Genomic DNA, 72,089 nt, shown 5'->3' on the forward strand with positions numbered 1-72,089 from the left:
AACTTGCGAATTGATTGCATTGCTAGTTTGATTTCCTATTTTGAAAATACTTATAAAAAATATTGTTTTGTAAATTTTACTTCTGTTATCTTAGTTATTTTATATTTTGTTTTCTGTTATTTTTTCTATTTTAGTGTTTTATTTTCTGTTAGACAAAAACTATCTAGTGTTTGACGTAGTAGAAGACTCCCTAGTCTTATTTGAAGTTTCTTTCGGATTCTTTTTCGCTCTCTCTTTTGTTTTGATTGCTAGAATGATTGCTAGTATGAGTGCTTATGTGAATGATATGTTTGTTATATAGATTTCATCGGAGAGTGACGAGTAGTCTATCAAGTTATTTCTCGAGAAATTCTTTTCGTCAACATCGCCAGGCAAGTCACTTTGATCATACTATCACCTATGTTTTATGCATCGTAGTTCTACCATCCTATGCCCAATTGCATGCTGAGTAGGTACTTGGAAATTTTAGTATAGATTGTAGTATCATGTGGTGGGCACACAACAACGCCGATACTTGGCCCCGGGATGACAAATTTCATATTGCTATGCTTGAGTAGACGAGATTTCGGTTGAGTGCATAACACGAGTGATGCAAGGTTGATTAAATAATCAAGACCGGTTAAGACAAGATTTTCAAGACCTTGGACGCAATGCAACTCTGGGTGAAGGACGGTTGATCGGCTCCCTGGAGAACCCAGTGGATGACCCGGGATGCTGGAGAGGCCATGACATCCTGCGGAAAGCTTCACCCAGGCTCAAAGAGACGGACGGATATTTTCAGGACCCAAGGCTTACCTGCACAGCCACAAGTCATTATGGGCTCTGGCTTGGTTGGACAACGCGGCGACTCTGGACAGGCGGTGCTAGCAGATGTAGAAGAACGGTAGGAATGGATGGGCACCGACAGGGATTCACAGGGACCCGTTGAAAGACCATGTTTTGATCATCCGGTCTTCAAACACCCTGAAGTGCGAGGACATACTCGGAGGCGATCAAATCTTGTGGGGAACGTGTGCAAAACTCTGCAGAGTACTCAAACCTAATCGATTAGCCGTGTCCACGGTCATGGACAACTTGAGCCAAAGGAACTGAAGTTATCTGGATTTCTCAACACCAATATATATATTTGATGAGGGTAATTATTGACAACCCGGGTACGGGAACTGGTTGGCGGAACCATCTCGTTAACAACCAACTTTTGTAGTAATATTTTGCTTTTAGCCTCTCTTGATGTAGGAGAAAACTTGCTTTTCGCTAAAAACTTATTGCCCCACCTGCCATATATGCATATAGTATTGATGATTACTTTTCACCCTCTCTTATGTGACTTGCCGGCATATTCAATATGCTGACCTACACGGCTGCAACGTCTTATGTTGCAGATATTTTTCTTCGACGAGTAAGAGTACGATTCAGGGTTACGGTCTACACTCAACTTCTTACTGATCCAGGGATGGCACAGATACACAGAGGCTTGACTCGTTTTGAGTCGGGTCGCTACAATATTGCACCTGTATCACCATCTCCATTGTATTGGGTGTGTTGGGGACAGAAGAGACTCTTTGTTATTTGGTTGCAGGGTTGCTTGAGAGAGACCTTGTTCATCCTACGCCTCCTGCGGATTGATAAACCTCAGGTCACCCACTTGAGGGAAAAATGCTACTGTCCTACAAACCTCTGCACTTGGAGGCCCAACAACGTCTACAAGGAGAAGCTTGCGTAGTAGACATCAAGCTCTTTTCTGGCGCCGTTGCCGGGGAGGTTAGCGCTTGAAGGTATATCTTTAGATCTTGCAATCAAATCTTTTAGTTTCTTGTTTTATCACTAGTTTAGTCTATAGAAGAAAACTAAAAAAATGGAATTAAGGTTGCCTCATATGCTACATATTTTTAATGCCTTTTGTGAAAATGATGGAAATGAAAATTATGCTCAAGCGCTAAAAGAAGAATTACATAGAATGCTTGACATAAAATATGTGAATGATGAGCATGATTGCAATGTTGTTAGTATGAATTCTTCTAATACCCATGATGCTAATGATATGCAAAGCCACAAGCTTGGGGATGCTATGTTTAATGAAGATGATCTTTTTAGTTCCCCCACTTTGAATGATCAAATTTATTATGATGAAAGCATGCCCCCTATTTAGAAGAAAGATGATAAAACTTGTCACAATTATGAGTACCCTTTTTCTGAACATTACTCATTTAATGTGGAAACAATTCGTAGTATTCAAGTCTTTTACGATACTCCCACTACTATTGATGAGAATAAATTTCCTTATGTGGAGAGTAGTAAAATTTCTATGCTTGTAGATCATGAAAAGAATGCTTTAGGGGCTGGTTATATTGTTGAATTCATTCATGACTCTACTGAAAATTATTATGAGAGAGGATCATATGCTTCTACATATTGCAATAATATCAAGCTTCCTCTCCATGTGTTGAAACTTTTGAAGTCATGCTTGTTTTATCTTCCTATGCTAGTTGATTCTTGATCCAGTAAATTTTTTGATCAAAAAATCCCTATGCATAGGAAGTGGGTTAGACTTAAATGTGCTAGTCATATGCTCCATGATGCTTCCATTATGTTTCAATCCTTATCTTTTATGTGAGCATCATTGAAATCATCATGCCTAGCTTGAAAGACATTAAAGAAAAGTGCTTGTTGGTAGACAACCCAATATGTATCCTTACTGTTTTTGTGTGTTCACATGATTAAGCTACTCTATTAAAAATGTCTTATAGCTTTTATTTCAATAAAGTGTCAAGTAAAGCCTTTATGATTAGTTTGGGTGATAGTTGTTTGATCATGCTGAAAAGGACAGAAACTTTGCGCTCGCGAAATCATTTCTAATTTCTATCCAGAGAGTGATTTTAGGCTGATCCTTTTTGATGATGATTTATATACAAATTTCCTTAATTTTCATAATTGTTTCAGAATTTTTGGAAGTACAGAAGTATGGTTATTATTCAGATCATTACAGACTGTTCTGTTTTTGACAGATTCTGTTTTCAATGCATAGTTTGCTTGTTTTGGTGTTTCCATAGATTATATTAAGTAATATAAATTGTGGAAATAGTAAGATAGAGTAGTCGTTGTGTTAAAATAATTATGAGTCTTGTTTTGATAGTACCCAAGTGATTGATTTTCTCGTTATCATACTAACCCATCTCACGAAGTTCCGTTAAGTTTTGTGTTGTGAAGTTTTCAAGTTTTAGGTAAAGTTCAGATGGACTAAGGAACAAGGAGTGGAAAGAGCCTAATCTTGGGGATTCCCAAGGCACCCAAAATACATATCAAAGGACACCAAAGATCCTAAGCTTGGGGATGCCCTGGGAAGGCATCCCCTCTTTCGTCTTCAATCCATCGGTAACTTTACTTGGGGCTATATTTTTACTCACCACATGATATGTGTTTTGCTTGGAGCGTCATTTTATTTTATAAGAACTTTCTTGATGTTATTTATATTAATGTTTTGCATCATTTAGTTCAATAAAAATGTCAAGGATAGCCTTTACCATGCTTAATTTGCAAGTTGAGGAGTTGCTGTTCCAAAACAGAAAGTTTGCTTGTAGTGCAACAATTCCCTAGAATTTTCTGTATGCCAGAATAACTTGAAATTTGGACACAGTATGCTCTTATAACTTCTATACATCGTGAAATTTCTTGAGATTTTTTGGAGTTAATTAAGTATGGATCTTGCTGCATTTCTTCACAGACTGTTCTGTTTAGGCAGATTGCTGTTATGTTTGCATTGTTCGCATATGTTTGCTTGTTTAATGATTCCATTTGAGGATGGGAGTTTTAAATATGCAGAGGAATTTAGTATGCAATGTCAAATAATAATTTTAGTGATTTACTACAGTAGAGGATGATAAAGTTTTGCATTGATTTATACTAACCTATCTCACGAGTTCTTGTTGAGTTTTCTGTGGATGAAGTTTTTAAGATTTCGGAAACCATCATATGAGAGGAACTAAGGAGACGCAAAAGATCAAGCTTGGGGATGCCCAAGGCACCCCCAATACATATTTCAAGAAGTATCAAGCACCTAAGCTTGGGGATGCCCCGGATGGCATCCCACCTTTCTTCTTCAAACAATTATCGGTTAGTATCGGTTGAACCTAAGTTTTTGCTTCTTCACATGATTCGTGCTATCCTTGAAGTGTCATTTTATTTTGTTTGAATAAGTTACTTAGGATCTTAAATTCTTAGATGGTATAGTCTTCACATAGCCAAATAATTATTCAACTACTCATTGAGCTTCACTTATATCTTGTGGAGTAGTTTGTCTTTTGCTCTAGTGCTTCACTTATATCTTTGTAGAGCATTGAAATGGTTTTATTTTATAGAAATAGTTGAACTCTCATGCTTCACTTATATTATTTTGAGAGTATTAAACAGCATGGTAATTTACTTAGGTTATGAATCTAGTCCTAATATGATGGGCATCCAAGAGGGATATAATAAAAACTTTCATATAGAGTGCATCGAGTACTATGAGAAGTTTGATTCTTTGCATATAGTTTTGAGACATAAGGATGGTGATATTAGAGTCATGCTAGTTAGTAATTATGGATTGGTAGAAATACTTCTGTTAGAGTTTGTGATTCCCGTAGCATGCACATATGGTGAACCGCTATGTTAGGAAGTCGGAGCATGATGTTTTTATTGAGTGTCATCCATTGTGTGGAGGTCGGGATCACGCGATGGTTAACTCCTACCAACCCTTCCCCTAGGAGCATGTGTCCAATACTTTGTTTTGATTACTAATAAAACTTTTGCAATAATTATGTGAGTTCTTTATGACTAATGTTGAGTCCATGGATTATACTCACTCTCACCCTTCTACCATTGCTAGCCTCTCTAGTACCGCGCAACTTTTGCCGGTGCATTACACCCACCATATATCCTTCCTCAAAACAGCCACCATACCTACCCATCATGGCATTTTTACAACCATTCTGAGATATATTTCCATGCAACTTCCACCGTTCCGTTTATTATGACGTGCACCATCATTGTCATATTGCTTTGCATGATCATGTAGTTAACATCGTATTTGTGGCAAAGCCACGTTCATATCTTTCATACATGTCACACATGAGTCATTGCACATCCCGGTACACTGCCGGAGGCATTCATATAGAGTCATATCTTTTGTTCTAAGAATCGATTTGTAAGTAAATAAAAGTGTGATGATCATCATTATTAGAGCATTGTCACATGTGAGGAAAGGACGAAAGCTATGATTCCCTGACAAGTTGGGATGAGACTCTAGACTTAAAATAAAAAGAAAATAAATAAGGCCAAAGAGCCCACCAAAAAAAATGAATGAAAAAAATGAAAAAAGAGAGGCCAAAGAGCCCAAACAAAAAGAGAGAAAAAGAGAGAAGGGACAATGCTACTATCCTTTACCACACTTGTGCTTCAAATTAGCACCATGATCTTCATGATAGAGAGCCTCATATATTGTCACTTCATATACTAGTGGGAATTTTCGTTATAGAACTTAGCTTGTACATTCCAATGATGGGCATCCTCAATTGCCCTAGGTCTTCATGAGCAAGCGAGTTGGATGCACACCCATTTAGTTTCTTTTTGAGCGTTCATAAACTTATAGCTCTTGTGCATCTCTTGCATGGCAATCCCTACTCACTCACATTCATATCTATTGATGGGCATCTTTATAGCCCGTTGATACGCCTAGTTGATGTGACCATCTCCTCCTTTTTGCCTCAGAACCACCACCATATTCTATTCTACCTATAGTGCTATGTCCATGGCTCACGCTCATGTATTGCGTGAGAGTTGAAAAGGTTTGAGAAAGTAAAAGTGTGAAAACAATTGCTTGACTAATACCGGGGTTGTGCATGAGTTAAATACGTTGTGTGGGGAAGATGGAGCATAGCCAGACTATATGATATTGTAGGGATAACTCTCTTTGGCCATGTTATTTTGAGAAGACATGATTGCTTTGTTAGTATGCTTGAAGTATTATTGTTCTTATGTCAACATTAAACTTTTTGTCTTGAATCATATGGATCTGAATATTCATGCCACAATATATGTTAGGTAGCATTCCACATCAAAAATTCTGTTTTTATCATTTACCTACTCGAGGACGAGCAGGAATTAAGCTTGGGGATGCTTGATACGTCTCCAACGTATCTATAATTTCGATTGTTCCATGCTATTATATTATCAACTTTGGATGTTTTATATGCATGAATATGCTATTTTATAGGAATTAAGCTTGGGGATGCTTGATACGTCTCCGACGTATCTATAATTTTGATTGTTCCATGCTATTATATTATCAACTTTGGATGTTTTATATGCATGAATATGCTATTTTATATTATTTTTCGGACTAACATATTGACCTAGTGCCTAGTGCCAATTCCTGTTTTTTCCTTGTTTTTGACCTTTTTCGGATAGGACTATCAAATGGAGTCCAAATGGAATAAACCTTTCGCGATGATTTTTTTGGACCAAAAGAGACCCCCGAAGCTTTGGAAGAAGGCCAGAAGAGCCAGGAGGGAGTCACGAGACAGGTAGGCGCGCCCTACCCCCCCCCCCCCCCCCCCGAGGAGGGCCTAGCAGGCTCGTGACCTCCTCGTGGGCCCAACTGACGTAATTCCACCACCATAAATTCCTATAAATACAGAAACCCCCCAAAAGAAACCTAGATCAGGAGTTCCACCACCGCAAGCCTCTGTAGCCACCAAAAACCAATCGGCAGCTCGTTCGGGCACCCTCCCGGAGGGGGAATCCATCTCCGGTGGCCATGTTGATCATTGCGGCGATCTCCATGACGAGGAGGGGCTAGTCCACCCTCGGGGATGAGGGTACGTACCAGTAGCTATGTGTTTGATCTCTCTCTCTCTCTCTCTCTCTCTCTCTCTCTCTCGTGTTCTTGAGATGTCATGATCTCGATGTACCGCGGGCTTTGCTACTATAGTTGGATCCTATGATGTTCTTCCCCCTCTCCCTTCTTGTAATGAATTGAGTTTCCCCTTCGAAGTTATCTTATCGGATTGAGTCTTTAAGAACACTTGATGTATGTCTTGCACGTGTCTATCTATGGTGACAATGGGATATTCATGTGAGTACTTGATGTATGTTTTGGTGATCAACTTGCGGGTTTCGTGACATCAGGAACCTATGCATATGGGTTGGCACATGTTTTGACTCTCCGGTAGAAACTTTGGGGCACTCGTTGAAGTTCTATGTGTTGGTTGAATAGATGATTCTGAGATTGTGTGATGCATATCGTATAATCATGCCCACTGATACTTGAGGTGACAATGGAGTATCTAGGTGACATTAGGGTCTTGGTTGATGTGTGTCTTAAGGTGTTATTCTAGTACGAACTCTAGGATAGATTGAACGAAAAGAATAGCTTCGTGTTATTTTACTACAGACTCTTGAATAGATCAATCAGAAAGAATAACTTTGTGGTGGTTTTGTACCCGACAATAATCTCTTCGTTTGTTCTCCGCTATTAGTGACTTTGGAGTGAATATTTGTTGCATGTTGAGGGCTAGTTATATGATCCAATTATGTTATCATTGTTGAGAGAACTTCACTAGTGAAAGTATGAACCCTAGGCCTTGTTTCCATGCATTGCAATACCGTTCGTGCTCACTTTTATTATTAATTACCTTGATGTTTTTTATAATTTAAGATTACAAAAACCTATATCTACTATCCATATTGCACCTATATCACCATCTCTTCGCCGAACTAGTGCACCTATACAACTTACCATTGTATTGGGTGTGTTGGGGACACAAGAGACTCTTTGTTATTTGGTTGCAGGGTTGCTTGAGAGACCATCTTCATCCTACGACTCCCGCGGATTGATAAACCTTAGGTCACCCACTTGAGGGAAAATTGCTACTGTCCTACAAACCTCTGCACTTGGAGGCCCAACAACGTCTACAAGGAGAAGGTTGCGTAGTAGACATCATGACCTTCCTTTGGTTGATATCTTGTTGGACACGGCGGAGACGACGACCCGTGTAGTCTTCCCCGCTTGAGTCGCAAGAAGACATATCGACCAATAGCTTCTTAGCCTGGCGGAAAAAGATAGAAAGAGAAAACGCACGGAATCGCTAGATGCAAAGCCGGGACGATATGGGAAAACATATAGCAAAATTTTCTGCACCAAAAGGAAGGTAACAAGCCAAAGTGGAGTCAGAGACGGACTCCGGGTCGTCTAGGTGGGCTCTTGGCGCAGCCAGGGGCTAGCCCGCGCCACCAGGTCGCCTGGGTGACCTGGAGCTCCTCTCCGGCTCCGCTTCGGCTCAGAATTTTCCTAATTTTGCAAAAACACATAATATGGAACTTTTATTGATGTTCGCGAAGTTTCCTTACCGTATTTCATACCTATTCTTATTCTGCTTCTGCCGATGTGTGATACTTTGTTGCAATATGTTCTTCGTGAGTGGCTACCTGTATCACATCAACCTCTACATTGATGGGGTCTCCAACCATGTACTGCTTGAGTCTTTGCCCATTCACAACATGTGCTTTTGTGACTTCAAAATTATTAAGCTTTATTACACCGGAGCGGTATACTTCTTCGATATGGTACGGTCCTTCCCACTTGGAAAGTAACTTACCTGGAGAAAAACTGAAATGACATCTATATAACAAAACTTTGTCACCAACATTAAATTCATGTTTCAAAATTCTATTGTCATGCCACTTCTTTACCTTTTCTTTGAACATTTTTGCGCTGTCGTAAGCTTCACTTCTCCACTCATCTAGAGTAATTAAGTTCATGAGACGCTTTTCACCAGCAATCTTGGGGTCAACATTAAGCTCTCTAACAGCCCATAAAGCTTTGTGCTCTAACTCTAGAGGTAGATGGCATGCCTTGCCATAGATCATCTTATATGGAGATGTAAGTGTATCTAGTGCCCTTAGTGATTTTGGTGGTTTGAAGACTTATAGATTAAGTGACTAATGTGTTTATAAGTGTACACAAGCTCTATAAGTCGCTGAGGAATTTGAGTTATACGATGAATATCGACCCCTAAAAATGTATGTCTTCGGCTGACGATTTTGGTCTTACCTTGAAGACTTTGATCGCGAAGAAATTGCGATGAAATTGATATTCCTCATGAATATATTGATGATGAGGAATTTGGTGGTTCCTGAAGAAATACTGTCTATAGACTTTGAAGCGTGAAGATTTATTCTTTCTGTTTCATTTTCTTTACTCTTGAGTCATAGGAACACCATACTGTAAAAGGGGGTCGAGGTAATACTATGGAATGAATTTCCTCATGATGCTCAACCCAAGCCTAAACCTACTAAAGCCTTAGAGTGAGGAATATGAGAGACATGAGGATTTTCACAGTTGAAAGTTCCGACCGTTGCCGCGACACGCGCCACCTCACTAATCTTATCCACACCAACGGTCACATTATTTAAGGGCATTTATGTCAAATCATGTTAGGATGCTCCCAGGCTATAAATATCCGCCCCCACAACCACTAGCTGGTTGGCTGCTCCGAGAAAACTGACACTTATCATTTAGAGAAACCCAAAATCCTCAGAGTCTTCGAGAGTAAATCATCAAGTGAGGAAATACCACAAACACCAAACCACAAACCAAAACCAAGTGATTGAGCATCACTGAAGAATTTGTTCCTGTGTGGAACTGAAGCCTTTTACCTTTGAGGACTGTGCATCCTCCAGACGGTTTGGCGTCATGGTCTAGAGCATCCAGCAGTCAATTGTGGATCGCCGGGAGACCGTGTTTGTGAGGGTTTGGAAGTCTTCCTTGAAGACTTACCATGAGTGTTGGGTGAGGACTGTGTGTCCTTAGCTCAAGGAGAATACGGTAGGGATTGTGTGTCCCGGAATTGTGTGTATTTTGGTTTCAATACCAAGCCGCTCCAAACTAGACGTACGACTGTCACAACAGTTGGATCTGGGTAATCAACAATTGTCTTCATCGTGACACATGTTCTATTTCCTCAATATTTTATGTTGAAGACTTTCATTGTCACTGTTTGAAGATTTTGCTGAAGACTTTCACTGAATTTCCTCAACCTCAAATTCTTCACACGAGTTAATCTTCACCTGCTTATTCTGTACATGCGTACTGTGCAAACCGATTCTCATAATCTTCACCAAGCAATCTGTTGTAGTAGTCTTTGCACTTATGATCATGTGTTATTTCTTCTGCACGTAATTCATCATTGAGGAATTTCCTCACAAGGAATTTCCTCAGCGATGAAATTCTAAAAACCCCCCTCTAGTCGATATAACGCACTTTCAATTGGTATCAGAGCAAGATACTCCCTTGTTCTGTGTCATTTTGGTTTAACCACCTGGAGTTTTAGTTATGTGGACTGTAGGTATGATCAAGGTTACTGCAGGATGTCCTAACTTCGAAGGAAAAGACTTTCCCTACTGGAAGACCAAGATGCAGATGCATCTTCAGGCTATTGACAATCATCTCTGGTACATTGTGGAACATGGCATTCCGTCCATCACTGCTACTATCTTTGTCGCTGATGTGAAGAAATTCAAGCAACTTGATTCTCAAGCGAAGAACATCATCCATGGCCATCTGAGCAAAGGTCGGTATGGCAGAGTGAGTGCTTTGGGCATCATAGCTAAGCTTATTTGGGATAGGTTGTCCAAATTCAATGAAGGAATTTCAACTCAGCGTGACTCTCGTGTTGATGTTCTTCGCAATCTCTTCAATCGCTTCAAGAGGCTTGACAATGAAAGCTGCCAAGATACCTTTGATCGCCTCACTGACATCTCAAATGAACTGCAAGCACTAGGAGCTCGAGACATCACTGTACATGAAGTTGTGAAGAAAATGCTAAGATCTCTGGATCCATCATTTGATACACTGGTTCTAATGATTCAAGAAATAGGAGACTATAAAATGCGTGATCCTGCTGATATAGTCGAAAGACTCAATACTCATGAATTCCAATGGGAAGAAAAGAGAGATATGTATGTACCAAGCTACTCAAGACCTCGTGCGCTGAAGGCCAAAGCAATTTCCTCATGTGAATAAGAAGACTCAGATTGCAGCATTGGTGATCCTGAAGAACTTGGACAGGAGCTTGCAATGCTTGTGAGGAAATTTCAGAAGTTTACAAGGCGTGGCCAGTTTGGTAAATCTTCAAGAAGAGATATGAGGAAATCAGAATCTTCATCTACGGACTACAAGAAAAGAACTTGCCACAAATGCAAGAAATCTGGTCACTATATTGTTGATTGCCCTCGCTGGGTGAAGGAATCAAAGAATAAGAAATACAAGGATGAAAGTTCTGATGAGTCGAAGAAAAAGAAGAAATCTTCAAAATCCTCATCTTCAAAGTCCTCATCGCACAAGAAGACTAGTTTCAGAAAGGCTCGGACACTCACTGGAAAGTAAATGGATTTTGAGGAAGAATCTGAGGAAGGTGATGAAGATGAAGGTTCTGAAAAATATTCAGTGTATGGTGTGGCAAGTCTTGCACTGGCCACCACATTCGTCAACAAGTCAATCTTCAACCTTGAAGAAAATGACAACGCTATCTACACTGATGAATATTCTGATGACTTCGCTCCAACCTATTGGTTCATGGCAAAAGGTTCAAAGGTACCGAATGATACTTCCTCCTCTGACTCAAGTGACTGTGAACCTGATTATAAAAACCCAGTTACAGTAAACTTGCCAACATTGCAACTAAACAACAAAGTGCCATTGAAAATCTTCAAAAACTACTAGACAGATGCGATGATCTGTTGAATGATGAAATGAATCGCACACTAGTCCTCACTGAAGATGTGAAAAGTCTTTAGTCTAGATTTGATAGTCTTCAAGATCATTATGTCACGCTCTTGGCTGATCATGAGAAACTTTCTTATGAATTTCTTCAAAGGAAACTTGATCTTGAGAAGTTGAAGATATCTCATGACGATCTTCGACTAGAAAATGATTCATTGCTTGCTCAACAGATCAGTGCCGCTCAAGTTGATTTCATTCCACCATGTCTCAAATGCATCGAGCGTGAAACTGCCAATTCTTCACCTGAATCATCAAATGCTTCTATCGCTATAAAAATTCTTCAACTGTTCCTGTGGTAACAAATTCTTCACTTGAAGAAACCACAAATGCTAGTGACGAAAATGCAGGGCTGAAGGAATTGTATGTGAAAGGCATATACAAAAGTCTCAATGGTCATCAAACCCTTTGCGATGTGCTCAAAAAGCAGATTTTGAACAGGAACCCGAGGAAAGAAGGAATTGCCTTCGAGAGGAAATTGAATGTTGATGGATCATACTGGAAACCTGAGCAGTATCCCAAAACCTCATGGGTTGCTGCTAAAGGACCTCCTATTGATCCATCTACTCTAACAGACTTTGCATGTGAATTGTGCTATTCCTTAGATGAGTCATTTGACTCCAACTATAAACTATTCAAAAATCATTCTCGTGAAGTATTTGCTTGATATGTTGGAACTAACTGCAGGAATGGACCACCCCCGAGGAAAATCTGGGTCCTCAAAAGTTGCTTGGAAAATCTTGAGGTGAATTTCCCCATGACACCACCAGTGAAGAATCTGAACCCCAGATCAAATTCCTCGGGTGGACCAAAGTCTTCAAGAGGATCAAAATCCTCAAATGGTCAATACTATGCTCGTATTCGTGGTAATGCTTCTGATATGCAGGGAAATTACAAGGGATATGAATATGAACATTATTCCTCAAATCATTATGTTCATAAATCCTCAAAGAACTTCTCTGCTTATTCATTTGAATACTCTAATCCCCCTACTGTGAAAAGAAGTGCATTAGCTTCAATGCCTCCTTTTTCATATGGTGCTCGCAGAATGATGAACTCTTTGCCACCCCTTTAGATGTGGGTGGTGAAGAAATTGAACTAATCTCTTCTGCAGGTCAGGTCTCCAGATGAAAATCATCATATGAAGAATTTGCTGGAGACCTGAGGAAATTGCTTGATTGGATGCAAGCTAAAATTGATGAAATGATAATATTTCACACGTCGTGAAATTACTGTTTTATGATGAAATACTTAACTGATGAAATTGATATCATATTCTCCAAGTCTGAAGCATATGAGACGGTAAGTTGTACTAATTCATCTGCAGGATGACAAACCCAAGAGTACAAAGTGGGTTCTTGACAGTGGTTGGGCAAATCACATGACTGGTGATAGAAGCTTGTTGATGAATATGCCACTGACTCCATCACCACTGAAGCAAATCACTTATGCTGATAAAGGTAAAAGCAAAGTATTGGGACTTTGCAAAGTGGCTATCTCCAAGGACAGGTACATGGACAAAGTCATACTTGTCGAATCCCTTGGGTTTAACCTGATGTCAATCTCAATGCTTTGTGATCTCGATATGGTTGTCATCTTTGGAAAATATAGATGCGTAGTCATCATGGAATATGACAGATCCAAAGTCTTCGAAGGCTTTAGGAGAGGAGATTTGTACATTGTTGATTTTTCCACAGGACCTCAACCAGCCACTTGCTTACTAGCAAAAACCTCAGAAGGCTGGCTATGGCATCGAATACTTGGTCATGCACGCATGAGGAATTTGCACACGTTGGCGAAGAAGAAGCATGTCATAGGCATCGAAACTGTCAAATTCCTCAAAGACCATCTCTGTGGTGCTTGTGAGTCTAGAAATATTACCAGATCCAAACACCCCTCGAAGACTATCATGACTACTACTCGCCCGTTTGAATTGCTTCACATGGATCTGTTTGGACCTACTAATATATCCCAAACATATCTATAATTTCTGCTTGTTCCATGATCTTTTGGGTGACATTGTTATATGGTTTGCTACACTTTTATATCATTTTACACATATTTGGAGTAACCTACTAACTCAGTGCACCCAGTGTCAGTTTCTGTCTGCTGATGTCTATTTCGCAGGGGCTTTTACCCAATTTTCCAAAGCCCAAAAAATTCCAGAAAAAATATATAAAAAAATCAGCGAAACAGAAGCTTCCGGATCACCGAAGATGGGCCACAGGGGGGCCAGGGGCCTCCCAAGTGACCTGGTGGCACAACAAGGTCCTAGGCCGCGCCAGGAGGCCACCTGGTTGGGCCCCACCTCCTCCGGTGCCCTCCTTTGGCCTATATTTAGAGTCCCGAGAGGAAACCCTTACACAGCTTCTGGAATCACGAATTTCTCCATCGTTCCGCTAGAGCAGCGCTTCCAAGATCGGGAGCATCAAGAGACCTCTTCCCGGCACCCTGCCGGAGGGAGGATTGACCTTCGGTAGCTTCTCCGCCAGCATGAACGCTTCCCGGACGTGCCGTGAGTATTCCTCTTTGGACGATGAGTCCATGACCAGTAGCTATGTGATGTCTTCTCTCCAATCTTGTGCTTCAATGGTTAGTCCTTGTGAGTTGTCGTACATGATCAAGGCATCTATGTAATTCTCTTGCTATTGCTATGCTTGGTTTGTTGGGATCCGATGGATTATGAGATTATGTTCAGATTGTTATGAGTTATATATTTGACTATCCTTTTATATTATGTTCCTTGGTGATTCATGCATGTTCTCCGTTGCTATTTATTGCTTTGGCCGAGTAGTAGGTTGTAACTCCAAGAGGGAGTGTTATGCAGAAACGTGAGACTAGGGGATGTGCTTGTTGCCACCAGGGAGAAAACAACGGTGCTTGTGACCCCGGTTGCAAGGATTGTTTACCTTATGCATAGTTCGTTAATGCACTTGTCCATTGCTTTGAGTTTACACTTTGGGTGGGGCTCGCAACTTAATACCGGAGAGATGTTCTGGATAGATATCTCAAGGTGGATGATTAGTAACTAGATGCTGATGAATAAACGGTCTACTTGTCTTGGCATACTGCCCATTACTATTGAACCTCTAACTATCAAGTAGCATAATTAGCATTGCGGTGCGATCATAATTCTGTCAATTCCCAACTGTGATTTGTTTACCCAAGCATAGTTGTTTATCGTCTTTTGGGAGAGAGAGATCACTAGTGAACATCATGTGACTCTGTTCCATATCACCATCATTTTTTACACCTCCATCATTTACCGCTTTCATTTATTTTTCCGTTGCAATCACCATTACTTTCCCGCTTGTGTTTTTGATCCTTTCCAAACTACAAGGCCGAAGAGATTGACAACCTCTCTGTACTCGTTGGGAGCAAAGTTATTTGTTGTGTGTGCAGGTCCACGTCTTATACTAGCGCCAGGGTGGAAGACACCTACTTGTTGAGCCTAGGATTCCTCCAGGTTTGATAAACCTTAGAGTCTCCGTGTAAGGGAAATCTGTTGTTGACTACATCTCAACCTTCCACCTGGGGTAACCAACGAGGGGCGAGAAGTATATCCATCAGCTCGTTATCAAGAAAATTTCTGGCACCGTTGCCGGGGACTCCAGTCTTCCAGATAGGGGAGTTGCACGCTATCCTTTATCTTTGCTTTTAGTCTTATTAGTTTGCTTTTTAGTTTTTTCTTTAGATTACTATACCAAAACCACCAAAAAATTAGTTACCTCGCTTTTAGTTGTTAAGCATGTTAAGGTTTGATGCTTGGAAGGAATCTGAGGTCCTAGATTTCCATCAAAGGAATGAAGGAAATATGAAGGAAGCATGGGATAGAATTTTTGAAGCACACAAAAGAATTATGCCTTGGATACCTATCAAAATTGTGCTTAGAAATTTTTATCATGGTCTCTTTATATGGTGCAAACACTCTCTTGATATTATAGCTAAAGGAGATTTTTTTAGAGTGTGATGAGGCAAGAGCTCTTGATATTATACATGGTCTATCTAATAATATTGTTTATAATAATGGTTATGACACTGTTATAGATAGACTTGCTACTATTGAAGAGGAAATAGATGCTCTAGACTTAAAAGAAAGAGTGAAACCCATGGTTGATAAGGAACATACTTTGAAAATAGATGATGATCGGGAAGCTTTTGTTAGAATTAGTATCTCTAACCAAGACTTCCTTGCTTATTGTGATATTGGATCCATGGTTTCTACAATGCCAAAAGTTATTTATGATTCTCTCTGGTTAGACTTGGAAAAATTCATCTTATCATGAAGATACTAATGGTGATATTTCTGAAATCCAGGGAAAGGTAAAAGATGTCCATGTTACATTCTCTGAAAGGAATGCAACAATTGATTTCTTCATCATGGAGCCCAACAAAGGGAATATAGTTCTTGGAAGGGACTTCCTCCGAGCCATGAGAGGCTTCATTGATATAGGTAAAGGGCACATAAGCTTACATGGGAAAGCGAAAGGTACGTACCCTTTCCCTAGGAAAAATAAGGATGAACTTGTTGAGGATCCGTTTGAAGGTTTTTATACTTCCGATGACCTCGGAGAATCTTGATCCTCCTTCTTGCATTATGCCTAGCTCAAAGGCATAAAAGAAAGCGCTTGTTGGGAGGAAACACAATTTGTTTTTTACTTTCTGTTTTACTGGTCTTGATGCTTGTTACTACTGTAGCAACATCATTGTATCTTTATTTTTAAGCTTTGTGCCAAGTTATAGCCTCCGATTGCAAGAAAGTTCAAAAATTGTGACATGCTGTCGAGAAACAGATTATGTCTTCTTGACGGAACAATTCTCCAAAAATCACCACATCATCTTTTTGATCTGAATTTCTTATACAGCATTCTCTATATAATTGCCTTTTTTGCATCTGTTCTGAGTTTTTTGATTTTAGTTGCAGAAGTGCCCCGAATAAATTATTTACTACCTGCTCTTTTGTTTTCCACAGATTCTGACATGTTTTTCATTTTCATTGTTTTGCAAATCCTAAGCTTACTTTTTATTTGCAAAAACCTTTTAGCATTCATAAGAAGCAGTAGCTTTTCATGAAAATCTTTATTTCCAACAGGTAATGAATTATTTTATTAAGGGAACTAACCACTCTAATCAGCTTATGATGAGTTTCGTATGAAGGGAGTTTTCAAGTATGCAATGGGAGATGATGAAAGAAGATACATGAGTGTCAAGTGCTCAAGATTGGGGATGCCCCCATGCACCCCAAGAAATATTCAAAGGAGACTTAAGCGTCTAAGCTTGGGGATGCCCCTGTGCATTCCCTTCTCTATCAACATTCATAAGTTCGTCCATCTCCATGTTATATTTGTATCACTTCATATGATATGTGCTATACTTGGAGCGTCTTGTTCTTTACTTTTTAGTTTGTTTTAGTTTTGCTTGCTGTTCATAACAAGTCGGAACCTAGCCTACCTTGTTTGGGAGAGAGACACACTCCATTCCACTCTAGAACACAACATAGGTTTTCACGCTTATCCTTTTTATGTGTTCTTCATCTTTTCGTAGCTACTCTCATGCTTAGCTCTTAGTTTTCATGCTTATATTTTTAAGAGCTATTATTGAAGTTTCTTCTGGAACTCTCTTGAGGTTTCATGCGTATCTTGTTTAGAGAGTTGGCTCGTTGCACTGAGTTGTGTGTCTTGCATGAGTAGGTAATTGAGGTTTCTATTTAAGTATAGTAGTAACTTGCAATAGTTTTGAGGTATTGATTTGAGTAATGTTTGGACTATTGGTGCCAAGAGCTTGAGCCTATTAGTTATAGGTGTCGTAATTTGGGAAATCCGTGTGTTTTCAACAACTAAAAATTAGTTGAGAACTCTAGCTACTAAATTGATTGCTAACCTCTGGAGGGGTTGGAATATATAGAGTACCCTCACGTTACCATGAGTCGTGGATGCGCAAGGATAACCAAACCCCCAAATACTCCTCCTCGGGGTACTTGTCTCTTTGTGAATTTCCTAACTAGATAGAGAGTTATCGATATTAAGTGTATGAGTTCTTCGGACTAATGTGAGTATTCGATGGTTGGCACTTCCACCATCCATATTTTGCTAGCCTCTTCGGTACCGTGCATTACCCTTTCTCACATTGAGAGTTGGTGCAAACTCCGCCAGTGCATCCAAACCCATGACATGATACGCTTTGTCATACATAAGCCTCATTGTATCTTTCCTCAAAACGTCCACCATACCTACCTATTAAGGAATTTCCATAGCCTTTCCGAGATACATTGCCATGCAACATCCACCATCTCATGACTTCATCTTCATGTCATACATGCTTTTTCTTGATCGAGGAGCCGCATGATAATTGGGCCTTGCCCCAATTATTGCTACATGACGCGCTAGTATCATTGCATATCCTACTACACTCGCAGAGGCATACATTTGCATACATCATGATAGTTTTCACTTGTCTTTATGTTGAGTACTTCTTATAAAGTGTGATGATTTTTCTTTTATTCATGTAAAACATAGAGTGTTGCCCTTAAGTGAGGAAAAGATCCCAAAATGGACAAAACAAAAGATCCCAAAGAGGACAAATGAGACATAAAAAGAAAGACCCAAAGAGGCCACAAAAAAAGAAAAAAAAGAGAGAAAAAAAGAGAGAAGAGGGCAACACTACTATTCCTTTTGAAAGATCCACACTCGTAGTCCATTGCTATATTGGTACTACATAGAGATTACCATTCATGCATAACTATGTGGCGACCCCTACACTATAGAACTTGGTTTGCATATTCCAGTGATGAGCCTCCTCAAATGAGCTCTAGGTCTTCATGAGAAAACATGTTGGATGCACCCCCCACTTGTTCCATTGGAGAGCTTACCTTAGCTCATATGTGCATCCGTTACATGGCAATCCCTACTCCTCACATCATATTTATCATTTGGCTTTCTCTCGCCTATGGTTGTCTGCATTGATGTGAGCCTTTCACACCTTTTTGTCTTTCTTCCCCATCATCATTCTATTTTCCATCCTAAGTGCCAACATATCTTGCTTACGCTCATCCATTGCATGAGTGCTCAAAGTCGAAAGGGAGAAGATCATTTTGACTTGTGCCTGACTGGTGGTCTGGGGATGAGTCAAAATAAGATTTCAAAGGAGACTAAGTGTGAAATTTTAGTAGATTGAGTTCTAAATTAAAAAATATTTTATTATCTCGACCCATCTCCCACTTCTTGCACACAAATACCATTTGGAGACATTCGAGTCATGGACAGCGAGAGCTCTTGCACCTTTATGTTCTTACTTTGCTAAATTCAATACTAGATATAGACTCTTTCTTGTTATTGTCTTGACTTGAATTGCATATCTCACTTGCTTTACTTTGAAGTTCTTATATGTCTGTTAGCATGTCACCACAGAAATTGTTGTGTTGTCATTTATCTACTCGAGGACGAGCTGAAATTAAGCTTGGGGATGTTGATACGTCCCAAATGTATCTATAATTTCTGCTTGTTCCATGATCTTTTGGGTGATATTGTTATATGTTTTGCTACACTTTTATATCATTTTACACATATTTGGACTAACCTACTAACTCAGTGCACCTAGTGCCAGTTTCTGTGTGCTGATGTCTATTTTGTAGGGGTTTTACCCAATTTTACGAAGCCCAAAAAATTCCAGAAAAATATATAAAAAATCAGCGAAACAGAAGCTTCTCGATCACCAAAGATGGGCCAGAGGGGGCTAGGGGGCTTCCAGGCGACTTGCTGGTGCGGCCAGGCCCTAGGTCACGCCACGAAGCCGCCTGGTTGGGGCCCACCTCCTCTGGTGCCCTCCTTTGGCCTATATTTAGAGTCCCGAGAGGAAACCCTTACATAACTTCTGGAATCACAAATTTCTCCATCGTTTCGCCGCAGCAGCGCTTCCGAGATCGGGAGCGTGAGGAGACCTCTTCCCGGCACCCTGCCGGAGGGAGGATTGACCTCCGGGAGCTTCTCCACCGCCATGGACGCTTCCCGGACGTGCCGTGAGTAGTCCTCCTTGGACCATGAGTCCATGACCAGTAGCTATGTGATGTCCTCTCTCCAATCTTGTGCTTCAATGGTTAGTCCTTGTGAGCTGCCCTACATGATCAAGGCATCTATGTAATTCTCTTGCTATTGCTATGCTCGGTTTGTTGGGATCCGATGGATTATGAGATTATGTTGACATTGTTATGATATATATATTTGATTATCCTTTTATATTATGTTCCTTAGTGATTCATGCATGTTCTCCGTTGCTATTTATTGCTTTGGCCGAGTAGTAGATTGTAACTCCAAGAGGGAGCGTTATGCATGATTGTGGGTTCATGCCCCTGGATGTCTAGCTTGAGTGACAGAAACATGAGACTAGGGGATGTGCTTATTGCCACCAGGGAGAAAACAACAGTGCTTGTGACCATGGTTGCAAGGATTGTTGACCTTACGCATAGTTCATTAATGAAGTTGCTGTTGCTTTGAGTTTACACTTTGGGTGGGGCTCACAACTTAATACCGGACATATGTTCTGGATAGATATCTCAAGGTGGATGATTAGTTAGTAGATGCTGATGAATAAATGGTCTACTTGTCTTGGCGTAATGCCCATTACTATTGAACCTCTAACTATCAAGTAGCAAAATTTGCATTGCGGTGCGATCATAATTCTGTCAATTCCCAAATGTGATTTGTTTACCCAAGCATAGTTGTTTATCGTCTTTTGGGAGAGAGACATCACTAGTGAACATCATGTGACTCCGGTCCATATCACCATCATTGTTTACACCTCCATCATTTACCGCTTTCATTTAGTTTTCCGTTGCAATCACCATTACTTTTCCGCTTGTGTTTTGATCCTTTCCAAACTACAAGGCCGAAGAGATTGACAACCTCTCTGTACTCGTTGGGAGCAAAGTTATTTGTTGTGTGTGCAGGTCCACGTCTTATACTAGCGCCAGGGTGGAAGACACCTACTTGTTGAGCCTAATATTCCTCCAGGTTCGATAAACCTTACAGTCTCCGTGTAAGGGAAATCTGTTGTTGACTACATCTCAACCTTCCACCTGGGGTAACCAACGAGGGGCGAGAAGTATATCCATCAACTCGTTATCAAGCAAATTTCTGGCACCGGTGCCGGGGACTGTAGTCTTCAAGATAGGGGAGTTGCACACTATCCTTTATCTTTGCTTTTAGTCTTGCTAGTTTGCTTTTTAGTTTTTGCTTTAGAGTCCTATACCAAAAACCAGAAAAAATAGTTGCTTTGCTTTTAGTTGTCAAGCATGTTAAGGTTTGATGCTTGGAAGGAATCTGAGGTCCTAGATTTCCATCAAAGGAATGGAGAAAAAATGAAGGAAGCATGGGATAGAATTTTTGAAGCACACAAAAGAATTATTCCTTGGATACCTATCAAAATTGTGCTTAGAAATTTTTATCATGGTCTCTTTATATGGTGGAAACACGCTCTTGATATTATAGCTAAAGGAGATTTTTTAGAGTGTGATGAGGCAAGAGCTCTTGATATTATACATGGTCTATCTAATAATCTTGTTTATAATCATGGTTATGACATTATTATAGATAGACTTGCTACTACTGAAGGGAAAATAGATGCTCTAGACTTAAGAGAAAGAGAGAAACCCATAGTTGATAAGGAACATATTTTGAAAATAGATGATGACTGGGAACCTTTTGTCTGTATAAAACTGAAGTACAGGAAGTCTTCAAACGATTTTCCTCAAGGGACTCGACGAACTTCGGCGTCAAGATCAAACACATCAGGAGTGATAATGGGACAAAATTTAAAAATACTGGTCTTGATGATTATCTTGATGAACTCGGTATTACTCACGAATTTGCACCTAAAGCACATGAGGGTTTTATGATTGGTTACAGAAAGGACTCGCACACCTACAGAGTCTTCAACACCTATCACAACAAGGTTGTTGAAACTGTAGATGTGCGGTTCGATGAAACTAATGGCTCGCAAAGAGAGCAATTGCCTCCTGTGCCAGATAAATTATCTCCTGAGGAAGCAATCAAGTTCAAATCTACTAAAGACATTGTTCCTACTGAGTAAATTGTTGAACAAGTCATCCCCAACACTCATGAAATTCAAGAAGGTGCATCTGAGGAAAATGCTCCAGATCAAATTCCTCAGCCCAGACAAAATCCTCAACCAGCTCATCCAAGGATTGCAAATGAAGTAGAACTTGACAAAATCCTTGATGGCATCAATGCGTAAGGTCCTCTCACTCGCTCATAAGCTTCACATTTAGTTAACTTTTGTGCGCATTCCTCTTTTGTGTCTATCACAAAACCCTCAAAAGTTGCTGAAGCTTTCATGGAACCTGATTGGATTCAAGCCATGCAAGATGAACTTCTTCAATTCAAGCTAAATGACGTATGGGAACTCGTCAAACGACCAGATCCTCGCAAGCACAATATCATCGGCACCAAGTGGATTTTCCAAAACAAGCAACATGAGGATGGTCAAGTGGTGAGGAATAAGGCACAGCTAGTAGCCCAAGGCTACACACAGGCTGAAGGAATTGATTTCGATGAAACTTTTGCACCTGTGGCTAGACTTGAAGCTATTCGAATACTACTTGCTTATGCTAATCATCATAACATTACTCTTTATCAAATGGATGTGAAAAGTGCATTCCTCAATGGTAATCTTGGGGAAGAAGTATATGTTGCTCAGCCCCGAGGTTTTGAGGATCTGAAGCATCCAGACAAAATATTCAGACTTAAAAAGGCACTCTATGGGCTCAAGCAAGCCCCTCGAGCGTGGTATGATACTCATGAAGAAAGGCTTCAAACCTGGTTCACTCGATCAACCTCTTTTCACAAAATCTTATGACAATGAACTATTTGTGTGCCAAATATGTGTCGACGACATTATCTTTGGTTGTACTGACAAATGTTACAGTGATGAATTTGCTTCCATGATGAGTGAAGAATATCATATGTCTATGATGGGGGAGCTGAAATTCTTCTTAGGTCTTCAAATTCGTCAATAACACAATGACATCTTCATTTCACAGGAGAAATACCTCAAGGATGTTCTGAGGAAATTCAACATGCATGAATGCAAAGGCGTTGATGTCTATGCATGCTTCTATTCTTGTAGACTATGTTGGGCCTCCAAGCGCAGAGGTTTGTAGGACAGCAGCAATTTCCCTCAAGTGGATGACCTAAGGTTTATCGAACTCAGGGAAGTAGAGGTTGAAGATGGTCTCTCTCAAGCAACCCTGCAATTAAGAAACAAGAAATCTCTTGTGTCCCCAACACGCCTAATACAATGGTAAATTGTATAGGTGCGCTAGTTCGGTGAAGAGATGGTGAAATATGGGTGATAGGTGTGGCAAACCAAGGTAATATAAATCTGTAATAAAAATGGCAGCAAGGTAGCAAGTGACAAAAGTGAGCATAAACAGTGTAACAATGGTGAGAAACAAGGCCGATGCTTCATACTTTCACTAGTGGCAACTCCCAACAACATTAACATAGTCTAATCATATTATATTTCCATTAAACATGCAACGGTGACGTACTCGGAGGTCATTCCTTTGTGATCAAGAGAGGACGAGAATTATGTAGGGCTACAAAAGCACACCTCAGAGTTCGTAGTTCTCTCTATGGATTTCCCAATGTCACCGCGGCCATCCAAAGATAGTACCACAATCAACACAATGTATCTCAAGGATAGTCAAAGACAAGCACCAAGAGACTCTCAACCTTCAATCAATTCACAAAAGAGGAAATCACTCATGAAAATATTCTTCTAATCCATGTCCAATAGACCGATGTCACCATGGTCTCGGGGATTATACTAGATAAGATCAAGTGAGTACATCTATCCAATACATAGAAGAAGGGGAAACATCATGGGATCACCATATATTAACATAGCCCATGATCACAATCAAGATCACATCATGAGAGAGAGAGAATTAACCACATAGCTATTGTAGAAGACCTCGGCCCCAAGGAGGAACTACTCCCACTTCATGGAGGGAGGAAGCAACGTCGATGGAGATGAATCTGGGGGCACTTCCCGTCCCAGCAGGGTGCCGACACAGGAATTCTGGTCCCCCCAACCTTGTTGGCGATGGCAGCGGAGATTGGAATTGCTTCTGGAGAAAAGGGTTCCGAAATCAGGATTTCTCATCCAAGGGGTAAACATAGGCCAAAGGAAGGCACCAGAGGGCGTGGGCCCCACCCAGACGGCTTGTGGGTGCGTCCAGGGGGTAGGCCACGCAAGGAGGTCGCTTGGACGGCCCCTGGACCGCTCTGGCCCATCTTCGGTGATCTGGAAGCTTCCGGTACGCTGTTTTTTATATAGTTTTCTCGGGATTTTTCGGACTTCGGAAAATTGGGTAAAGCCCCTGCAAAATAGACATCGGCAGACAGAAACTGGCACTGGGTGCACTGAGTTGGTAGATTAGTCCAAATACGTGTAAAATGATATAAAAGTGTAGCAAAATATGTAACAATGTCACCCAAAAGATCATGGAACAAGCAGAAATTATAGATACGTTTTGGACGTATCAACAACCCCAAGCTTAACTTCTGCTCGTCCTCGAGTAGATAAATGATAACACAAATAATTTATGTGGTGACATGCTAACACACATGTAAGAACTTCAAAGTAAAGCAAGTAAGATATGCAATTCAAGTCAAGACAATAACAAGCAAGAGTCTATCTAGTATTGAGTTAACAAAGTAAGAACATAATGGTCCAAGAACTCTCGGTGTCCGTGACTCGAATGTCTCCAAATGGTGTTTCCGTGCAAGAAGTGGGAGATGGGTTGAGATCATAAAATATATTTTTTATTGAGAACTCAATCTACTAAAATTTCACACTTGGTCTCCTTCGGATTCTTGTTTTGGCTCATCCCCAGACCACTAGTCAGGCACAAGTCAAAATGATCCTCTCCCTTTCGACTTTGAGCACTCATGCAATGGATGAGCGTAAGCAAGATATGTTGGCACTTAGGATGGCAAATAGAATAATGATGGAGAAGGAAGACAAAAAGGTGTGAAAGGCTCACATCAATGAGGACAACCATAGGCGAGAAAAAGCCAAATGATAGATATGATGTGAGGAGTAGGGATTGCCATGTAACGCATGAACATATGAGCTAAGGTAAGATCTCCAATGGAACTAGTGGGGGTGTATCCAACTTGTTTTCTCATGAAGACCTAGAGCTCATATGAGGAGGCTCATCATTGGAATAGGCAAACCAAGTTCTATACTGTAAGGGTCCCCACATAGTTATGCATGAATGATAATCTCTATGTAGTACAAATATAACAATGGAGTACGAGTGTTGATCTTTCAAAAGGAATAGTAGTGTTGCCCCCTTCTCTCTTTTTTTTATTTTTTTATTTTTTTTCTCTTTTTTTATTTTGTGGCCTCTTTGGCTCTTTTTTATCTCTAAGTTGTCCTCTTTGGCATCTTTTCATTTGTCCACTTTGGGATCTTTTTCCTCACTTAAGGGCAACACTCTATGTTTTACAAGAATAAAAGAAGATCAACACACTTTATAAGAAGTACTCAACATAAAGACAAGTGAAAACTATCATGATGTATGCAAATGTATGCATCTGCCAGTGCAACAGGATATGCAATGATACTAGCGCGTCATGTAGCAATAATTTGGGTAAGGCCCAACTATCATGCGGCTCTACGATCAAACAAAAGCATGTATGACATGAAGATCAAGTCATGAGATGGTGGATGTTGCATGTCAATGTATCTCGGAAAGGCTATGGAAATGCCTTAATAGGTAGGTATGGTGGCTGTTTTGAGGAAAGATATAATGAGGCTTATGTATAACAGAGTGTATCATGTCATGGGTTTGGATGCACCGGCAAAGTTTGCACCAACTCTCAAGGTGAGAAAGGGCAATGCACGGTACCGAAGAGGCTAGCAAAATATGGATGGTGCAACTGCCAACAATCGAATACTCACAATAGTCCGAAGAACTCATACACTTATTATCGAAAACACTCTATCTAGTTAAGAAATTCACAAAGAGAAAAGTACCCTGAGGAGGAGAGTTTGGGAGTTTGGTTATCCTTGCGCATCCTCGACTCATGGTACCGTGAGGGTACTCTATATATTCCAACCCCTCCAGAGGTTAGCGATCAATTTAGTAGCTAAAGTTGTCAACTAATTTTTTGTTTTTGAAAAACACACGGATTTCCCAAAATACGACACCTATCACTAATAGGATCAAGCTCTTGGCACCAATAATCCAAACATTACTCAAATCAATACCTCAAAACTATTCCAAGTTACTACTATATTTAAATAGCAATCTTAATTTCCTACTCATGCAAGACACACAACTCAGTGCAACAAGCCAACTCTCTAAACAAGATAAGCAAGATAACTCAAGAGAGTTTCACAATCAACCTAAGTAAAAGCTCTTTGAAAAGATAAGCATGAAAACTAAGAGCTAAGCATGACAGTAGCTATGGAAAGATAAAGAACACACAAAAAGGATAAGCATGGAAACCTATGCTGTGTTCTAGAGTGGAATGGACCGTGTTTCTCTCCCAAACAAGATAGGCTAGGTTCCGACTTGTTATTAACACCAAGCAAAATTTAAACAAACTAAAAAGTAAAGAGCGGGACGCTCCAAGCATAGCACATAACATATGAAGTGATAAAAATATAGCATGGAGATGGACGAACTGATGGTTGTTTATAGAGAAAGGGATGCACGGGGGCATACCCAAGCTTAGACGCTTGAGTCTCCTTGAATATTTCTTGGGATGCATGGGGCATCCCCAAGCTTGAGCGCCTGACACTCTTGTATCTTCTTTCATCATCTTCCATCGCATACTTGAAAACACCCTTCATACGAAACTCATCATGAGCTGATTAGAGTGGTTAGTACCCATAATAAAACAATTTATTCCCTGCTGGAAATGAAGATTTTCATAAATATATATTGTTTCTCAAGATTTCCAAAAGGTTTTTGCAAAGAAAAAGCAATCTTAATATTTGCAAAATGATGAACACACAAAACAGGGCAGAATCTGTGAAAAAGAGAACATCGGGTAGTAAATAATTTATTCCGGGTGCTTCTGCAACTCAAGTCAGAAAACTCAGAACATATGCCAGAAAGGCAATTACATAGGCCATGTTGTCAAGCAAATTCAGATCAAAAAGATGAACTGGTGATTTTTGGCGTATTTTTCCGTCAAGCAGACATAATCTGTTTGTTGATAGCATGTTTTGAACTTTCTTGCAATCGGAGGCTATAACTTGGCACAAAGCTTAAAAATAAAGATACAATGATGTTGCTACAGTAGTAACAAGCATCAAGACCACTAAAAACTGGAAGTAAAAACTCAAAGAAAAGATAACAAGGGTTGTTTCCCTAGAGCTCTTTCTTTATAGCCGTAAAGATAGGCTTAAGATTTTAATGATGCTCTCGTAGGAATAAGAGTTGTAGAACAAAAGAGAGAATCAAGAAGCAAATTCCGAACACATTTAAGTCTAACATGCTTCCTGTGCATAGGAATATTGCAATAGGATAATTCATTGAGGCTCAAAGCAATAAGCATAGGAAGGCAAAACAAGTGTAGCTTCAAAACCTACAACATAAAGAGAGGGAACTTGATATTATTGAAATATCTATAAGCATATGTTCCCTTCTCATAATAATTTTCAGTGGGATGATGAATAAACTCAACAATATAAGTATCACATAAAGCATTGTTACCATGATCCACATGCAAAAAGGTACTCTTACTCTCCACATAAGCATAATCTTTCTCATTGGTAATACTTTGAGTAGGACTATCATAAACAACCTGAACACTATAGATTAATTGTGTATTGGGGAGATAGTGTTCAGCAAGGGAGTAATTCCCTCCATGATTATGACAAGTTTCATATGGATAATTTATCCTTATGTCATAGGTATCTTTACAATCACTATAGATAGGAGTAATAACATCATCATAGTAGAGAAGAGCATTATTATTGCTAGCAACTGTATTGGTAAACATGTTGTCTTTATTCTTACTAGCAAAAGAATTATCAATTATCACATCACTAATGGGTAAATGACTTGCAATTCTATCATCCCGAAGCTTAGAGCTTTCCATATCATCATTTTCAAAGTTGGTACCAAAAAGATTTTCAAGATCATAAGTAGCATTATCATCATCTTCCCAATCACAATAAGTAACATGAATATCATAATCTAAATCATCTTCAATAGTACCTATGGACTTATCGTCAAGATAATAACAATCAAGCTCACCATCCTCCATAAATTTATGTCTGTTAGGATAAAAATTGATGCGAGGAATATGCTCAGGCCAGGTTGATACCCATTATTCTTCCTTCTTGTTCCTCTTCCTCCTCTCTTTTTTCTTATTATTCACCTTAGGAGGGAGTGGTTGGAGAGGAAGATTCTCCAAATATTCTGATTTATCATTAGAAATAATAGGGGAAACTTGGGAGAAACTCTCCTTTTTATTAGTGGAAACATAAGAGGCATTTTATGCTTTGGTAAAGTTCCCTCCTTTCTAATCTTACTTATGTATTCATTTTCATGGCAATTAACAACACAATAGAGATGGCATTTTTTCAAAGTGTTGTTTATTCCTAAGGCATTATCATCTAGCCAAGAAGTTTTTTCTGATAACTGTTCACACATCAAAAATAACATAAGTTCATCATAAAGATCACAAGTGATCATGTTATCACACAACTGGTTAACAGTTATGTTTTGAAAATTCATGCATTGATAATTAAAGTGACCCTCTATACCAAAAAGTTCACAAGTAAAAGGATAAAGGTCACACAATTCTCTAGCAATTTCATTTAAATCTCTAACGCAAGTGATTGTTCTTTCATGCTTATGTTGCTTACAATACTTCTCTTCTTCAATCATAGGCCTTTCACAAGGTCTATCCACTCCACAAAAATTAACATGCTTATATAAAACTTCATATTCAGGAATTGGTTCATGCATGTTGCAATTATCATTCTGTAACATCCCAAATTTTGGAATATTAATAAAATTATTAGATTGATTGTTTGTTTGTTTGAGTGATTGAAACTTGAGTGAAATTTGAAACTTTTCAAAAACTTTTGAATGAGAGGGAATAAAATGACTTTCCCGTTTCCTGTGAGTTCAAATTCATCTTTTTAAAATCAATGAGAGAAGATGACATGACTTCTTCAACTATAAAGAATTTGAATGAAGGTGGCATTTGAATTTCTTTGGATTTTTGTTTTGCAATTCTATTTTTCTCCACTCAAGAAATGTCGGGAATAAATTCTTGGTAAACAAGAAAGAGAGAAGGAACATGACCCTCCAAAACCAGGGACATTAATTGAAATATTTTTGAGCCAAGAAAACCAAAATTTAATTGAGAAAATATTTGCAAAAAGAAATATAGCATTTTGGGAATTTTCTGAAAATACATTTTTTTAAGTTTTTATTTTGGTCGCGGAAAAATGTCCATCATTTAGATTTTATTTTGCTGATAATTTTAGTATATAGAAACTCTAAATTTCGAATTTATTTGGTTTCCCTTTTATCGTTTACTTTCCGGTTTTTGAAAATAGGGAAAGATATCTCGTTTATTAGGAAACCTTGAGCTGGCCCATTAAGGACTTTCCAACTTGGCCCAACCGGCATCATCTCCTACCTCTCGTCACTTTCCCATGTACACAAGCTTTCCATGGCAATGGAGACAGGAATCTCCACTTGCCCGATCTACCTCTCCTTTCCATCCCGGCGCCTCCCGACCCCCCTATAAGAGAGCCCCAACTCCCCTCGTCTCATTTTCCCCCTCACCACGACCTCTCCCTGCCTTCAGCCACCTCGCCATCACCCTCCACTTCCCTGCCTCACCGAGCTCTACAGGAGTTTCCCCAGCGCCCAGGCTCCCTGCCGAGCCCTCCCCTCGTACTCCACGTCGACCCCTACACCAACCTGCAGCACCCCATCACCCTCCCCCTCGCCGGAGCAGCCCCACCTCGCCGTCCAACCTCCCACCCACGGCCAACCTTCCACCCACGGTGAGCTTCAAAAAAATCCCGTCACAGTTTTTTTTTCAGAGAATGTGCAACCTTAGAAAATTAATATCTATTACTCTATAACTCCGAATTAGGTGATTCTTTTTGCGTTAGATCACAAATTTCTTGTAGTTTCCGAAAATATATAACTTGTCTATGTTTGGATTTATAATATTTGAATTAGATCAGATTTGATTTAAATCTTGTTTTGCTTATACCGGGAGTTTAAAAATAGATTTTAAATTAATTCTTTTTGCTACTGTTTCCTATTGATCATATCTTTCAGTAGTTTAAGTTTCATTTTTTTTAATATTTTTACTTGGGGTTTTTACCAAAACAGATTCTGGTTTAGTTCTTTTAGGATTATGGCTATTTCTTTTTCTATAATTGTTTTTAAATTACTTTTTTTATATTTGAGAAAGTTTATATTTTGTTTTCTGTTAGTTAAGAGTAGGTTTTTTTATATATTTCAAAAAAAACAAAATTTCATTTTATTTGTTATCATGAAATCAATTCTAGTTCTTTAATAACTTGCGATTGATTTCCCTACTAGTTTAACTCCCATTTGAAAATACTTTCAAATAGTTTTATGAAAAATACTTTATTTTATCTTAGTTAATTTTATATATATTTTTTTCTCTGTTATTTTAGTGTTTTATTTTCAGTTAGAACAAAAACTATTTAGTGTTTGATGTAGTAGAAGACTCCCTAGTTTTCTTTGCAATTTCCTTGAATTCTTATTCGCTCTCTCTTTTGTTTTGATTGCTAGAATGATTGCTAGTCTGAGTGCTTACGTGAATGATATGTTTGTTATATAGATTTCATCGGAGAGTGACGAGTAGTCTATCAAGTTATTTCGCGAGAAACGATAATTCTTCCTCGTCAACATCACCAGGCAAGTCATTTGATCATGTATCACCTATGTTTTATTCATCGTAGTTCTACCATCCTATGCCCAATTGCATGCTGAGTAGGTACTTGGAAATTATGGTTACATATTGTAGTATCATCTGGTAGGCACCCAACATAGCCGTTACTTGGCCCAGGACGACAAATTTCATATTGCTATGCTTGAGTAGACGGGATTCTGGTTGAGGGTTTATCACGAGTGATGCGAGAATAATTTCATATTGTCATTTGAAAATAGGGAAAGATATCTCGTTTATTAGGAAACCTTGAGCTGGCCCATTAAGGACTTTCCAACTTGGCCCAACCGGCATCATCTCCTACCTCTCGTCACTTTCCCATGTACAAAAGCTTTCCATGGCAATGGAGACAGGAATCTCCACTTGCCCGATCTACCTCTCCTTTCCATCCCGGCGCCTCCCGACCCCCCTATAAGAGAGCCCCGACTCCCCTCGTCTCATTTTCCCCCTCACCACGACCTCTCCCTGCCTTCAGCCACCTCGCCATCACCCTCCACTTCCCCGCCTCACCGAGCTCTACAGGAGTTTCCCCAGATCCCAGGCTCCCTGCCGAGCCCTCCCCTGGTACTCCACGTTGCCCCTACACCAACCTGCAGCACCCCATCGCCCTCCCCCTCGCCCGCCAACCTTCCACCCACGGTGAGCTTCAAAAAAATCTCGTCACAGTTTTTTTTCCAGAAAAAGTGCAATCTTAGAAAATTCATATCTATTAGTCTATAACACCGAATTAGGTGATTCTTTTTGCGTTAGATCACAAATTTCTTTTAGTTTCCGAAAATATATAATTTGTCTATGTTTGGATTTATAAAATTATAATTAGATCAGATTTGATTTAAATCTTGTTTTGCTTATACCGGGAGTTTAAAAATAGCTTTTAAATTAATTGTTTTTGCTACTGTTTCCTATTGATCATATCTTTCAGTAGTTTAAGATTCATTTTTTTTAAATATTTTTACTTGGGATTTTGACCAAAATAGATTCTGGTTTAGTTCTTTTAGGATTATGGCTATTTGTTTTTCTATAATTGTTTTTAAATTATTTTCTTTTATATTTGAGAAAGTTTATATTTTGTTTTCTGTTAGTTAACAGTAGGTTTTCAAAAAAAACAAAATTTCATTTTATTTGTTATCATGAAATCAATTCTAGTTCTTTAATAACTTGCGATTGATTTCCCTACTAGTTTAACTCCCATTTGAAAATACTTTCAAATAGTTTTATGAAAAATACTTTATTTTATCTTAGTTAATTTTATATATTTTTTTCTTTGTTATTTTAGTGTTTTATTTTCAGTTAGAACAAAAACTATTTAGTGTTTGATGTAGTAGAAGACTCCCTAGTTTTCTTTGAAATTTCCTTGGATTCTTATTCGCTCTCTCTTTTGTTTTGATTGCTAGAATGATTGATAGTATGAGTGCTTACGTGAAATATGTTTGTTATATAGATTTCATCGGAGAGTGACGAGTAGTCTATCAAGTTATTTCTCGAGAAACGATAATTCTTCCTCGTCAACATCACCAGGCAAGTCATTTGATCATGTATCACCTATGTTTTATGCATCGTAGTTCTACCATCCTATGCCCAATTGCATGCTGAGTAGGTACTTGGAAATTATGGTTACATATTGTAGTATCATGTGGTAGGCACCCAACAACCCCGTTACTTGGCCCGGGACGACAAATTTCATATTGCTATGCTTGAGTAGACGGGATTCTGGTTGAGGGTTTATCACGAGTGATGCAAGAATAATTTAATAACCAAGACCGGTTAAGAGTAATATTTTTCTTTTAGCCCCTCTCTTGATGTAGGAGAAAACTTTGCTTTTCGCTAAAAACTTACAGCCCCACCTGCCATATATGCATATAGTATAGATGATATTTTACCCCTCTCTTTTGTGACTTGTCGGCATATTCAATATGCTGACCTACACGGCTGCAACGTCTTATGTTGCAGATATTTTCCTCGACGAGTAAGAGTACGATTCAGGGTTACGGTCCGCACTCAACCTGCCATTGGTGTTATTTGGCACTCCACTCCCTTGACTGTTTCCGCTGAGATATTTAAGGTATATATCAGTTTTACGCTATTTACATGTGATTGCACTTTGATATATACATTGATGTACTGTGTGTGCCAGCATACTGATCCAGGGATGGCACACATACAAGGAGGCTTGACTCGTTTTGAGTCGGGTCGCTACAGATATGGTATCAGAGCACATGTTGGCTGTAGGACGTGACCCTAGAAACTGGAAACTTCTTAGGATAGGAGCTCTCAAAAAAATCTTATTTTCGAGAACACCTTTCACTTCTCATCTCTTCTGATTTCATCAAATGTTCTCTCTCGCCTCAAATAGTTATACAATCCCCTTACCCCTTTGACCTCACGAAGAATTAACGGAGTTCTACTTCAAAGTAAAGAGGATTTCACCATGCATTTGAAGAATTGAAGCTACACCAACAGAAGACTCTCAAGACCCGAAGAACTTGAAGACCCTGAAGTGTTCGAACAATTATATGACCACTAGAAGTCCAAACTCCTTTTATATACCCTCGTTAGATATGATGATTTGTGAGCCGTCATTGGTGTGTGTTTTCCGTCGGCCACAAATAAAACCTATTCTCAAAAATATTGTTTGTATTGTGTGTATCTCCCTCCCTCTCGTACCCGTCTCATCTCCAAAACCTCAACCCTACCATATGGAGTATGAAGCTGGACTTGTAGTCTCTGGACCTATGGCCCAGCTGGAGGCCGAAATATGGATTCAGAACATGGAGAACCACTTCGGGAGCAACTTGATCTCAAGGAAGTATGTAGTGGAACACGCTCTCCAGTACTTTACCCAAAGTGCTGCCATCTGTTGGAAAATGCACCATGCCATACAAGGATTTAGTGGAGCAGAAACTTGGGACGAATTCAAGGACACTCTGTTAAGATCCCGACTTATTCAGAAGAGCTATGATAATCCGAAGGAGAAGACTTGTGCATGCAAGATCTGTGGAGAAATAGGACACACCCAGGAAGAACACAAGGATGGATGCACTCATTGTGAAGAAAATCACCCAGCTGAGGTGTGCCCAAGTAGTCAAGTGACTTGTTTCCTTTGTGAAGGAACCACCCACTACCCAGCTCAGTGTCACATTTACCCCAAGGTGCAACAAGTTGTCAAGCAACAGAAAGATGCAATAAAGGAAACCCTCAAGAAGAAGATTCTAGAAGAACCTATGATGAACGAAAATATAGAAGACCCTGCTGAACAAGGTCTGACCAGATTTTTCTCCAACGCGTGTTACTCATGTGGAGAAGAAGGACATTATTCACAGGATTGCACGAAGGGAAGCCAAGAGTATCTGGGAAACTTCCTGACGGAAAAAGTGGAGTTTGATCCACTTGAAATAGAAGAACTGGCCAAAATAAAGGAGTCCAGAAAGAAGAAAAAGTACCCTCGGAGGAGCCAAATCTATGCAGATAAAGACCTGAGTCATGTCAGATGTTACAAGTGTATGGAATTTGGCCACCACAAATACATGTGTTCAGGAAGGAAGCCGGAAACCCAAGGAGCAAAAGCAAACCCTAAGAAGCCTCGAGACTTGTCAGAACTCATTTGCTTTCGTTGCAAGGAAGCAGGACATTATGCTAATGATTGTCCACATGGGAAGAAAGCTAGAATGGAGTAGTTAAGTTTTGACCATGGCAATAAGTGTAATCTGAAGCACTCTTGTTTTTCATGAGATCATGGAGTTGAAATTTTTGTAACGTAAGTCCCTGAGATTGTAATAACTTCATGAATCAATGGAATTTATTGTCTCATGATTGCCTATGTTGAAACTGTATGCGTTGTTTTCTCTACGAACAAAGATCTCTGAACATTTATGAGGATATGAGAAAATATGGTCTATGCAGGCATGAGTATAATTCATTTTAAGTGTGGTAGTAATCGGTAAACCCACAGGATCCAATGAGTAGGATTATACCATGCTTACCAAGGAGACACAAACATTCCTCTGAGTACCCATTTTTTTCTGACACCTGCAAATGACAACCCTCTACGAGTCATTCCTTAAGGGCCCAGAAACGATCATGACCCTGACTAGTGATCATGATTACCCAAAAATCCTGAAGGACATGATGAAGCACATTCATCTTGAAGGAGATGCAGTCTACAAAGGCTACCCGTTCATGGAAAATGGAGTGGAACTTTGGTATGTGGAAGTACACCTCCACCATGTGAAAGGAGTTTGTCCAAAGACTATGGGGCAATACTTTTTCATTTCACGTGTACCACAAGCAACCTTCTTTGATGCTGTTCGTGAAGTTGTCATGGAAGCCATACGTTAGATTGGAGAAATACTTGAAGCAAGACTCCGTCATACCCAGGAATACCTGAGTGAAGTGCATGCGAAGATGATGGAAATGAAGCTCATGGCCACCATGAGAAAGCAAAAGATGGATGATTTCAAGGAACACATCGGAAAGTTCCAGTGGAACTAAGGTATCTCCAAGGGAGACAAATGAATGAAGTTGGCAGGAATGCTTGACCATACCGAACAATGTGGATGGCAGCATTTGTAATAAAGTTATTTTTGAATTTGGAGTTTTGAGAAGAAATGAAGGATGTAATAAAGGATTGAATATGAAATGAATATGATTTATGGATGAAGCAATACCTTTTATGGTAAACACACCCATGGAAAAAGGGGTATCCCACAGAGTGGCGTGTGAACCAAAAAAAATAAGTCTGAGGATTTTTATTATATGATGGTTACCCCAAGAGTATGATGGAACGAAACACCATAGGATTTAAAGGCAGAGTAATTTTAAGTATTAGTTAAAGTGGTCCTGCAACCCACAGACCCCGGAACTACTAAGGATCAATCACTACCTTTATGAAGAAAGAAACTTGGAAGAAGCTATGATGGATCAGCAAACGTTTTCTTAGGAGCATACGGAAACCTGAGAGTTGTGAACATACGATAGATGTTTTGTTCAGCTTGTAGAACCAATGGATTATTTGAACTTCGTTCGTGGACAAGAGAAATTCTGCAATGCTTGTCAGGATGCCCAAGTGCTAGAATACGAGATTCACTAAGCCTTATACAAGGTAATGATTTTAGTGTGACATGGCTTGGCCACCATGACGACTTACTATTATCATTCTCTTGCTATTCGGAATGGTAAATCTGAGAGACTTACCCATAGTGAGAGACGATGTTCTTTGAAGCTTTTGTTTAAGCCTTAGAATGGTATGACGAAAGCCCCATGTACATGGCATTTTTTGTCACGCGTAGGAAATTTTACGGTGAGGACGAAGCCAAGACCCCTCTCTGTGCAGGATAACCACAAATGGTAGACCACCATGAGAATCATCGATACGTTATTTAGAATCGATCGCGAGACTGTCAGTTAAGGAGACTCAGTGGTGGAAGAAACTTATATCAACAGAAGAACCCTCGATTTTGATGGAAACATTATGAATGTAATGAAAGATGCATCACCAAAGGAGTTAGTATGAAGAATGTGAGGAGTCAGATGCCAAGACCCCAGAGGATTGTTAAATTTTTAAGGGACCAGTAATCTTCATTTTAAGTGTGGTAGCATCCCACTTTGTCGGAGGTTGGATTTGTTAGAAGATCCCCAAACCCTAACCTTTCTTTCTAGCCTCTTCGAATCTCGAGGACGAGATTCATTTTAAGTGTGGTAGGTTTGTAACATCCCAAATTTTGGAATGTTAATAAAATTACTAGATTTATTGTTTGTTTGTTTGAGTGATTGAAACTTGAGTGAAATTTGAAACTTTTCAAAACCTTTTGAATGAGAGGGAATAAAATGACTTTCCCGTTTCCTTTGAGTTCAAATTCATCTTTTTAAAATCAATGAGAGAAGATGACATGACTTCTTCAACTATAAAAAATTTGAATGAAGGTGGCATTTGAATTTCTTTGGATTTTTGTTTTGCAATTCTATTTTTCTCCACTCAAGAAATGTCGGGAATAAATTCTTGGTAAACAAGAAAGAGAGAAGGAACATGACCCTCCAAAACCAGGGACATTAATTGAAATATTTTTGAGCCAAGAAAACCAAAATTTAATTGAGAAAATATTTGCAAAAAGAAATATAGCATTTTGGGAATTTTCTAAAAATACATTTTTTTAAGTTTTTATTTTGGTCGCGGAAAAATGTCCATCATTTAGATTTTATTTTGCTGATAATTTTAGTATATAGAAACTCTAAATTTCGAATTTATTTGGTTTCCCTTTTATCGTTTACTTTCCGGTTTTTGAAAATAGGGAAAGATATCTCGTTTATTAGGAAACCTTGAGCTGGCCCATTAAGGACTTTCCAACTTGGCCCAACCGGCATCATCTCCTACCTCTCGTCACTTTCCCATGTACACAAGCTTTCCATGGCAATGGAGACAGGAATCTCCACTTGCCCGATCTACCTCTCCTTTCCATCCCGGCGCCTCCCGACCCCCCTATAAGAGAGCCCCGACTCCCGTTGTCTCATTTCCCCCTCACCACGACCTCTCCCTGCCTTCAGCCACCTCGCCATCACCCTCCACTTCCCTGCCTCACCGAGCTCTATAGGAGTTTCCCCAGCGCCCAGGCTCCCTGCCGAGCCCTCCCCTCGTACTCCACGTCGACCCCTACACCAACCTGCAGCACCCCATCACCCTCCCCCTCGCCGGAGCAGCCCCACCTCGCCGTCCAACCTCCCACCCACGGCCAACCTTCCACCCACGGTGAGCTTCAAAAAAATCCCGTCACAGTTTTTTTTTCAGAGAATGTGCAACCTTAGAAAATTAATATCTATTACTCTATAACTCCGAATTAGGTGATTCTTTTTGTGTTAGATCACAAATTTCTTGTAGTTTCCGAAAATATATAACTTGTCTATGTTTGGATTTATAATATTTGAATTAGATCAGATTTGATTTAAATCTTGTTTTGCTTATACCGGGAGTTTAATAATAGATTTTAAATTAATTCTTTTTGCTACTGTTTCCTTTTGATCATATCTTTCAGTAGTTTAAGTTTCATTTTTTTTATATATTTTTACTTGGGTTTTTTACCAAAACAGATTCTGGTTTAGTTCTTTTAGGATTATGGCTATTTCTTTTTCTATAATTGTTTTTAAATTATTTTTTTATATTTGAGAAAGTTTATATTTTGTTTTCTGTTAGTTAAGAGTAGGTTTTTTTATATATTTCAAAAAAAACAAAATTTCATTTTATTTGTTATCATGAAATCAATTCTAGTTCTTTAATAACTTGCGATTGATTTCCCTACTAGTTTAACTCCCATTTGAAAATACTTTCAAATAGTTTTATGAAAAATACTTTATTTTATCTTAGTTAATTTTGTATATTTTTTTCTCTGTTATTTTAGTGTTTTATTTTCAGTTAGAACAAAAACTATTTAGTGTTTGATGTAGTAGAAGACTCCCTAGTTTTCTTTGAAATTTCCTTGGATTCTTATTCGCTCTCTCTTTTGTTTTGATTGCTAGAATGATTGCTAGTATGAGTGCTTACATGAATGATATGTTTGTTATATAGATTTCATCAGAGAGTGACGAGTAGTCTATCAAGTTATTTCGCGAGAAACGATAATTCTTCCTCGTCAACATCACCAGGCAAGTCATTTGATCATGTATCACCTATGTTTTATGCATCGTAGTTCTACCATCCTATGCCCAATTGCATGCTGAGTAGGTACTTGGAAATTATGGTTACATATTGTAGTATCATGTGGTAGGCACCCAACATACCCGTTACTTGGCCCAGGACGACAAATTTCATATTGCTATGCTTGAGTAGACGGGATTTTGGTTGAGGGTTTATCACGAGTGATGCGAGAATAATTTAATAACCAAGACCGGTTAAGTCAAGACTTTTCAAGACATCGTGATGCAATGCAACTCTGGGTCAAGGACGGTTGATCGGCTCCCTGGAGAAACCAGTGGATGACCCGGGATGCTGGAGAGGTGCCATGACATCTTGCAGAAAGCTTCACCCAGGCTCAAAGAGACGGACGGATATTTTCAAGACCCAAGGCTTACCTGCACAGCCACAAGTCATTATGGGCTCTGGCTTGGTTGGACAACATGGCGACTCTGGACAGGCGGTGCTAGCAGATGTAGAAGAACGGTAGGATTGGATGGGCACCAACAGGGGAACACAGGGACCCGTTGAAAAACCATGTTTTGATCATCCGGTCTTCAAACACCCTGAAGTGCTAGGACATACACGGAGGCGATCAAATCTTGTGGGGAACGTGTGCAAAACTCTGCAGAGTACTCAAACCTAATCGATTAGCCGTGTCCACGGTCATGGACAACTTGAGCCAAAGGAACTGAAGTTATCTGGAATTCTCAACACCATTATTTATATTTCGATGTGGGTAATATTGATAACTTGGGTACGAGAACTGGTTGGCGGAACCATCTCCTTAACAACCAACTATGTAGTAATATTTTTCTTTTAGCCCCTCTCTTGATGTAGGAGAAAACTTTGCTTTTTGCTAAAAACTTACAGCCCCACCTGCCATATATGCATATAGTATAGATGATATTTTACCCCTCTCTTTTGTGACTTGCCGGCATATTCAATATGCTGACCTACACGGATGCAACGTCTTATGTTGCAGATATTTTCCTCGACGAGTAAGAGTACGATTCAGGGTTACGGTCCGCACTCAACCTGCCGTTGGTGTTATTTGGGACTCCACACCCTTGACTGTTTCCGCTGAGATATTTAAGGTATATATTAGTTTTACGCTATTTACATGTGATTGCACTTTGATATATACATTGATGTATTGTGTGTGCCAGCATACTGATCCAGGGATGGCAGAAATACACGGAGGCTTGACTCGTTTTGAGTAGGGTCGCTACACATTAACAATTTCATTTTCTTTGCAAATCTCTTTAAAAGGTTCATGATGCTTGATCCAATTCTCCTTAGGCATATTAAGATGTGAAGCAAATATTTGAGGAAATCAACAAGGAGTTGAGAATCAAGCCCAAACTTAGCACTAAACTTATTAAAACTTGGAGTTTCAACAAAGGTCTTAATGCAATCATACTCATAATTTATACCTGACTCTTTACCTTTGTCGATCTCCCAATCTTCAGTATTGCGTTGAGTTCTTTCAAGGAGTTCCCATTTAGCATCAATCCTTTTGTTTGTGAAAGAACCCATAGAGGAAGCATCGAGAAAGTCTTTATCCTGTTGAGAGAGCCTAGCATAGAAATTAGTAATAATCATATATTTGGGGAGCCCATGGTTAGGACGTTTTAGCATTAAAGTTTTCAGTCTCCCCCAAGCTTGAGTTATGCTCTCTTTGTCATGAGGATAGAAATTATAAACATAATTCCTATTCTCATGGACTCCATGAAGAGGGTAAAACTTGGAGTAAAATAGAGACTGGATCTCTTCCCAGTCCTGTAGGTGAGAATCATCTAGTAGCCTATACCATTCCAATGATTTTCCTTTCAGTGACAAGGCAAATAATTTCGTCATGACTCAATCTCTTGTCAAACCTGAAATCTTAAACAACTCACAAAGTTCTGTAAGTTTCAACAAATGAATACTAGGATGGATTGTTCCATCTCCTGCATAACAATCCTTCCTAATTATTTCCAATATCCCAAGTGGTATTTTGAATGGGATACATTTAGTAGGTGGAGGAGACTTCTCTAGCACAGGCGTGGTAAAGCGGCCTTCCCCAAGCAGCGAACTAAGAGTGCAGTTTTCCATAAGCATAACTAGTGAAAATAAAAACAAGAAATGAAAAAAATTAATTGCAAGATCTAAAGATATGTCTTCAAGCACTCACCTCCCCGGCAACGGTGCCAGAAATAGCTTGATGTCTATGCATGCTTCTATTCTTGAAGACTATGTTGGGCCTCCAAGCGGAGAGGTTTGTAGGACAACAACAATTTCCCTCCAGTGGATGACCTAAGGTTTATCGAACTCAAGGAAGTAGAGGTTGAAGATGGTCTCTCTCAAGCAACCCTGCAATTAAGAAACGAGAAGTCTCTTGTGTCCCCAACACACCTAATACAATGGTAAATTGTATAGGTGCACTAGTTCGGCGAAGAGATGGTAAAATATGGGTGATAGGTGTGGCAAAGCAAGGTAATATAAATCTGTAATAAAAATGGCAGCAAGGTAGAAAGTGACAAAAGTGAGCATAAACGGTGTAACAATGGTGAGAAACAAGGTCGAGGCTTCATACTTTCACTAGTGGCAATTCCCAACAACATTAACATAGTCTAATCATATGATATTTCCACTAAAACATGCAATGGTGACGTACTCGGAGGTCATTCCTTTGTGATCAAGAGAGGACGAGAATTATGTAGGGCTACAAAAGCACACCTCAGAGTTCGTAGTTCTCTCTATGGATTTCCCAATGTCACCGCGGCCATCCAAAGAGAATACCACAATCACCACAACGTATCTCAAGGATAGTCAAAGACAAGAACCAAGAGACTCTCAATCTTCAATCAATTCACAAAAGAGGAAATCACTCATGAAAATATTCTTCTAATCCATGTCCAATAGACCGCTGTCACCTTGGTCTCGGGGATTATACTAGATAAGATCAAGTGAGTACATCTATCCAATACATAGAAGAAGGGGAGACATCATGGGATCACCCTAGATTAACATAGCCCATGATCACAATCAAGATCACATCATGAGAGAGAGAGAATTAACCACATAGCTAATGTAGAAGACCTCAGCCCCGAGGAGGAACTACTCCCGCTTCATGGAGGGAGGAAACAACGTTAATGGAGATGAATCCGGGGGCACTGCCCCGTCCCATCAAGGTGCCGGCACAGGAATTCTGGTCCCCCGAAACTTGTTGGCGATGGCGGGGGAGATCGGAATTGCTTCTGGAGAAAAGGGTTCCGGAATCAGGATTTCCCGTCCGAGGGGTAAATATAGGCCAAAGGAGGGCACCATAGGGCATGGCTCCCACCCAGGCGGCCTGTGTGCGCGGCCAGGGGGTAGGCCGCACCAGGAGGTCGCTTGGACGGCCCCTGGTCCCCCCTCTAGCACATCTTTAGTGATGTGGAAGCTTCCGGTACGCTGATTTTTATATCTTTTTCTCGGGGTTTTTCGGGCTTCGGAAAATTGGGTAAAAGCCCATGCAAAATAGACATCAGCAGACAAAAACTGGCACTGGGTGCACTGAGTTAGTAGGTTAATCCAAATATGTGTAAAATGATATAAAAGTGTAGCAAAACATATAACAATGTCACCCAAAAGATCATGGAACAAGCAGAAATTATAGATACGCTTTGGACGTATCAGGCGTCAAGACTCCTATGCCTACCAACGGCCACCTCTGCACTGCCAAAAATGGTAAAGATTTCGATCAGCAGGTATATCGCTCAATGATTGGCTCTTTATTGTATCTATGTGCATCTAGGCCAGATATAATGCTTAGTGTTTGCATGTGTGCTCGTTCTCAAGCAAAACTGAAGGAATCACACCATAAGGTTGTGAAGCATATTCTTCGATACTTAGCTCACACACTAACACTAGGATTATGGTACCCCAATGGCTCAAATCTTCATCTCATTGGATACTCTGATTCTGATTATGCTGTTGACCGTGTGGATCGCAAGCCAACATCAAGCACATGCCATTTCCTTGGAAGATCATTAGTCTGCTGGTCCTCAAAGAAGCAGAACTGTGTTTCTCTCTCCACTGCAGAAGCTGGGTACATTGTTGTTGGATCCTCTTGTGCACAACTACTATGGATGAAGCAAACCCTCAAAGACTACGGCATCAACACGAAGAATGTGCCTCTCTACTGCGACAATGAGAGTGCAATCAAGATCGCCTACAACCCAGTACAACACTCGAAGACTAAGCACATCCAGATTCGTCATCATTTTATTCGGGACCATGTCCTCAAGGGCAATATCATCATTGATCATGTGAAGACTCACAATCAACTAGCAGATATTTTCACTAAGCCCTGGGCGAGAGAAGGTTTTGCAAGTTGCGGTGTGAGCTAAATATCCTAGAATCTTCAAACGTTCTGTGAAGACTTGCATACATCCTAACACTTATGCAAAATTGATGACTTATATGTGCAACACACGGAGAAACGATTTTCTTCAATCAATGAAGAACATCACTCTTAGTGTGAGGAAATTAATGAAGAATTTGGTTCTCAGGCCCTACGACAATTGTACGTGACGCCTGAAATCATCATTCCTATACAATGGGTCAAGCCACCACCCAACTTTGAAATCCTTCAAGCTGCAATTTATTCAAAGTTGAAATTCTTCAATTTGAGACCTTTCACAAATTCTTCAAAATTTTCAAAGTCCTCAAAACCTTCAATTTCTTCAAAAATCTCTGTGATGATTTTCATTTTACGTAGTGAGTCAATATATATGTGTGTGTGTGTGTGTGTGTGTGTGTATAGAAACACTATTCATCACCCAGGGTGTAGAATTTATTCTTCACCCGAGATAATCTTACGATCAATTTACAAATAAATTACATTTGAAATACAAATATTTACATTTATATTGACTCACTACGTAAAATTTGACAAAAGAAAAACAAAAATATAGGTCACAAGACCAAAAAAATTGAGTTTATTGTATTTTTTGCACTATTTTTGTATTGTCATAATTTTACGTGACATAAATAATGAGCTTTCAATGTCCTCAACAACATTCACTTATAGTTAAGTCTTCAAGTTGATATCTCTTCTAAGTGAATGTGATCGGACCCGACTCTCCTCTATGCTAAGCTCAACCCAGTCTATTCATTCCTTCATATTCGTTCTACTTGACACTTGTTCAAAATCCTCACTGACTCCTTGTCAGCCGAGGACTTTGCAACAAAATCCTCAAAGATTCAAAAATCATTTTTATAACGTTACACAGTAACTGGACCCACTTCTCACGATCGGATAACGACAAACTCCACCACTTCAGTCGTGGGCTCCATGTGTCGTGCGGAAGCGAATGGGCAAGGGCAGTTCAGTCTGAAAGTTTCGGCCGAACAGTTTTTCACCTGAGCTATAAATAGGCCCTTACCCCCCCCCCCAGTCAAAACTCTTCGTCCTCTCGTCTTCTCCGCTCGAGATCAACCCTAGCGCCACCGCTAGAAATCTCGTCGCCGGTGAGGAAAAGCTTCACTGCCTCGCCCTCACCGTCGTTGAAGTCATGCCAGACGCGGAATCTCTCCCTCCGCCACCGCCGTAGCTGATCTCTGTCGCCAAGTTAGGGCGTGGAAGATCTGAACCGAAGAGCTTCTCTCTTTTACTGCTCCAGTTCTTCGTGTTCTTCTATAACGACCAAACCTCGAAGGATTTGAGTCTCTGTGCTTTACTGTGCTAGTCCCTGGATCGACTCGCTAGCACACATAGTATAGATGAAAACCAGAATAGCAAGTGCATCATTTATTGTAACGTATGATCCAGAATTTATAAAATATAACAATCTGCATAGCACTTAGCTAGCTTTATTCTATCAAACAGCGGAAAAGTAGCAGAATAATAACGATGAGTCCCATCATAGCCCACTGGCGATGTTGAGTGAAGACTCGCGACCCTAACGGTACATTACTCCTCGTATGAATATCCTGCAACATGATACGTTGCAGCCATATAGGTCAATACTTTGAATGTATTGACAAGTTACACAGGAAAAGTAATATAACAGACCTACATGTATATGCATAGTATAACAAGAGAAAGGCTGATGGTTATTTTGCAGAAAGCTGATTTTATCCTCATAGCTACCTAATAGCCAAGTTTTAATTTGATTGCTACAATAACACACATATGGTTGAATTGGCACCTCCAACTCCAACCTATCACCATTATTAAGTTTCCCACCAAGTTTTATTAAGTGTGTCATCTGTCAAGATCATCCAACAACTGTAATGGCCTAGCTGCTCAATATTGTCCATAATCGGGGACATGGCTAATCATGATTAGTTTATACACTCTGCAGAGGTTTGCACACTGTACCCACTAGACCCAACCCGAAGATTGAGACGAAGTCTTTCAGAAGCAGTCACCTCCACCCAACGGCAAGCCGGTACACCTATTTATATCTACATCTGCTAGCTTTGCCCAGGCAAGGTTCCCACAACCTACTCAACTAAGCCAGAGCCCATATAGCTAGTGGTTGCGCACGGAAGCTACTAGTCACTAAGTCTGTCTGATCTTTTTGAACTTGGGCGGCATTCCACTTACATTCAGAGGGTAGAAACCATGATGTTCTTAAAACCATCCAGCAATACCATATCCGCCCAGAGGTGTATTATATCCTGAATTACTACTCAATTTATTTTGTAGTAATCCTCACATAAACTCAACGAATACAGAAACCAATCCCCGTCTACATAGTATAGCAAAATATATCTAACACGATCTTTCAATGACGAGGGATATAGCTCAATAGCATAGCAATAATAATAATATTCCTATACATGTATAACTTTCATAGGGTGATATAACACTACATGCATAGAAAAATAGTAGGTAAAGGATGATCAATATGTAACTTGCCTTGATTCTGGTTCAGAAAGTCACACTCCTGACAATAGTTTGCGTCGCACTCCGCACAATCTACACATTGCAAATAATCACACCAATCAATCACCACAATCACATAACACCAAATAAAACCATCGGCAATAAAACAACTTGTTTAAAACCAACGCATAAATAGCATGGATGTAGGTATAAAATCATCTACATGCTGATACGATGACAACGCAAAAAGAATCAACTAACTCGGATGAACGGTTTGCTAAATATGGCCTCCGATAGGTTTAAAACAAATCTGATTTAACTAAAAAAAATTAATTTTCAGAAAACTGAAACTACTGGTTCTATCATGTTCTACTCATCAATACGAGATCATAGGAGAAAGAATTTCCTCATTCGGAGTTACGAGTAAAAAGATAAACGCGTTTCAAAATTATACCGAGAATCTGACAAAGCTAAAAACAGGTTAAAAACAGATTTTATTCGCCTAGAAGCTGTTCATCGGGGTTTGATGAATCGACTTGTTCGTGCGTTCTAACCACGAACAGCGGGGAAAAACGGAACCGTCTCGGTGTGGCTCCTCCGATGATGCTTCTCCGGTGGCGGTCGGACGAACTCCGGCGACGTGCGCAAATTCCGGTGAACGGCTCCACGAACTCCGACGAACTTGCTGCTGCAGGGTGTTTGAACTTGAGGCGGCGGCTCTATGCGTGCGAGGCGGCGGCGGGGCGAATCGGGAGCAGGGAAAATCGAGTTGCACGGGATTCTCGGGACAGGGTCTCATTTCCAGGGGCTTTATTCCCTCGCGGGAGTCCTCGTGATGCCCGAGATCGAGCCTGGCTCGGTCTCCTGGTCCGACTCGGGGAAGGAACGAGGCGAGGCGAGGCGAGGGTGTTCGTAGCCACCTGGCGCTGGGTGGGGCCCCCCTTGCGATGGGGCGAGCTGGCTGCCTGGGCGATGGAAAAACGAGCTCCTGGAGCTCGGTCTCGCTGGTGGTCAACGCTGGCTGGCTGGGGCTCGGCCCCTGGAGCGATGGGGCCTGGCTGGAGCGCTGGTGATAGCGCTGGGCACGTGAGGCAAGGACTTGGGGCGATGGGCACGAGGGCTCATGCGGTGGGGGCTGCCACCTGGGAGCTGGCTCGATGGGGTGCTGGGGCCTGGGGCTCGCTGGGCATGAGCCTGGCTAGCTCGCGCGAGCTGTGGGGTGCGCTGGGGCTGGGCTGGCTTGCTGGCTCGGCCTGGCTCAGCCTGGCCCCCCTTTGTTTTTTTAAAGAAAAAGAACAAACAGCAGGAAAAGAGAAAAAAATAAAATATATTCCCTAGCTAACAAATACTAGAAATATGTACTAAAAATACTAAAACAAACAGAAAATAACAATAATATACGTATACAAAAATATATACATATATATATATAATATACGCATATAGTAATATATATATATATACATATAGATATAGATATATATATATATATTAAAATGCTAATATAGACGCATGTATATAAGTATAAAATAAATCCCCTAATAAATAATAAAGGAACCTAGTTCCACCTAATGCAATATTTTGAAAATAGATTTAATGCAATAGGCCACGCAAATAGCATTTGAAAACTTAACTAAAAATAATTTCGGACATTATAAAATTTGCAAAACCAAATCGGTAACTCCAAATAATATTCAAAACATTATGCACTTTAATTCGACAGGGGAGAAGTCATATTATCTCCACTCCAATAAATTGCCCGAAGTTACATAATGAATAGAATTCTCAGAAGAACAAATAATGCATAGGAAAATATGAGATGCATATGAATGATCTATTAACATCCGAATTTAAGAAAATTGGGATGTTACATCTTCGCTCAGGGTAATTAAAATCCTATTTTACTGCCTCTGTTGATCTATTATTTCACTTTAGAGTCTCAAAACCTGTTTTTCCTCAGAATGTCTATCATCCACGCACACTCATTCCTCAAACACTTGATGAATTTCACTAAGCCACTCAATCTTCATGAGATTCCTCCATTGTGTAAATTCTCGAATCTGCACAACTCTGGAACCCTAGATTATAATGCTTAGTCAAAATTCTTCAACCCACTGGTCAAATTCCTCAACTACTAAAATTTTCAATTTCTTCAAATCTGAGAACGCATATGACCTCTCCAAATTCTTCGCACCTATACTCTATTCAGAGGTACAAAATGTCAGCTGGTGAATCTCTAGGTTCTCATCAACTTAACTCATTTGTAGCGTTTCTCGAAGAAACTTTACATGTGTCTTCAGAATCCACAAGAGTTCAGATTCCTCAGCAAAAGCATCAGTTGAAGAAAATGGAGGATGATAGGAAGCAGAAAGGAGGAAAGAAACTTGAACAGAACACAGCTTTTGAAATACCTGAAGAGATATACGCTGACTACTCCACTCCTGATGAGGAAATTCATGGCAAAGAAACCATGGCGAAGCGCAAGGTAAGGCTTCAGAAAATTGAACGCAAGTGGGCTAAGGAGTGGAAGGAGTACAAATATGTTACTCCTAAGTATGCGAAGAAACTCGCCGTCAAGCCACCTTGCAAGAGGCCTCCTCAGGGTGACCAACAAGCTCCTCATCCCTCAAGCGTCGAAACCATTGAGGATTATCCTAATGAGAAGAGCAAATATCTGTCTAAGCTACAGAAGAAGGCAGAAGCAGCCGTGAAGAAATTCAATGATGACTCTGCTGCTGCACGCACTGTCGCTGCCACTTCAACTACTGAGGCCTCTGCTACAACCGTTCCTCAGAAGAAGACTGTGCCGAAGAAACCCAAAGCCTTAGTGCCAAAAGAGCAAATGCCTCAGAAGGTTGCACCAGTGGCAAAATCTTCAACGGCACCATAGTCTTCACAACCTCAACAGAAGCAGCTCATTGAGCATCAGCCTGCTCAATCAAGTTCCTCAGTGTCGTTTGCCATGAGCTCTGCCACAAAGTCTTCACCACCTTTGTTGAAGACTAAAATGACTGTTGGAAGAGGCATCAGGCCAAGTCCGAGCAAAGTCCTCAACGTTCCTTCTACATCAGAAGGAAGTGAAGAATTTGATGAGGAGACTCTTCAAGCTATCATAAGAAACAAGCAGGAATGAGTTGCTCAAGCCTCAGGCAGGTCCATTCCTCTTGCCATGGACCCGAAGGTTTTGCTGGATTTCAGCGACCTTTGGTATGAAGATCCAAACACTCCTATTGATGAATTAAAGCTTCCCCCTGGTATAAGCCACATGGTAGCAACTTCCATCAATGAGGCAAAGTGGAAAGAATAGCAAGCCAAGCAAGCAAAGGCTGCTCAGCTCAAGAAGGAGAAATTCCTCAAGAAGAATCTCCTCAAGTTGACGCCTGAAGCACTTCTATCAACTCAGGCTGAACTTAAAACCCTGACAGATAAGTACATAAGTCTATCTGATCGTCAAGGTGTCAAGGTGAATTTCATCAAGGCTGCAACAGCTGCAGTTGATGAATACAACAAGAGAACTGCTCCTCCCATGCAGCAAAAGCCACCTCAGTCTAGCTACACTGTTCAACTGACACAAGAAGATGAAACTGATGAACCAGCTGTTGAGGAAATTCCTCAAGATATTCCAGCTGAAGAAACTGCTCGAGCTGAAGAAACTGCCAGGCTGACATTGAACCAGTGCCTGATGAAATTGCTCCTTCACCACAAGCCTCAAAGGTGAGGAAAGTGACTCCGTCTGCATCAGACCTGAAGAAGACCAAGGCAGCTGAGAAAGAAGCCAAAAAGAGAGAAGCTTCAATGGCCTCAGAAACCTCACAGGCCAAACGTCTAAAGATTCCTCAGTCAGAATCTTCATCAGCCCCTGTGGATGCTACCCCTCTGAATGTAGCTCCATCTTACTTGATCGTTCCCTTCGGAGTTGACTATTTCATTCCTGAATATGATGAAGAAATCGAGGATGTTGAAGATGAAGAAATCATGGATGAGGAAATAAAAATTGACGATATTCCTCGGTCCACCATTCCTCCAAAGACCACTGAAGAACAAGTGGGTGATGATGAAACTGGGTGCAACACTCTAGTGATTCACGATGATTTGTGGGAAGAGACTCATCCTCGCTCACCCACGTCAACTCAAATTCCTGCAACTCCTGCTGCAACTGAAATCCTCACAGGTTCTGATGGGAAAACCTTTCGTGAGAAATCTGCTCAAGAATCAGCTGCATCAGGTGAAGACAATGCAGCAACAAATACTGCAACTGCCTCCTCCAACAAGCAAATTCCTCAAGCTGAGGAAAACCCTCAAACTGAGAAAAATCCTCCAACTGAGGAAAATGCTCAAACTGAAGAAGATTCTACTGCATCCAACACTGAAACCGCTATTGTTGTGGTAAACACAGAAACAACAATGGTAATGGCTACTCCTCAAGAACAACAGCATAATTTTCAACCACAGCATAATCTTCAACCACAACAGAATCAACCTTTCTCCAAAAGGCCAAAGTTTCAGAAATAAGCATTTTATGAAGAACACATGTACTTCACTGGCGAAAACCCATATGATAAGCTTCGCATCAAGCACATGAAGTTTTGGACAAGGAACCAACTCAACTATTATGCTTCAGTGATCTGTGGGAGAAACAAGATGTTTCAACACAAACATATTCCTCACTTTGATATGGAGGAAATACATTGCTTTACTCGAGTCCTCAACGTTCTTCACGAAGCTGGATTACTGCCTTTCTGCACTGACATAGGCGACTGGAACGTTGACATCATTCTTCGGTTCTACGCCACTCTGCACATCTCTGAGGACACAAAGGATGTCAATACTTGGGTTTTGGATTGGATGACTCAGCACACGCACTACAAAGCGCGTGCCACTGAATTGCTTCGAGATCTTCCAATCTCAATACCCTCAGAGGATGCAATGCTGATGTATGATGAACGTGAACTGCCCAACAGACTGATGGAAGTCCTCGTGAAGCCTTTGGCCAAGGACCAACCTCCAAGGACTCGCTTTCTGGTACACGACTTGAAGTATGAACCAAGAACAGTCTACAGAATCCTGTCCAATGTCATTCCTCCTATCAAAGGGCACGATGACGAAGAAGATGTCGTAGGCATCATGAAGAATATCCTTTTCAATGTCATCCATGACATACCAATGAACCGTCATGATTTCTTCTTGAGGACTTTGGCTGATAATGACATGTTGCCTTTTGAAATGAAGTTTGTGCACCATGGATCATGAGATTCATCACAAACAGGCCAGGCATCAACTACCAAGCTGATTTTCTGAATCACATCGGATATCTGCCGCCAATCAGAGTCATCAAGAAATCATTTGAGCCTGTTGAAGGCAAAGGCAAATCTGTGATTGATGAAAGAAATCGGCCCCTTGATGGCCAGTTTCGCAAAGCAGAGTCATATACTTCATATGATGACACTGCTACCCAAGATCCATCAAGCCCAACTACCCCCAAAGTGATGAATAACAGAGAGCTACTCCTCAGTTTTCATCAAAAGGTCGATCGCAATCATAAGTGGGTTAAACGTCAGTTCAGTGCCATTGTGAAAACCCTCAACGAAACTCAGAATGCAGTGAAGAAAAATCACTATTATCTTCATGATGTGTTTGATCAAACTTGGGCCACCTTGGCTCATCTGAAGACTCAAGAGGAACTTGAGGAATTGGAGTTTACTCAAGACTTTGACTGGTCGTGGCCTCCTAAGAAGAAATTCAAGCCAATTCCAGTTCCTGGCTTGGAGGACAGTTCATTTTCTTCATTCCGCACTACTGAGTCAGATGAAGAACCAGAAGACATTGCAAATGGTCCAAGGAAGAAGCCTGTCTCCAAGAATCCTCACGCCTCTTCATCAGCCAAGAAGTGAATTTCTTCAAAGGGCGCTAGTCCTCAGTTTTGTCCCTTTTCGTCACTTGATGACAAAGGGGGAGAAATCTGAGAGTTAGTCTTCAAACAGGATCTATTTTGGGGCTTATAAACATTATTAAGTTACAAACTCTTGGTTCTTTTGAAGTGTTTTGATGTAATGAGTTGTAACTTAAGCCCGATGGTGCTCTGACTCTTTTGAACATTTTTCTTCGCATGCTCATTCCTCAAAGTCTATTAATGCAAACATGCTGAAATTCGTCACACCCCATTTTTCATCATGCAATTTCAATTCCTCATATTATATGTCAAATGTATGCATGATTTACAAGATACAGGGGGAGGTCTCCATGATATAAATCATCAATGTGCATCTGCTCTACAAAGCAAATCCCTCAAAATATGCACATCTTCAGTGGGAGTCTCTCGGTATCTTGATTTCAAATTCCTCAAACTCAGTTTTTACACTTCATATATTTATCCCCGTTGAAAACTTAACCTAATTGCCATCAACCACCAAAAAAGGGGGAGATTGTAAGTGTATCTAGTGCCCTTAGTGATTTTGGTGGTTTGAAGACTTATAGGTTAAGTGACTAATGTGTTTATAAGTGTACACATGCTCTATAAGTTACTAAGGAATTTGAGTTATACGATGAATATCGATCCCTAAAAATGTATGTCTTCGGCTGAAGATTTTGTCTTACCTTGAAGACTTTGATCGCGATGAAATTGATATTCCTCATGAAGATATTGATGATGAGGAATTTGGTGGTTCCTGAAGAAATACTGTTTGAAGACTTTGAAGCGTGAAGATTAATTATTTTTGTTTCATTTTCTTTACTCTTGAGTCATAGGAACACCGTACTGTTAAAGGGGTTGAGGTAATACTACGGAATGAATTTCCTCATGATGCTCAACCCAAGCCTAAACCTACTAAAGCCTTAGAGTGAGGAATATGAGAGACATGAGGACTTTCACAGTTGAAAGTTCCGACCGTTTCCGCGACACGCGCCACCTCATTGATCTTATCCACACCAACGGTCACATTATTTAAGGGCATTTATGTCAAATCATGTCGGGATGCTCCCAGGCCATAAATAGCCGCCCCCATAACCACTAGCTGGTTGGCTGCTCCGAGAGAAACTGGCAGTTGTCATTTAGAACAATCCAAATTCCTCAGAGTCTTCGAGAGTAAATCATCAAGTGAGGAAATACCCCAAACACCAAACCACAAACCAAAACCAAGTGATTGAGAATCACTGAAGAATTTGTTCCTGTGTGGAACTGAAGCATTTTACCTTTGAGGACTGTGCATCCTCTAGACGGTTAAGTGTCATGGTCTAGAGCATCCAGCAGTCAATTGTGGATCGTCGGGTGACTGAGTTTGTGAGGGTTTGGAAGTCTGCCCTGAAGACTTACCATGAGTGTTGGGCGAGGACTGTGTGTCCTTAGCTCAAGGATAATACGGTAGGGAATATGTGTCCCGGGACTGTGTGTCTTTTGGTTTTAATACCAAGCCGCTCCAAATGAGACGTACGACTGTCACAGCAATTGGAACTGGGTCATCAACAATTGTCTTCATCGTGACTCGGGTTCTATTTCTTCAACTCTTTCAATTCTGCAATATTGTATGTTGAAGAATTTCATTGTCACTGTTCGAAGATTTTGCTGAAGACTTTCACTCAATTTCCTCAACCTCAAATTCTTCACACCAGCTAATCTTCACCTGCTTATTCTGTACGTGCGTACTGTGCAAACCGATTCTCATAATCTTCACCAAGCAATTTGTTGTAGTAGTCTTTGCCCTTCTGATCCTATGCTATTTCTGCTGCACGTAATTCATCATTGAGGAATTTCCTCAAAAGGAATTTCCTAAGTGATGAAATTCTAAAAATCACCTATTCACCTCCCCTCTAGTCGATATAACGCACTTTCAGGAGACATCCCCATGGGATTTTTGTAAGTAGTTCTATACGCCCACAAGGCATCTCCTAGTTTATTGGACCAGTCCTTTCTAGAACTATTCACTGTCTTTTACAAGATCAGCTTGATCTCTCTATTTGTGAGCTCAACTTGCCCGCTTGTTTGAGGGTGGTAAGGTGAAGTAATTATATGATTAACATCATATTTGGTTAGAGCTTTTCTAAAAGCACCGTGTGTAAAATGTGATCCTCTGTCGGTCATGAGGTACCTAGGTACACCAAACCTAGGGAAGATTACATCCTTGAGCATTTTCAAAGATGTCTTGTGATCAGCACTTCCAGTGGGGATTGCTTCAAACCACTCGGTCACATAATCAACAGCTACTAAGATATGAGTGTACTTGTGTGAAGGAGGGAAAGGACCCATAAAATCAAAACCCAGAAATCAAAAGGCTCAATGACTAGAGAATAATTCATAGGCATGTCATTCCTCCTAGTAATATTACCAACTCTCTAGCACTTACCACAAGATAAAACATAATTTCTAGCATCTTTAAAAATAGTAGGCCAATAAAAACCTAATTGGAGAACCTTGTGTGCGGTCCTCTCACCGGCATGATGTCCTCCATAAGGACTACTATGACATTGTCTCAAAATATCCTTCTGCTCATGCTTCGGTATGCATCTCCTCACAGTTCCATCTGCACCTTCTCTAAAAAGATGTGGGTCATCCCAAAAGTAATACCTCAAGTCGTGGAAGAACTTCTTCCGCTGCTGGAATGTTAAACCTGGAGGAAAAAACTTTGCAACAATAAAGTTAGCATAATTTCCATGCCGTGGATCTGAATTAGATTTCACCTGAAAAACAACTAATTGTTCATCAGGGAAACTATCTTGACCGGAATAGGATCATGTGGTATACCCTCCATCCTGGAAAGGTTGTCTGCTATAGGGTTGTCAGGTCCTTTCCTATCAACAATCTCCAAATCAAATTCTTGAAGAAGAAGGACCCATGTGATAAGCCTTGGTTTGGCATCCTTGTTTTCCATAAGATACTTAATAGCAGCATGATCAATATGAATAATGACTTTAGAATCAACAATGTAAGGCCTAAACTTATCACAAGCAAACACTACCGCTAAAAATTCTTTCTCAGTAGTAGTGTAATTCTTTTGAGCACTATCAAGGGTTTTGCTAGCATAATGGATAACATTCAATTTCTTATCAACCCTTTGACCTAACACAGCTCCAACAGAAAAATCACTAGCATCACACATGATTTCAAAAGGCAAATTTCAATCAGGTGGTTGGACTATAGGGGTTGTTATCAAGGCTTCCTTACAATCGTCATCAAACACAAAAGGAATATCCTTGTGGAGAAGATTTGTGAGGGGTTTCAAAGTTTTAGAAAGGTCATTAATAAATCTCCTATAGAAACCAGCATGACCGAGGAAACTACGAATACCTCTGATGTGTTTTGGATAAGGCTTTCTCTCGATTGCATCAACCTTTGCCCTGTCGACCTCGATTCCTTTTTCAGAAATTTTGTGGCCAAGAACAATTCCCTCATTGACCATGAAGTGGCCCTTCTCTCTGTTGAGTACCAAGTTCGTCTCCTCACATCTCTTCAAAACTTTATTAAGGTTGTGGAGACAATGGTCAAAAGAGGTTCCATAGACGGAGAAATCGTCCATGAAGACCTCCACAATTTCCTCACAAAAACCATGAAATATAGCGGACATACACCTTTTAAAAGTAGAGGAGCATTGCATAAACCAAAAGGCATACGTCTATAAGCATAAGTACCAAAGGAACAAGTAAAAGTGGTCTTCTCTTAATCGGAAGTGTTAACATGAATTTGAGAGAAGCCAGAGTACCCATCAAGATAGCAAAAGTGAGTGTTTTTGGATAACCTTTCAAGCATCTGGTCAATGAACGGCAGTGGGTAGTGGTCCTTCCTGGTTGCCTTGTTCAGCTTCCTGTAATCAATACACATTCTATATCCAATAATAATTCTTTGAGGTATTAGTTCATTCTTATCATTAGGAACCACAGCCGTACCTCCTTTCTTGGGAACACAATGTACTAGGATTACCCACTTACTATCAGCTATAGGGTAGATAATAACTGCGGCTAGAAGCTTGAGGATCTCGGTCCTCACAACATCCTTCATTTTCGGGTTCAACCGTCGTTGATGATCAACAACCGGTTTAGCATCAGGCTCAAGATTGATAGTATGATGACAAATAGATGGACTAATCCCCTTAAGATCATCAAGGGTATAGACAATAGCGCCTCGGTGTTTACGAAGGACTTCCAATAATCGCTCTTTTTCATATCCTAAAGGTTAGAATTGATAATAACAGGATATACTTTCTTTTCATCTAGATAAGCATACTTGAGCGTACTGGGAAGAGGTTTAAGATCAAACACCGGGTCTTCTTTTGGTTTCGATAAAATTCCAAAAGGCTCAACTGGAAGGTTGTGCTTCAGGATAGCAGGTTGTCTCAAGAATATGTCATCTAGCTCATTCCTTTCCTGAATATGCATATCATTCTCGTGGTTCTCCATAAATGGCTGCAAAGGATCATTAGGAGGAATAACAATAGAAGCAATCTCTTCAATAATTTTATCATTACTAGGCAGATCAGTACCACGAGTTTGCTTTGAAAATTTAGAGAAGTTAAATTCATATGGCTCACCATTAAATTCAATAGATACTTTTCCTTTCCTGCAATCTATAATAGCTCCACAGGTTTTGAGAAAAGGCCTAACAAAGATAATAGGGCAAAAACTATCTTGCACTGAACCAAGTACTAGAAAGTCGGTAGAATATTTTACCTTTCCACATAGAACTTCAACATCTCGCACAATTCCTATAGGAGAGATAGTTTCTTTGTTTGCAAGATGAATAGTAACATCGACTTCCTCAATTTCACATGGTAGAATCTCATTCATGATCTCTTGATAAAGTGAAAAAGGAATAGCACTAGCACTGGATCCCAAATCACATAGCCCATAATAATTATGATCTCCTATTTCAACAAATACAACTGGAGTACCTGAAATTGGGCCTTTATTCTTGGCTGTAACAAGGTTAGTAGAAACAACACAAAAAATTATATTAGAATCCTCAATATTACTAGTAACAAGATCCTTGACTAATGCAACCTGAGGATCGACTTTCATCAGGTCCTCATGCTCATCAGGCATTCTTTCACTTTTATTCATGATGCATGTGACAAAATAATGCTCCCTCATCCTTGCGGGAAAAGGGGGCTTTTCATATTCAACTGCGGGCAAAATAGGGTCAACAACATTAATATCAACAAGTAATTCCTTAAAAGGTTTATGGTGTTGATCCTCCTTCTTCTCAGAAGAGTCAATATGAGAGGCAAAGTCTTTGCAAAAATCAATTAGAAGCTGGGAATCAAGACCAATCTTAGAGCAAAAGGTATTGAAGTAATAAGTTTTCAGATAGCTCTCAATGTAATCACGTTCATAATTTATAACGGCTTCAATACCTTTATCAATCTCCCAGTCTTAAGTATTCTTCTGGATCCTTTCAATAAGATCCCACTTAGCTTTGGTGCTTTCGTTGGAGAATGCCCCACTAGACGAAGCATCAAGCATCTCTTTATCTTGACGAGAAAACCTTGCATAAAATTTGGTAAGAATAATTTCTTTGGAGAGCTCGTGATTGGGACATTTGAGCATCAAGTATTTCAATCTCCCCCAAGCTTGAGCGATGCTTTCTCCATCACGAGACCAAAAGTTATAAATATAATTCATGTCTCGATGTATTTCATGAAGAGGATAAAACTTTGCATAAAAGAGAGGCATAAGATCTTGCCAATTTAGTAAATGAGAGTCATCAAGAAGCCTATACCAATTCAAAGCCTTATATTTTAATGATAGAGAGAATAGCTTTATCATAACAAAATCCATCGATATACCTACAAGCTTAAATAAGGAGCATAGTTGTGAAAGATATAGCAAGTGTTCACCTGGATGTCTATCTCCTGCATATAGATTAGCCAAAACACAATCAATAATACCAGTTAGTATTTTAAAGGGCACAATTTCAGTAGGTAGGGGAGGTTTCTCCACCACAATAGCGTTGGGGCGGTTCCCCACAAGCAACAAACCAAGAGCAGAGTTGTCCATAGGGACAAAAGAAACGAAAACAATAAAACAAAAACAGCACGTACAACGTAAAGGTTTCCTTACCAATAGCACTACGATCCCCGGCAATGGCGCCAGAAAATGGTCTTGATTACCCCCAAGTGTAGGGGATCCATCATAGCCATTTCGATAAGTAAGAGTGTCGAACCCAACGAGGAGCAGAAGGTATTGACAAGTGACCTTGAGCAAGGAATAACTGCAAGTACTGAAAGGCAACTTCTTATGGATTTTCTTGTATAAGCAACAAGGAAATAAATGCAAGTAAAGTAAATGGTGCCGAGGTGCAGCAAGGGGCCCAATCCTTTTAAACACAAAGGATAAGCCGAGGGATTGAACTTATAAAAACTAAGGCGTTCCCGAGGACACATGGGAGAGATAGTCAAGTGCTTTCGCTATATTCCATCTAGTACTGTGTTTTGTATTGATAAGTGTTATGTGGGTGGATCTTAACTAGTGCACCGTCTAGGCTAATACTAGTACACTCTTATGATTAATCCCTCTTGCAAGCATCCGCAAATACAAGAGAGAAATTAATGCAAAGCCTAACCATAGCAATAAGCTTTAGGATCCAGTACTCCCTCATGCAAAAGTATGCGAACTAGGGTTTAGGTTTCTATCACTCCGGCAACCCACCATAAGCATTCTTTATACACGATGCATTCCCCTAGATCCTTAAAAAGGCGAAGTGTTATGTAGTCGACGTTCACATAACTCCACTAGAAGAATAACACCATAACTTAAATATCAATTGATACGTCTCCGTCGTATCTATAATTTTTGATTGTTTCATGCCAATATTCTACAACTTTCATATACTTTAGGGAACTTTTTATACTATTTTTGGGACTAACCTATTGATCCAGTGCCCAATGCCAGTTCATGTTTGTTGCATGTTTTTTTGTTTCGCAGATTATCCATACCAAACGAAGTCCAAACATAATAAAAACTTACGGGGATTTTTTTTGGAATATTTATGATTTTTGCGAAGAAGAATCAACGCGAGGCGATGCACGGAGTGCCCACAAGCCCTGTCGCCGCAGCCAGGGGGTGGGCCCGCGGCAGGCAGACTTCTGGCCACTCCTTAAGGCGGTTGGAGCCCTTGTTTCACCGCAAGAAAGATAATATCCGGAAGAAAATCGTGTTAAAACTTCAGCCCAATTGGAGTTACGGATCTCCGGGAATTTAAGAAACAGTGAAACGCAGAATCTGGGAGCGCAGAAACAGAAGGACACAGAGAGAGAGATCCAATCTCGGAGGGGCTCCCACCCCTCAGCCGCCATGGAGACCATCGACTAGAGGGGAAACCCTTCTCCCATCTAGGGAGGAGGTCAAGGAAGAAGAAGAAGGAGGGGGGCTCTCTCCCCCTCTCTCCCGGCGACGCCGGAACGCCGCCCGGGACATCATCGTGTGACGGCGATCTACACCAACACCTCCGTCATCTTCACCAACATCTCCATCATCTTCCCCCATCTATATTCAGCGGTTCACTCTCCCGCAACCCGTTGTACCCTCTACTTGAACATGGTGCTTTATGCTACATATTATTATCCAATGATGTGTTGCTATCCTATGATGTCTGAGTAGATTATCATTGTCCTATCGGTGATTGATGAATTGCTATGATTGGTTTAATTTGCTTGTGGTTATGTTGTTGTCCTTTGGTGCCCATCATATGATCGCGCGCGTGGATCACACCATAGGGTTAGTTGTATGTTGATAGGACTATGTATTGGCAGGCTAGAGTGACAGAAGCTTCAAACCTAGCATAGAAATTAATGCATATGGGATTGAAGGGGACCAATATATCTTATTGCTTTGGTTGGGTTTTACCTTAATGAACGTTAGTAGTTGCGGACGCTTGCTAATAGTTCCAATCATAAGTGCATAGAATTCCAAGTAAGGGATGACATGCTAGCAGAGGCCTCTCCCACATGATACTTGCTATCGATCTAGTAACGTAGTCAATTGCTTAGGGACAATTCCGCAACTCCTACCACCACTTTTCCACACTCGTTAGACACTCGTAGTTGTTTCTTTATCTAACCAGCCCCTAGTTTTATTTACTGTTCTTTACTTTCTTGCAAGCCTATCCTATCACTCCTACAAAGTACTTCTAGTTTCATACTTGTTCTAGGTAAAGCGAACGTAAAGTGTGCGTAGAGTTGTATCGGTGGTCGATAGAACTTGAGGGAATATTTGTCCTACCTTTAGCTCCTCGTTGGGTTCGACACTCTTACTTATCGAGAAAGGCTACAATTGATCCCCTATACTTGTGGGTTATCATCAATCAACACATATTACTTCAACATCATATGACTACTAGCATCTAGACTTTTCCATGTCCTCAAGAACTAACGAAACTACTCAAAAGACATAAAAGATATTGATACGTCTCCAACGTATCTATAATTTTTGATGGTTTCATGCTATTATCTTATCAAACTTTGGATGTTTTATATGCCTTTTATATCTTTTTTGGGACTAACTTATTAACTCAGTACCAAGTGCCAGTTCCTGTTTTTTCCGTGTTTTTTACCCTTTTCAGAGGAGGAATTTAAACGGAGTCCAAACGGAATGAAACTTCCAAAAAGATTTTTTCCGAAACAGAAGACGATCGGAGACTTGACAACCAAGGCAGAGGGTCACCAGGGACCCCACAAGCCCCCTAGCCGCGGCCAGGGGGCCCGCGCCTCCTAGGCTTGTGGGCTCCCTGGGCCTCCTCTGCCCTAGGTCTTTCACCTATATATTCCCTAAAATCCTAGAAAAAATCAAGGGAGCCACGAAAATACTTTTCCGCCGCCGCAAACTTCCGTCTCTGCAAGATCCCATCTGGGGCACGTTCTGGTGCCCTGTCGGAGGGGGATTCGGATACGGAGGGCTTCTTCATCAACACCATGACCTCTCCGATGATGCATGAGTAGTTCACCATAGACCTACGGGTCCATAGCTAGTAGCTAGATGGCTTCTTCTCTCTCTTGGATCTTTAATACAAAGTTCTCCATGATCTTCATGGAGATCTATCCGATGTAATCTTCTTTGCGATGTGTTTGTCGAGATCCGATAAATTGTGGATTTATGATCAGATTATCTATGAATCTTATTTGAGTTTATTTTGATCTCTATTATGCATGATTTCATATCCTTGTAATTCTCTTTGAGTTGTGGGTTTTGTTTGGCCAGCTTGATCTATGATTCTTGCAATGGGAGAAGTGCTTGGTTTTGGGTTCATACCGTGCGGTGATCTCACCCAGTGACAGAAGGGGTAGCGAGGCACGCATCATGTTCTTGCCATCAAGGGTAAAAAGATGGGGTTTTCATCATTGGTTTGATTTTATCCCTCTACATCATGTCATCTTGCTTAAGGCGTTACTCTGTTCTCATGAACTCAATACACTAGATGCATGCTGGATAGCGGTCGATGTGTGGAGTAATAGTAGTAGATGAACAAAGTATCGGTCTACTTGTCTCGGACGTGATGCCTATATGTATGATCATTGCGTTAGATATCGTCATGACTTTGCGTGGCTCTATCAATTGCTCGACAGTAATTTGTTCACCCACTGTGATATTTGCTATTTTGAGAGAAGCCTCTAGTGAACACTATGGCCCCCGGGTCTACTTCACATCATATTTTCAGCCTTACTCTTTTACTTGTTGCACTTTTCGCCTTCAGATCTCACTTTGCAATCAATCTTGAAGGGATTGATGATAACCCACATGTTGTGTGACTGAGAGGTATCTCGGGGCCCACTCGGTAATACAACATCACACACAAGCCTTGCAAGCAATGTGACTAAGTGTAAGTTGATGTCCCACAAGCGTATGGGATCGCAGCAGTTTTCGAGGGTAGAGTATTCAACCCAAATTTATTGATTCGCTCACAAGGGGAAGCTAAAGAATATTCTCAAGTATTAGCAGCTGAGTTGTCAATTCAACCACACCTGAAATATTAGTGTCTGCAAGCAAAGTATCAGTAGCAAGGTAGTATGATAGCAACGGCACGAGGAAAAGCTTTGGCAATTCCCAGCAGTGGTGCCAGAAAAGGACATGTTGACGGTATGTTAGCACCAACAAAGTCTTGCAACAAGTAACAGCGAAGTAGCAAGGAACAATAGTAGCAGCAGCAGCAAAGTAGCAAGGAATAGCAGTAGTAGCAGCAGCAAAGTGGCCCAATCCCTCTTGTAGCAAGGGACAAGCCAAGGCAAAGTAACGTAGCGAGAACCAATAGTAAAAGATTCGTAGGTAGTGGATCGGTGATGGATGAGTGTGACGGATGTGATTCATCATGTAACAACTATAACACGGAGAGATATGTACCTAGCTCCCGTTCATCAATCTAATGTAGGCATGTATTCCGTATGTAGTCATACGTGCTTAGGGAAAAGAACTTGCATGACATCTATTGTCCATCCCTCCCGTGGTAGCGGGGTCCTAATGGAAACTACAGGATATTAAGGTTCTCCTTTTAATAAAGAACTGGACCAACGCATTAACACGCGATGAATACATGAACTCCTCATACTATGGTCATCTCCGGGAGTGGTTCCGGCTATTGTCACTCCGGGGTTGCCGGGTCATAACACATAGTAGGTGACTACAACTTGCAAGATAGGATCTAAAACACACATATATTGGCGACAACATAATAGGTTCATATCTGAAATCATGGCACTTCGGCCCTAGTGACAAGCATTAAGCATAGCCAAGTAGTAGCAACATCAATCTAGAACATAGTGGATACTAGGGATCAATCCCCATCAAGAACTAACAAGATTACATGATAGATCTCATCCAACTCATCACCGTCCAGCAAGCCTATGATGAGATTACTCACGAACGATGAAGAGCATCATGGAATTGTCGATGGAGAAAGGTTGATGATGACGATGGCGACGATTTCCCCTCTCCGGAGCCCGAAACGGACTCCAGATCTGCCCTCCAGATGAAGAACAGGACGTGGTGGCGCCTCCGTATTGCAAAACGCGATGAAACCTTCTCTCTGATTTTTTTCCAGGCGAAACGGAAGATATAGGACTGAGATTGGGGGCGGTGGTGCCACGTGGGCCCCACAAGCCCTCATGGCGCGGCCATAGGGGGTGGTCGCGACCCAGGGGCTTGTGGCCCACTGGCACGCCCCCTCGCGTGGAACTTTGCGCATGTATTTTTCTTTTATTCCAGAAAAAATCTTCGTAAATTTTCAGGATGTTCCGAGAACTTTCATTTCTGCACAAAAACAACACCATGACAATTCTGCTGAAAACAGCGTCAGTCTGGGTTAGTTCCATTCAAATCATGCAAATTAGAGTCCAAAACAAGGGCAAAAGAGTTCGGAAAAGTAGATACGATGGAGACGTATCAACTCCCCCAAGCTTAAACCTTTCTTGTCCTCAAACAACTCAGTTGACAAACTGAGAGAGACAAAAGAAAAACTTTGACGAACTCTGCTTGATCTTGTTGTTGCAACTATGTCTAACTCACAACCAGAATTTCAGCAACATCACAAGCAAACCACAAAAGCAAATGACATCTAGGTCTCACGATAAACTCATATCAATGGCATAATCAACTAGCGAGCAAATAATAATAAGCCTCAAGTGTCAACACTTCAATCAAAACAACATGAAGCAGTACGAATAGATGGTATCTCGCTAGCTCTTTCTGAGACCACAAAAAATAAATGCAGAGCACCTTAAAAGACCAAGGGCTGACTAAACATTGTAATTCAAGGCAATGAAGATCCAGTCATAGTCACAGTCAACACAGTTAAAAGCAAAGCATAAAAATGGCAGAGGTGCTCTCTAATTGGTGCTTTTGTAAGAGGAGGATGACTCAATGGGAACATAAATAGACAGGCCCTTCGCACAGGGAAGCATTGATTTGCAGAGGTGCCAGAGCTCAAGCTTTGAAAATAGAGATAATAATTTTGGGTGGCATGCTTTCATTGTCAACGCAATGACTAAGAGTTCTCAACATCTTCCATGCTACACATGCTATAGGCGGTTCCCAAACAGAAAGTAAAGTTTTGACTCCCCCACCACCAATCAATCACACTCCACGGCTAGCTAGCCAAATCCTCGGGTACCGTCCATACCAACAACAATCCTGGGGGAGTTTTGTTTGTAATTATCTTTTCAATTTGAGCATGGAACTGGATATTCCAATTACCGGCCCCTTTCTCGTGAATGATAGTGAATAAACACATATCAAGGATAACACGCCTAGCATGGAAGATACCAATAGCCCCCTGTCACCACATGAGTGGTTCGGGCATGCAAAACAGATTATTTCTTGAAGATTTAGAGAGTGGCACATGCAAATTTACTTGGAACGGCAGGTAGATACCGCACATAGGTAGGTATGGTGGACTCACATGGCACAACTTTGGGTTTATGGAGGTGGATGCACAAGCAGTATTCCCGCTTAGTACAAGTGAAGGGTAGCAAAAGACTGGGAAGCGACCAGCTAGAGAGCAACAACGGTCATCGAAATGCATTGAGAGTAACTAACATTGAGTGCAAGCATGAGTAGGACATAAATCACCATGAACATGAACATCATAGAGGATATGTTGATTTTGTTTCAACTGCATGCGTGAACATGCGCCAAGTCAAGCCACTTGAAACATTCAAAGGAGGATACCATCCTATCATACTACATCATAGTCATCTCAACATTCATGTGGGCAATCAAGACAAACCATTATAAGCTCCTAGTTAAATAAGCATGGCATAAGCAACTATGATCTCTAAGTTGTCATTGCAAACATGTTTCTCTCACAACAAAGTTGAATCAGGCATGAAGAGCTACTCATATTTACAAAAACAAAATAGATCAAGTTCATACCAGCTTTCCCAGGCTCGGTCACTTCATCATATATCATCATTATTGCCTTTCACTTGCACGACTGAATGATGTGAACAATAATAAGCGTGCTCGTGCATTGGACTAAAGCTGGAATCTGCAGGCAAACACAAAGGAGAAGACAAAGTAATATGGCTCTTTGAAAGCTAAACAGGTATGCATGCAAGAGCCACTAAACATTGTAACCAATATATTCTACCTTGACCCAAAGAAAAAGGAAACTATCTACACGGGAAAGCTCCCAACAAGCAAAAGAATAAAGAAAATCTTTTTGGTTTTTCTCAAACTAGACGGACACACGAAAAGAAAACGAGAAAAAGAAAATAAAACTAGCATGGATGATACAGTGGCAAAGTGTGAACACCGGCTAACAAAGCGAAAGCATAAGCAAGAATGTAAAGTCGGTGAGAACACGTACTCCCCCAAGCTTAGGATTTTGGCCTAGCTTGGTCTACTCCCAAGGACGGTCCTGGCGAAACCCAAAATCATAATCGAGGTTATAGGGAGCGTTGCAGCCACTGCCTGAATAGCTGCCTCACGGAGACGAGAAGTCGTCGCCTCCCTCTCCTACTCCTCTGCCTCTCCTTTGGTTATGTAATATCTTCGTTTTGCCTGAAAGTCAAAGAAGGCAGGAGCAGGAAGGGTAATATGGAAAACACGCTGCCGGTTAAATATTAATCGGTATAGGAGGGATTCATCATCCCTCTCAAGGAACTGGTAGCGTGTCATAGCTACGCGGTCAAGGAAAGCTGTATGGAGCAGGGGATCCCCTGCGCGGATGGGTACTCCAAGAAAATTTGCTATGCGAGTGGCATAGATGCCGCCAAAGAAATCCCCATAAATGGCATTCTTATTCAGCCTCCTTGCTATAATAGCTCCCATGTTGAAGCTTTTGTCAGCCTTTACTGCGCTCTTAAAGATACTAAGGTCGGGTGCGCAGAGGTGACAATGCTCAACCTTGCCATTAATGCATCTACCTATGAAGAGGGCAAAGTAATGCAAGGCACGAAAATGAATACTCCCCATGGTAGCTTGCGTAATGTCTCTAGTTTCTCCAACCGTAATACCAACGCAAAAATCTCTAACCGAAGATTTAGGAGGATCATTGAGGTTACCCCAAATAGGTATTTTGCAAATTCTACTGAAATCCTCTAAGTCCATGGTATACGATTTATCATAGAGATCGAACAGTACCGATGGCTCACGACCAGCTGAAAATTTGAATCTACGAACGAAAGAGGCAGTGAGAGCAACATAACGTTCACATTTATCGGAGATGAATTCTTCAAGTCCGACATTGCGAACAAATGCATCAAACTCATCTTTGAAGCCTGCCTCAATCATAAATTCATCAGAAGGCCATTCACATGGTTGGACCTGCGCGTCCCTAGGTTGGTAAGGATCAGGCTCCCGAATCGCAAGACGGGGACCTCTCTTGCTTGAAGAACCACCATGATAGTTTCTCTTGAACATCTTCCTTTTTCTGAAATTTTCAGTGACCCAAAGTAAAGGTGAACAAGGTTCAACTAAACTTGTAGCAACTACTCCCACAAGTGCCTAGAGGCCATATCACGCATCAAAACTACTTGGGATCAGGCAGCAAAAATACGCAGAGTATAAGGCACTAGAGCAAAAATTAATTGGACCAATGTAGGAGTCACTTACCAAGGAGTAGTTTCCAAAAAACGGTTCGGAGAACGGTGATTTGAGAAAAGAGATTGAAAATCCCAGCAAGAGGAGCAAGAACACGGGTTTGAGCTGCGAAACGATTTTTTCTCGAGGAAGGAGAACAGGATGGGAGCAAGAATGAGTGGAGGGGGTGCATGTGGGCCCCACAAGCCTGGGTGGCGCGGCCAGGGGGTGCCCGCGCCCCTAGGGCTTGTAGCCCACTGGTGTGGCCCCCAGACAGACTCTTTGTCCCAGTATTTTTCAAATATTCCAGAAAAAATCATACTAGATTTTCACAGCGTTCGGAGAAATTTTATTTTTGGGGTACTTTTCCACCGCACGCTAAAATAGAAAACAGGGAAAACTAAACTAAATCTATCATTTTTCTTCTAAGCAACCTAAAGTGAAAGCTTGGAACGGAGGTTTCTGACTCCTCGATTCATCCATCTCATGGTCATCGAAAGAAATCCATCAATGGGGTTGATCAAATCCCCTCGACAAAACTTTCTCGAATCGCAAAAGAAGACGGAGAATTTTTGAATAGTCAGTAGGTCACCTCAATGGGGATGTGTATCTCCCCAACTAGCAAATCATACTTCATCTTGACACGATGAATAGGGCATTCAAAGCTCCCAATAAGAATCGATGAAGTTTTTTCGATAGCATTAATGCAATGTACTCGATATTGTTTCTTCGGAAAGTGCACCGTATGCTCATTACCATTGACATGGAAAGTGACATTGCCTTTGCTGCAATCTATAACAGCCCCTGCAGTGTTTAAAAAGGGTCTTCCGAGGATAACAGCCATGGCATCGTCCTTGGGAATATCCAAGATAACAAAGTCTGTTAAGATAGTGGTGTTAGCAACCACAACATGCACATCCTCGCAAATGCCGATAGGGAAAGCAGTTGATTTGTCGGCCATTTGCAGAGAGATTTCAGTGGGTGTCAACTTATCCAGTTCAAGTCTATGATAAAGAGAGAGAGGCATAACACTAACACCGGCTCCAAGGTCGCACAACGCAGTTCTAACGTAGTTGCCTTCAATGGAGCAAGGTATAGTGGGCACACCGGGATCGCCTAGTTTCTTAGGAGTTCCACCCTTGAAGGTATAATTAGCAAGCATGGCGGAGATCTCAAGATCAGGTATCCTCCTCTTATTAGTCACAATATCTTTCATGTACTTAGCATACGGAGACATCTTGAGCATATCAGTCAAACTCATCTGCAGAAAGACAAGTCTGAACATCTCAACGAAGCGCTCAAAATCCTCATCATCCTTTTTCTTGGATGGTTTGGGAGGAAAGGGCATAGGTTTCTGAACCCATGGTTCCCTTTCTTTACAGTGCTTCCTAGCAGCAAAGTCATTCTTATTGTATCTCTTAGTCTTAGGTTGTGGGTTATCAAGATCAATAGGTTCAATTTTCACATCCTTTTCATTGCTAGGTTGAGCATCTTCATGAACATCACTATTGATATTATCATTAGGCTCATGTTCATCACCAGATTGTGTTTCAACATCAGAGATAGAGACATTGTTTGGACTCTCAGGGGTAGCAGCAACAGGGTTGCTAGCGTGCAGGTTCCTATCATCTTTGTTCTTCTTTCTAGGATGACTAGGTGCATCAGTGCTAACTCCTTGAGAATCTTGTTCAATTCTCTTCGGATGACCCTCATGATACAAAGGTTCATGGGTCATTCTACCGCCTCTAGTGACGACTTTGACGGAATTTCCGTTCAACTCATTGAGCAAGTCATTCTGAGCTTTAAGTACTTGTTCTACCTAAGTAGTAACCATAGAGGCATGTTTACTCAGAAGCTTAAGATCATTGACATTTCTGTCCACACAAGCACTGAAATGACTGAGCATAAGAGCATTCTTTTCCAATTGTCTGCTAACATAATCATTGAAACTTTGTTGTTTGGCAACGAAGTTATCAAATTCATCCATGCATAAGCTAACAAGTTTATCAAAAGGAATATCACTCTCATCAAACGTACGCAGATAATTTACTTCTACTATAGGTGGTAGATTTTTGACATCTTCAGATTTAATGCCTTTCTCTCGCATAGGTTTCTTGGCTTCTTGCATATCTTCAGGACTGAGGAATAGAATACCTCTTTTCTTCGGAGTTGGCTTAGGAGGTGGTTCGGGAATAGTCCAAGCATTCTCATTGCACAAGATGTTATTCAATAGAATCTCGGCTTGTTCTACGGTTCGTTCCCTAAAAACACTACCGGCACAACTATCTAGATGGTCTTTGGAAGCATCGGTAAGTCCATTATAGAAGATATCAAGTATTTTGTTCTTCTCAAGAGGGTGATCAGGCAAAGCATTCATGTGACAGCCCAGTGCCGACGTTCCAGAAGATTCCCCTTTTCTTTCCGTTTTCGTCGTGTGTCTATTTTCTTTTGTCGCATCATCATCGCATCATGCGCATCATCTGCATTGCATCGGCATCTCCGTTGCCGCCAGTTTTCAAAACTTGCATCCGTTGTTAGTTGCCGATTCTCGCCGTTGTCCGTTCTGAGCCCGACCGCACTCGCACGCGCCCGCGGCATCGTCAAAACCCTGTTTTTAAAAGTGTGTGCAAAACTTTCTCGGATTGGGTTGAGACTTGGCGTGCGGTCTTAATATGATATAGGTAGACGGCTTGCCAAATTTCGTCGCAATCGGAGTCCTTCTGGTACCCGAACGATCGACCGTAGCGGCACCCTATTCGGTCTATCGTCGGACGTTTTTTGGTATTTTAAAAATGCGTGTCACGGGCCGCACCATTTCCCTCTCATCCCCACCTAGCCACTCTACACAGCCCGTCTAGCCCTTCTATTTCATTCCCGCATCCGTCGCTGTCCGATCGCGATCCCGTGGTCGAAATCGGAAGTGGATTTGGGTAACCCTAGCCTCCTTTCATATTTAATCTTCCCCTCCTATCACTTTGGGACAACCAACCCTCTCCAACTCAAAATCAGTGCCAGCCACCACCACCTTCTCCACCTTATCCACTCAGATCCAATCTGAGCGGTCTGGTCCGTCAGATCAAAGATCCAACGGCCCACATCCGTACCGTGCCCGAAATCTCCTCCTCGCGTAGCTCCTCCCGAGCTCATCCTCGTCTCCCGAGCAGCCCGAGCTCATCCCGCCGCCGGCCAGCGCGCCACCTCGCCGGAGCCGTTGGAGCTCCCTCTGCTGGATCCCTCCTTCCATCCTCCCTCTCCCTTCTCTTTTCCTCTCCCTCTCCTTCGCTCCCTTTGCCGGATCCCTCCTTCCATCCTCCCTCTCCCTTCTCTTTTCCTCTCCCTCTCCTTCTCCTCTTGGCCTCACTTTTCTCTCCTTCTTCCCGCAGGTTCCCGTTCTCATGGAGCTTGCCGGCCGCCGCCTCGAGTGCTCGCCGGAGCACCGGCCACTCCTCCCTCCTCCAGATCCGGTGCTTCGTCGGATCCCGACCGCCTCGTCCCGTTCCCGTGCGTCGCATGCCGCTGCCGCTGTTCTGGATCAGGATCTTACCCCATCGTCTCCTCGTCCACCGAGCGTAGCGCTTGCCTGTGCCTCCCGCTCAGCTGGCCAGCGCCGGGCCAGAGCGCTCTGGGGCCCAGGAGAGCCACACCGCGGCCGAGCTGCACTGCGGCTCAGGGACCTCCTCCGGCCCATCGCCTCTCCGCCATGGGCCACGGCCCAGCAAGGTGAACTGGCCCAAGGTGAGATCCCCTGTGTTGGGGATATTATCTGTCGGATAACCCGCCCCAGTTGGGCTGGGTCACCAAAGCTGGCGACTCATCTAAATGTTGTTCGGGCCTTGGCCTGGTAAGGCCGAAAGTCATATGGCGGTTTCAGACCTTCGGAAGGAGTCCATAGTAGAGAAGGTCTCCAAGCCTTGGAAAGATGGCAACTTAGAGATCGCGAGAGTCACGATTTGTGTAAAGGAAAGGACCCTCGTAAACCCTAAGGACTCGACCTGTATATAAAGGCGAGTCCCAGGGAAGAAGAGGGCAGGTTAGAAATCATCGAGTGCTAGGTCAGGCGAGTTACGCCCTCCTTATAATCGAAACACCATCAATACCACTCAAAGCAAGACGTACGCTTTTATCTCCTCACGAGGGGCCGAACCTGGGTAAATCTTTGTCTCGCTCCCGTTCAACCCCTTTGAGTCGCCACCAAGGTGCGATGGCTCCAACACTAAGTCCTTTCACAAGGACATCTGTCGTGATAAAACCACGACAGTTGGCGCCCATCGTGGGGCCTGCGCACGGTGGAGTTGAGTTCTCAAAGGGAGTCCTACCAGGGTTTGGGAGCTACGCAACAGGGCTCATGACCCGGAGCCGCCGCGGGAAGTACTACATCAACAACTTGCTATGGGGCCCGAGGCGGATTCGATCGAATCTGGTTACAGGGTCCCCTTCGGCAAGATCAGCGTCTTCATCGGCATGATTGGATTGCCCGTGCTTGAGCCGGACACCTCCTCCGACATCGTCGAGCCGGCCAGGTACGTCCGCCCGGTCGTGACGCCGAACCTAACCCGCCCGGTCTTTGTGGGATTCACACAGGGATCTGAGGAACCAGAACACTCGGCGACCCAGGAAACCACGCCGGTCAACAGTGATGACGAATCGTCCATGGGTGATTCAGATTCAATCCAGTCTCTACACGGGGGCTGTCTTGGGGGCTTGTCACTGGCCATGGACCCCGAAGTTCTTGACTGGACTCGCCGTCAGATCGCTGTTTACATGGCAGGGGCGACTCAACCCTCGCCAAACCCGGCAGGCGGAGATGGAACTGGCGAGACATCTAGAAGCCCGGCCGCGATTTTTGTGGAGTTAGCAGCGGAAATAACAAGGCTCATGGCGACCCCCATCACACCAGAAAACCAGGAGGCGGTAAACACGGAATTGACGAAGCTAAGAGAAGGGGTGGCAAAGGATCAGCGGGATGCCGAGGTGGAGTCTGCCAAGATCGAGACCCGGCAAGCTCAAATTACTGCTGAGATAGCTCGCTTGAATACCGACAACTGGCGGCTCGAAAGGCACCAACGCTCATGTGACGTCGTCCATCAGCGGAGGCACTAGGGTCGCCTGCCCCCTGATCTCAACCAGACCCGCATGTTCGACACTTCGCGAACTCCCGGGGTGGGAGCCGCCCCGGGGGGAGGGCCAGGCCAGCCACCGAACCCGCCGTTTCAGCCAGCTGTGGATCGCGTTCCCCGATTCCAGACACCTCAAGGTCACTTTTCCAACCTGGTGGACAACGTCCTTGCCGCAACTCGCCATTTGGAATCCCTCCCGATTCACGGCAACACTCCTTCCGAGATAGAGGCGAGGAACGCCATTGAGATGTTGAAAACGGCGGTGGTTCAAAACGCCCAGTTCTCACACAGCCTAGATAGGCTGCATTCCACTCCCCACGCAAGCCGCACCAGGAGTCGGCCAGAGGACCAGCCCGCTATAACCAGCGGACCGCGGCCCTTCCCCCAGGACAACTCGCCTGATCATCGAGACCCGCGAGGTCGGGATCACCCGGACACCCAAGTCGCCCCAGCGCCTCTTGTTGGGAGCGGCAAACAAGTGGGGGTGCCATGCTTGTCCCCCGCCCTTCGCAACGAGCGAATGCCCAAGGATTTTAAAGGGCCAAGAAAGGTGCCTAACTACACTCCGGACCTTGAGCCAGCGTCGTGGGTCGAGAGTTATGAAATCGCCATGGACATGCTCGATGTAAGCGAAGCAGTTTGCGACAGATACTTCACAATGATGCTCGAAGGGACGGCGCGTACTTGGTTAAAGAACTTGCCCCCCCCCAACTCCATCCAGACTTGGGCTAAATTGAAAGAGCGTTTCGTCAAAAACTTCCGTGGAACCTGCAAGCGTCCGATGACAATAGTCGATCTATAGCATTGCATTCAACGCCCGAATGAGTCGGCCCACCACTAGTCGCGGCGGGTCACGGAAGTCATTCACTCGTCAGACGGTATTACGGCGGCTCAGGCTGTGCTGATCCTCGAGCAGAATTTCCACTACGAGCCTTTGGTGCAGAAGTTGGGGCGACTCAAGCGAAAGGTCCAAGACATGGGGGAGCTAATGGACACCCTCACTAGGTACGCTGAGGTGGACGACACCAAATATCCCGGCGAGGATGGTGGTAAAGCTAACTCGCCAAGGAAGGGCGAGTCATCCAAAAATCATACCCGGTTCCAGGGACGCGCCCGCCATAATCAGGGAGCGAATAGCAAGAGAAGGCAGCAGGAA

The sequence above is a fragment of the Hordeum vulgare genome, chromosome 4H (genome assembly GCF_904849725.1).
Source record: "Hordeum vulgare subsp. vulgare chromosome 4H, MorexV3_pseudomolecules_assembly, whole genome shotgun sequence".
NCBI lineage: Eukaryota > Viridiplantae > Streptophyta > Magnoliopsida > Poales > Poaceae > Hordeum > Hordeum vulgare.